This window comes from Schistocerca serialis, chromosome 1 (assembly GCF_023864345.2).
Source record: "Schistocerca serialis cubense isolate TAMUIC-IGC-003099 chromosome 1, iqSchSeri2.2, whole genome shotgun sequence".
Taxonomy (NCBI): domain Eukaryota; kingdom Metazoa; phylum Arthropoda; class Insecta; order Orthoptera; family Acrididae; genus Schistocerca; species Schistocerca serialis.
This window is the reverse complement of record NC_064638.1, coordinates 711,261,416-711,333,504: the sequence shown is the minus strand read 5'-3', so window position 1 is coordinate 711,333,504 and position 72,089 is coordinate 711,261,416. Positions and strand designations below refer to the sequence as shown.

The following is a 72,089-nucleotide window of genomic DNA, read 5'->3' as shown; positions in this document are numbered from 1 at the left end:
CCAGAGAGTGCGCCAAAGAGTACTTTTAAGCCGCCTCCACAGTGCCTGTTTAGAGTTCGTGGCAGTCAGTGCTTGTGAAGAGATCGTAGAGGACAGTTTTGTCGAGAGCTCGTGGTTGTTGTGAAGTTGGAGCAAGATGTTGTAGTAAAGAGTATAGTTCCATGTCTTATGCAGTTATTTGATGGGAGAGATAGCAGATGTTATTGTAATGAGTGCATTTCGTCAATATATATGAAGGTAAAATTTATAATGTTCCTTTATTAGTTGTGTATCTGAAATAATGTGTCACTACAGGTTCAGTCAACAAAGCATCTGGCTCGTGTTCTTGTATTAGAGTGAATTTTGATTTTCTTGCGTAATTATAGTTTTTCTAAATTTTTTTTGTCACGCCAGTATAGTTGGTATTTAAAAATTCTTGTCTTGTTGGAAAAGAACGGTGCCAGATGTGGACGTTGAGTCACACTCCCACATACAGAACAGTTACATTTGTGCTAGGATTTGTAGATTTTATAGTTGCTGGGGACTTAATTAATTAACTGTGTTTACGGAAATTTTCTTACATTGTTTGTTGCAGTCAGATAGCGTAATAATTCTAGTCAGGGCCAACCGTTTACGAGACTTACCTAAGCGGACAGACAGTTACAAAAGTATTTTCAATCACATATATTTAAATAAGCCCCCATGCAACTGATCACAGTAACACACTCCCTGTCCTACCTTCCTATTCATAACGAATCCTACTCCCATTATACCATTTTCTGCTGCTGTTGATATTAACCTATACTCATCGGACCAGAAATCCTTGTCTTTACTACTCCCTACTATATCTAGCCTGAGCCTTTGCATTTCCCTTTTCAGATTTTCTAGTTTCCCTACCACGTTCGAGCTAATGACATTCCACGCCCCGATTCGTAGAACAGTATCCTTTCGTTGATTATTCAACCTTCTTGTCATGGTCACTTCTCTGTTGGCAGTCCCCTCCCGGAGATCCGAGTGGGGGGATATTCCGGAATCTTTTGCCAATGGAGAGATCATCATGACACTTTTCAATTATAGGCGACACGTTCTGTGGATACACGTTACGTGTCTTTAATGCAGTGGTTTCTAATGCATTCTGCATCCTCATGCCGTTGATCACTGCTGATTCTTCCGTCTCTAGGGGCATTTTCCCACCCCTAGGACAAGAGAGTGCCCCGAACCTCTGCCCGCTCCCCCGCCCTCTTTGACAACGCCGTTGACAGAACGAAGGTGACTTCTTATGCTGGAAGTCTTCGGCCACCATTGCTGATTACTACTCAAAACTTAAGCAGTGGGGGGATTCGAACCCGAGATCGACAACATTTTGAGATGAAAAAATAGAATATGTATCGTGTGCTCACGTCGCCCGACACTGTAAAAAGCTCCAACACTTCAATAACGTCTCCAGTTTTCTGTCATTAGATAAAAAAATCGGAAGTTGCGTTCTCTTTATATAAATGTTCGGACCACAGCTTCACTCTTCAGTGAAAAATTAATGCTTTGGGCAAGTTGTTGCTGTGCTATTGTTGTCACTTGTGTCGTTTAATCTTTACCGCTGGTCCGAAAGCCGAGAGAAGAACTGCAGCTACACTCCATGTTGTGTGGGTTGCCTAAGTCTCAGACACCCATGTGTTCGGATTCCTCCCGATTTGTGATTTCTTAATTGCTGGTAAACTTTAGCTTTTACTACGGAGATTACTGCCGATTCGTCATAAGTAGTGAAAACTTACCTCAAGTCCAGGATAACAAACTTTTCGACAGTTTCAGGGTGTGGAACCTTGATCCATGACAAGATCTTTGTTTGGATACAATAACTCCTTAATGTTTGAAAACATGACTTGTCAACATCGGCATTGTTTTGTTGCAAGCTGTCTGCGAATCATCATTAAATAGCTCATTTCAAGACAGAAGCTTTCGGGGTGGATTATCGTCTCAAAAATCACTTTACACTCTACATTGTACTGTGTTTTAATATTTTACTTCTTCGCTATGAGTTAGAATATAAAATGGAAGAACCTGTAAAAAAAACCACGATAGTCAAAAGGAACAAAAAGAAGCTACCTATTTCGATTGTGTATACGTATCTGTGTGTCTAATCTCTATTATTCTCATGATTCCTATGCAAGCTATACGTTGGGGGCATAAGGATATCCACAAAGTCTTCTTCCGATTACTGTTCTGTAAATTTACCCAACAGCATTTCGCGAGAACTAAGTCACCTTTCTGCCAACGAGTCTCGTTTAAGTTTCCCCAGCATATCTGTCCCTCTTTCGTATGAGATATACCGACCATTTGCAATTACGCTTCTCTGAATACGTTCGATGTCTGCTCTCATGGCCACAGTATGAGAATTTTAATAGCTACTTCTCGCATTAGTTTCTTCTGTGCGACTTTCTACATTGATGAGCGGCAAATTCATAGAATTCCAAACCATTTCCTGTCTTCCATCTGCCTTCCCTAATACTGACTTTACGTGTTCGTCTCATTTTAAATCGCTCCTCAGTATTAGCCACAAATTTTTATACGATGTGATTGCTCGAGAAATTTACCACTAATCTTCGTCTCTGCTCCTATTGGATTCTGCCAGTTTATTATGGAAACTGTCTTCAGTTTACCCACCTAACTGAAAGTCTGTCAAAATCTTTCCTGAATGTCTCACTGCTTCTTTGCCGAGACTATCGTCAGTGAACAATCCCATTAGTCATTTTTCTGTAAAAAGAACATTTGTAGTGCTACTACGCTTCGTTGGCGTACACCCACTGCTTCTTTCGATTATGATGCACATTCTGCACGAAGTAGAAAATACGACTCATTCTCTGAGTGAATCTCATATCGATGATGGAATACCGTAGGCTCTTATATTGGATATAGTTAACAATGGTTGTCAGTGTCCAAAGCCTGTCATAAATTTAGGAAGGGATGGATTTATTAGGAAGATACCGTGTGTGAATGAAGTGAGGTTTATTACACAGAAGTAGTTTTTCATTTCTTTTCAACAGAGTTAATTTTTTGAGAGAAGTTTCTTTTCTTGCAGGATTGTCATTATAGATTAAGATACGCTCTAGGATTCTGCAGGAGACAGACTTTTTTAATATTCATTTGTAATCCTACCCTATCCTTTTTGTAAACAGAATGACCTGTGCTCTTTTCCAGGTTTCAGTAGACGAAAATAAGTAAATAAATTGAGAATACCAAGACCAGCTTAAAACTAGTGACTTCTTACGTCCACAGAGAAGTTCCACTCTCCACAACACAGAAACTTCACGACGTCGCTGTTGCTGATGACACTGAAGCCTTGAGAGATCCAGCGGTCACCGAGCGGTTCTAGGCGCTACAGTCTGGAACCGCGTGACCGGTTTAAGTAGTTCTAAGTTCTAGGGAACTGATGACCTCAGCAGTTAAGTCTCATAGCGCTCAGAGCCATTTGAACATTTTTTTTTTTGAGCTGAGAGAAAACGTTGACGGATACTAAAATTAGGAAGGCTGCGGGATGTTCTGATGTAACGTTCAGGCAGGAGACACAAATTTCAGGAAACATATTAGGAAAGGCGTCAATGGCTAAGCATTTTAACATCATCGTATGGAGCGGAAAGGGCAAGTACATTAGTAAGATTACAGTAGCCAAGTATAAGAGGGATTAGTTCCTGGTGATGAATAGAAAAGATGACGTGGAAGAAACAGCTTCTGTATGAATTTGACACATTAATACGAAGAAGCAGATACGGTACTTTCGTGAATTTAAAATTCATGGAAAAATAATAAAATAATCATTGTTCTGTCCAAAATGCTTGTTGGAGAGGAAAAAAGTCTCTTAACAACCGTACATACTATTCTCTTTGCACCTCGTGTACCTAAATCTAAATTGTTCACTAGAATACAGAGGTAGCTTACGAAACTCTATTTCAGCCAATACTTGAATAATGCTCGACGGTGTGGGATCCGTACCAGATAGGACTGACAGGCAAAGAGTCAAATAAGAGCAGCACGTTTCGTTACAGGTCCCTTTAACAAGCGCGAAGGCATTACAGAGATGCTCAACCAATTCCAGTTGCTGGTCCTGGAAAAGGGGCGTTCTGCAACACGGAGTAGGTTTAGTGTTAAACTTCCGAGAGCGTACTGTCCTGGAAGAGTCAACCATTATATTGCTTCCTCCTACTTGTATCTCACGGAAGGTCCACAAGAGAGATTCGAACGCAAGTCGAGGCTTGCCAGCAGTTATTGTTCTTACCTGGAACTGGAACGGAAAAATGAGACGTGACAGTGGTACACAGTGCGGCCTGCAGAGTATAGATGTAGATGAACACACTGTATTTCTGTCTAGTGATAATGTGTCTGTAACAGTGTAGAGAAGATTCGTAGGACGTCTTACGTTCTCGAGTGAAAGACTGAAAGCATTTGGGAGTATTGTGCAAAAGGTAAGAGGCTCTTAGGGGAATATCAATTTACGTCTGCTTGTTGTTTTGGAATTAGAGGGCTATGGGGAAGGGGAAATAAGTCTTTCAAAACGCAGAACGAATTTTAATATCAACATATGTTGTTCCTCTTCCGAAAAAGGAAGAGGATATTATTTAAAAGTTATTTGATAGCTTCCAGGCACGAGCACTAAAGTTCAGCAAAAATAGACCGCTGTTTTATAATTTGGCTCCGGTGAACCACCGCATTAAGGAGGCCATATAGAAATTCCCTGGGAAAATTATGCTAACAGCATGAAATTCATAAACTGTGGGTCCTAGAGTAGCAGTAAAATATTTCCACCGCCATTGCACCACTAACTGAACAACTGAAGAAAGTGTGTGAGTATAAGTAGTAAATGATAGTCCTAGCTTCACGCAACGTTTTAAAAACTGCATACAGTAGATTGAGTACCAATAAAATTAGCATACTTTTACATCACTTAATTTTTTAAACTCAACCTTGACTACTGAATTAGGAACATTAAACATTCTTCCACTTATATACAGGCTTTGCGTCTCGTAGTACTAACCTATTTAATAGACTGAGTCAACAATAACTGCAGGAACTCTACTAAGGAGCAAATTTCCAACGCTTCTGTCTAAGATAAATACAAAAGAAGGGCTGACTGTTTTCAACCAAATCTTAATTGTTCCCCTTTCAAACAGAACTGCTGGTGGCGTATGTAGTGTGTCTCGTTCGAGGGTGATCCTCCCACGCTTCCATCTCATCTACGTTTCCCGCATATTCTACTGCGTGGAATGCAATGCTGTGGGGTAGCTCGGAGGTTCATTGCCATAGATATGCCACAGATTGTCACCTGGCTTAATTTTGGAAATTTGTGGTAAGGTCTTATGGGACCAAACTGCTGAGGTCATCGGTCCCTACGCTTACACACTACTTAATGTAACATAAAGTAACTTACTCTAAGGACGACACACATACACCTATGCCCGAGGGAGGGCTCGAGCCTCCGACGAGGGAAGCCGCGCGGCCCTGGCTCAATAAATGGATTTTTCCCTGTTTTCGCTTTCCTTCCATCACTCTGAAACTTGACAACGTCCATTTCCCGTTTATACAGTGGAAATTAATAGTTCGAGAAGGAATAGAAAAGAGATGTATAACTGGACCATTACAAATAATACTCTCTCCCATCAGACACAAATACTAGCTCACCAGACATAATTTCTAGAGATCGAAGAACCCTGCTGTAGTCTCAACTTCCAGTGGTGTTATAAAAGGGTTTTTTGAAAGTGCTTTTGTTTCTAAGGTGTGGTTATACAGCTGGTGAGGACACTGGATACGACGTCGGCACGTTTACTGGAACTCTTCCCACCGTTGTCGAATAAGCGGGAAAACCTACTGACTTTCGCGGTGTGAGCTCAGCCAGTGACGTCTGCGTGGTGAACAGGTTGAGCAGCTCCATGCCGCTCGCGGACTGCGGCAGACCAGATCTCGGGGTCAGTCGGCGAGGCCGCGAGGGAGTCAGGGGGCGTGGCGAACCTGGCGATCCAGATTCCCCGCCCAGCTAGTGGCGCAACTGCTGCTCATCTGTCTGTGAGAAATGCCCTCAGGCCGACCGCCGTGCTGAGCTGGGGTAGGGGCTTCCATATGTTATAAATACAGTAGGCGGGATCTGCTGGAATCAGTCGAGCGGAGATTTCCTCCGGAACTTTCTCCAGTCTGTGGTAGGGATGGAACAGCAACCAGTAACATACGATGGAGGCACAGTCTAGGCTGCAGGGTTGCAACTGTTATTTATTTACTAATGACGCATTTCGTCTTATTCGGGTGTCTTCAGACTGACCTACACAAAAACATTACATTTCGTTAGGAGGGGCAAGATGCTATTTTGCAAAATTGGAGTTACTAGCAAGAAATTGTACCAAGATTTACTGATATTAGATGGTGCTCGGCACATGGGATACAACCATACAGAATGTCCGAGCAAATAATTTCCCTCGTGAAATATGCAGCGTTATAATTAAACTTTCCCTATTTAACACGTTATAATATGAAATTAACTACCTTACTAGTACCATACTTGGTATCATTAATGTCCAGAGTACGGGTGCGTGATTTCCATACGTCACAGCGCCACCGTTCAGTTCAAAGTACGTCCACCAGGTGCCGTGATCAGTCATCGTGACTCACAGTCTCACACACCCGACCAGTCGCAGTACACTTGTTGACTTGTCAACGTGGGCTTGGACAAAAGGAGCAGGGCATTATTGGTGAAGCTCTATTATAATAATGCTGCAGGTGCACTTCGAGAATATCACCAGCAGAAAAGATTACGGAAGGGTTCTCTTTCTCTGCCTGTTGTGTGGAGCATGATGAAGAAGTTCGAATGGACTGGAGAACTGGGCGTCGCTCCGAGAATAGGCCAGCGACCGCTTGCATCACACGTGGTTAATGAAATGGCTGTTCCTATGTCAGACAACGCTGCGCGCAGTTTCCAATTGTCAAACAGTGCGTGTGCTGTGTCACGACAATTGAACATCCCGTAGTGCACTGTACGGAAAGTACTTCGAACCATTCTAAAATGGTATCCGTACAAGATCCATATCGTGAGACCTGAGTTTCTCCTGGCGTATACAACTTTCAAATAACTTCCGGGAATTCAGCCAGCTAACACTTTCAGCGACCGCCGATATTTCGGCGGGAGAACACCCCGCCATTTTCAAGGCAAACTGCAACGGACAGGTGGCGTAAATGCAAATTTAAAACCTCGGTTCTCGGACTGAAGCAGGAAAGATAACACACACACTGATCACTAGTGCCACCAAAGATGACCAGAGTCAGAACTATCGATAGTGAGACTATGAATTCGCAGGTGAGGAAGGATGATGGATCATTCGGACATGCAGTCTACAGGAAACGTACTCACACCGATTTGTACTTACAGGCTAATAGTTGTCACCATCCGGCTCAGCGTGAAGGCGTACTTCGTACCTTGGTACACAGGGCACATGTCGTTTCTGACACTGAGACTTTTCCAGCTGAGCTGTCCCATCTTGAAGTTACATTTCGTCAAAATGGTTATAGTGATAGATTGAACGTGCATCGACCAACTGTGCATTTGGTGATTGATGATAATTCTGAGTCAACACCTAAGTCTACTGCCTTTTGGCTTTACGTAGGAAACACGTCCAAGAAGATCGGTCGTATTTTACGGAAGTACGATGTGAAATGTGTTTTCCGACCTCCATCTAAAATTAGAGCACTTTTGAGTTCCGATAAGGATGATCTTGGACTGCGTAAGGCGGGTGTATATCGTATTCCTTGTAGCTGCGGCATGGCATATATTGGTCAAACTATCAGGACCGTGGAGGACCAATGTACTGAGCATAAACGGCACACACGATTACAGCAGCAAAATAGATGTGCTATTGCCGTACATTGCTTGGATACTGGTCACCCCATGTTATATAATAACACCGAGATATTGGCATGCACTTCCAGCTATTGGGGCAGTGCTATTAGGGAGGCAGTTGAGATTAAATTAGCGAGCAACCTCGTTAACAGGGATGGAGGTTTCTGTTTAAACTCTGTTTGGAATCCGGCTCTCTCCCTTGTCAAAAAAGAGAGGGACAGAGTCAATGCTACCTCATCTGCGAATTCATAGTCTCACTATCGATAACTCTGACTTTGGTCATCTTTGGTGGCACTAGTGTTCAGTGTGCGTGTTATCTTTCCTGCTTCAGTCCGAGAACCGAGGTTTTAAATTTGCATGTACGCCGCCTGTCCGTTGAAGTTTGCCTTGAAAATGGCGGGGTGTTCTCCCGCCGAAATATCGGCGGTCGCTGAAAGTGTTAGCTGGCTGAATTCCCGGAAGTTATTTGAAAGATCCATATCGTACAGCAGCTTGCACCACAGGACGCACAACGACGTGTTGACTTTCGCTCTCCACTTTCTCGCAAGGATTGGGGTTGACGGGGGCTGGCTTGGACCATCCTATGCACAGACGAAACTCATTTTTCTCTGACGTGTGAGGTGAATACACAGAATTGCCGAGTGCGGGGATCTTCACCTCCAGTCACTGTGCATGAACTTCCTCTGTATGCTGGAAGTGCCACCATATGGTGTGGTTTCACGGCTACGTTCATCAATGGCCCATTCTTTTCTGAACAGGTTGGCGTTCAAGGACCAAAATACTTGAAGTGTGACTGGCCAGTGTTACTGCGATACGCTTCTCCAGCTTGTCATACTCGCCCTACAGGAAAGAGACGCATTTAGCTCAACAGATTTCATGCAAGATGGGGCCCCACCGCTTATCGCTCGTGATCACCTGCTTCTCCGAGATACATTTGGAAACGATCGAATTATCAGCCGATCGTTTCCAAATGCTTGGCCGGTTCGATCATCTGATCTCACTCCTTGTAATTTCCGGTTGTGGGGCTACTTGAAGGACAGGGTTTGCGAGGGGAACATTCACACATGTACTGATCTGAAGCGTAGGATATCAAGAGAGGTTGCCAGCATACCTACGGACTTTCTGCCTGTGCTTTCAGACTGTTCTGGACACTGATGGGCAGTACCGGTATGTAATTGTACGATGCACCGTAGCAACACATTAAAAATGTTTCAATTAAATTAATTCTCCATTATTTCTCTTCCCCATGTCCTTGACATTAATGCTACCAAGTTTGGTACTGGTATGGTAATTAATTTCCGTGTTATAACGTGTTAAATAGGGAAAGTTTAATTATAAAACTCGGCATAACGGAATATAACCGAAAAATAGTCACACCTCGCGACCAGCTATGTCATAAAAATTTTATGTATTATATTTTATCTTATTATTTTCGCTCACATCCATATGGGTCACGAAGGTACATACCAAGATATTCACCACAAAGTTTTGGAATGGGTGCCGAAATAGCGGTTTAGATTCTCTCATCTATACTCAGCAAAGGATCTCAATTGCGTTTTCATCTGTTGTGACAGTTGTAATTTGTATCAACCAATGATTCGAATCTCCTGCTTATCACGGGAAGTAACCGTAATTAAGTCATCCGAGAACACCTTAAAGACCGACTCAATCCTTCTATGTATCTTTGATTTATATGATATTTTTCCCGAATACTACAACAAGAGGTACTCTCCCAGGGTATCCAAAAAAAATTCAGTTTTTACGATAGATGAACAACACAGCGATAACTGCAGTATTCAGAAATTTTGTCTCATTGTTCCCTTGCATATTAAATATGTATCTTAGGCCAGGATAATTCTTATGAGTCCCCACACCTTTACATTGCCAATTCTTCCTAACAACACTACAAGGAGCGGCGAACGTTATGTCCCATCCCACTAATGGATCGCCGTCAATAGTATCACTCCAGGAGTCAGTATGCAGTGCTTTAACACTGAACTCAGAACATTTACACACAATTCATTGCACACAATTTGCTTGTCTTTAACTTTACAATTGGTTGCGTTTCGTGTTCGGTTATTAGAACACCCCCTTCTGCTGTACTAGAGGTAAAGTAAAAGCACCAACGAAATTGCCTCGTCTTGTTTATCGGAGTCTACATTTTATTCTGAAGGTCGCGCTTTGCACAACAAGCAAGAGGTCACAAGTTACATTATTTTAATAATGCCAGAAATCCCTCTGATTCTGTTTCTTACAGTTCGAATGCCACATTCTGAATCGTTGCAAAAATCGTCCTCACATCGACGAAGAAAATATCTATTCCATGTTGATAGTGATTTCTCCGTCTAAAGTGCACCTATAAACTTTTGTAAACTTAACAGCCATTCTGTATTTTATATTGAAGCAATCTCAAAAAAATTCTCGTGGTAAGTCCAAAACCTAAACATGCTGCACTCTTAAACTATAAATAACTCATAAGCTACAGAGGTTTCACCTAATGTAAGCAGTCCAGAAATGTCACATAGTTAGCAGCATGGACTCATGAAAATTAATTTGTAAGCTGTTCCTTTGCACTGCTGATGAAATTCTTCAAAACTTAATTTCAACCTACTCCACAGAGTAATTCCGTTGCAAATATTACTTTCACGTTACAGAGAAATTTTATCGGTGAGTTTCGTAAATCACACACACACACACACACACACACACACACACACACATACATGCACGGACACAAAATTGGTTGTTCAGTTTTCATAGTACTACTTCAGTCCTTTCCGTAATATATTCGATACAAACTGTGAAAAATGCACGAGTATCCAGGTGTGAAAATAAATATCCCAGACTGCTAAATATATGAAAGAAAAATAACGTTAATGACATCAATACAAAGAAATTCAACCAGAAAAATATCTCAATCTGCAGTTATGAATCAGGAATCTCCTATTAATTAAACATTATATTTCCTTGTGTTTTCAAAGTGAAAGATAACGTTCCTATCTAGATTTAACTCGAAACAAAATTTTTAATTATAGCCCAATGTAACCACATTCTACCACTTCTCCATACTGTATTATATTAAATTGCTGGCGGCATTAATAAATGATCAAAAACATGCCAGTACTATTCTTTTGAATCATAATGAATGATTAATCTTGTACCATCCTACTTCATCAGTACACCACAATTAATCACACGAATTTCGCGCGACAAAGTACATATGGAAATGTATTTGTTCATTAAATCGTTTATAAAACATGAATGTAAATATAAGGACGTGTACTCTCATCCTAAGTTCTGATACTACGAAAAGCGCAAGTTAGTTATAAGACGCAAAATTTGCAATTTAATGACAGAATTTGTTGTTGAAAAAGTGATCATAAGCCCAAGAAAAGGAATTCCGTAAAGATAATCCAAAGTTGTAATAGACGGCAATGAAAAAAAAAATAAAAATTGTATTCAGAAGCAATCAGAAGGACCAAAATTTTACGTATTGGCAGGATCGGCGAAAAATGAAAGTAGCGCGCGCGCGCGTGTGTGTGTGTGTGTGTGTGTGTGTGTGTGTGTGTGTGTGTGTGTGTGCGTGTGTGTGATTGAAAAGTACTCCCATAAGTAGTAATAATGAAGTTCTGATGCTTTCAAGATATTCAACTTATATAATTCTATAATTCCAGAAATACGGTTTGGAAGTAATTTGTGGTACGTTACTAGGGGACCAAACTGATGAGGTCATTGATCCCTGGACTTACACACTACTTAATCTAACTTGAACTATCTTACGCTAAGGACAATACACACACACAATCACCCATGCCCGAGGGAGGACTCGAACCTCCGACGGGGGGCAACCGCGCGAGCCTTGACAAGGCGCCCATGACTGCGCGGCTACCCTGCGCTGCTAAATACGGTTTGGAAAGTGATTTGGCTCGTAAATTGAATATAAAATAACTACATAACACACACTTTTTCGTAAAGGCAGCTCAAAAAAAGGAGTGGACATGCATATTTCATACCTGTACAAAGCATAATAAGTAAACTGGACCGTAAATGAAATATATATTACCTCTTTTCTAAATTAGTTGGACCATATACCAGACCCCAGACCGAACCACACAAGGTAGTAAAAGAAAAATTATGTAAAAGTAGTCTGTGACTCTTCAAATGTAACTAATGTCTGTTGAAAAAAATGACTGTAGTTTCTTTAGCGAGGAATCTAATCTCCCTCACTCTCTCTTCTGTCTTTGTCTCTGATGTAGATGCACGCTTTGATAGGAAGGGCGACACGTTAATGTAGAGATTCTGTGTCAATATATCAGTTAAACTCTGAAATGTTCTTATTTAAATTCAATTACTGCCCTACCATGTTCTAATCCGTATTTATCTGTTTCAGTATTAATTTGAGACAAAACACGTGGAAGTGTTGATAATGTAATGCAATTGATAGGCCGCCATTGTGGCAGTCAATATGTAAATTTGCATGATCAATTACAGAACCTGCCTTCACTATCTGTTCATGACTTACGGAGTCCGATTACAGTTCTTTGTATACGTTTTTATGCACGACAGCACTAGCGATTTAAAGCTTTATTACCGATAAACGGTCTAGTATTTCCTTTGATGACTGACTACGAAAACCAGCTACCACGATTTTGAAGTATGATTTTTATTCATTTCATTTTCTGTATCAGAACGTCTCGCCTTTCCTTATACTATTGCCTCTCTCATCAATTCCATTACGAAACATTTTATTGATTAATTCTGCACTAGAGCAGAAATATTATAAATGGATTACTTTGAACATATATTAGCTTGTTGCTAATAGCGTCCAGCAATGCAGTATGGCTGTCTCCTCACTTTGGTAAACATAGTTTCGGTAGGCCAAAAAACGGCTACATAATCTGAATGATTATCTGGGTCCTGAGTATCATTCTTTCGTAACACCATAATAGTGAACCGGATTACCCATCATAATGTCTTACAATCAGCAATCAGTTCAACAGGTGATTGCGTACCCATAGGAGTGCATGTAAGTCGTGTAGTTAGTTACGTAAAAAGTGAGATGCTTGCCATGCAACTTGTCACTGATTCCAAGCATTGAATAACAACGAACGGCAATGTATTATAAAATAAATTCGAAACAATGAGATTAACAAAAGTTTGTGTTACTTCAGGACACAATTAATAAATTTTGAAATCATCATAGACATTCAAAGCCACAAATACGAGATACCTAGCCTCGAAATACATGAGTTTAGCTCATGGATCAACATGAATCGAAAAAGATAATCAAGACTCTTTCTTACAAATGGAGAGCTTTTGATGAAGACAAAAATGTAAAACCTCCAAGAAATCTACACTGCCGCCTGACGATAGGATCCGGCCCAAAGCTAGAAACGGTGCAATAAAATCGTTTATCAAAAACGTGTGGCTGGTTGCAGTATTTTCTATAGTGTAATTTACGAAAACATCTGCGGTGCATCTAACCATTATGAATAAAATAAAACGAAAAATTGCGTTCACATCTCGTAATTCTTAAATAAGGGAAAGCTATTTTCCTCTTCTGGTGGTGTTAACAAGCTCAGATTTATTACTCGACGAAGAGAGTAGATAATTTGCGATGCTATAATCAGCTTCCATTTAGCTAAATAAGTGAAATCCATTGGCATCGTTTTTACTGTGCGTAAGAACACGGCTCAACGTCTGCTCGCGGATTAATAGCAACTACGCAGTGCCAGTCTAGCATCGCCTCTCGCTACAAGTTGCACCAAGCAAGTGAATGGAAACACTCTCACTCAAGTCTTTGTTCGTTGAAGTAACCGCACAACAGCATGACCTAGACAGAGGCAGTCTTTCTCCCAACATCAGAGCAGACCAAAATCATCGACTTCAGATCACAGCACAGACCGTAGTTAGAGACGTGACTAGAATGGTGAAATTTCTTTTACACGAGTTGAGCCAAATGATCTGACACCCACGAAAGAACCCCATTGGTCGAAAGCAAAACTGACTCCCCAAAGACTTAGAATCGCTTCAGTAATTACGTGGCAATTCCGAAATCAGATATTGAATTCTAAGGAGTACCCGGCAGCAGATACCGACTCAGATCACAATTTGGTAATGATGAAGAGTAGATTGAAGTTTAAGAGAATCGTACGGAAGAGTTAGTCGGGTAGGAAGTTTGATATTGAAGCACTGAATTGCGAGACGTGTTTGAGGTTCGCTAAGAATGTGGATACTGAGATAAGGAATACCACAATAAACTGTTCAACTGAACAGTAGTCGACATCTCCAAAATGTGGAGTCGCACATATTGGCAAGACAACTATAAGCACCAGGAAGGTAACTAAAAAGAAACCTTGAGCAGCAGAAGAAATACTTCAACTAATCTACGTAAGAAGGAAGTACAAAACTGTTCAGGGAAAGAGAGAAATACGACAATAGAAATCACTCAGGAATTAAATTAAAAGAGAAGTGCGGGAGAGCCAAGGAGAAATGGTTGTAGGAAAATGATGAAGAAATCTAAAAAGAAATGATTGTCGAAAAGAGTGCGTCAGCATACAGAAGAGCCAAAACAGCCTTCCGTGAAGTTAAAAGCTAGGGCGGTAACATTAAGAGTGCGACGGAACTCCACTGTTAAACGCAGAGGAGAGCGCGGATAGATGGGGAAAGTACGTCGAAGGCCTCAATCAAGGGGAGAAATTGACTGACGACGGGATAGAAGAAGCTGAAGTCGATATGGAAGTGATAGGAGATTCAGCATTAGAGTTAGAATTAAAAAAGAGATGTGGTAGGATTGAGATCAAATTAGGCAGAAGGGACGGTTAACTTCAATCTGAATTTCTAAAGTCATTGGGACAAATTGTAACCAAACGACTATTCAAGTTTGTGTGGAGAACCTATGTGACTGGCAACATATGATCACACGTTCGGAAATATATCATTCTCATAATTCTGAAGACAGCAAGAGCCGACAAGTACGTGCATTATCCCACGATCAACTTAGCAGCACATGAACCCAAGTTGTTCACAAAGATAACGTACAGAAGAATGAAAAGAAAATTGAGGACATGTTGGATGAAGATCGGTCTGGCTTCAGAAAAGGTAAAGGCACCAAAGAGGCAGTCCTGACGTTGTGCTTGTTGCGGAAACAAGACTGAAGAAAACTCAAGACACGCTCATAGGCTTTGTCGACAGAGAAAAAGCGTTCTTCAGTGTAAATTGGCGTTAGATGCTTGGAATTCTGAGAAAAATGAGGAATTCGCTGTGGGGAAGGACGGGTAATATGTAAAATGTACAGGACCAAGAAGGCACAATAAGACTGAAACACCAAGAACGAAGTGCTCGGATTAAAAAGTGTGTAAGGGAGGGATGCATTCTTCCGCCCCTGCTGTCCAATCTATAGATCGAAGCAGCAGTGATGGAAATAAAAGAAGTTTTCAAGAATGGGATTAAAATTCAGGGTGAAAGTTTATCAATGATGAAATTGCTGACCTGACTGAACGTAAAAAAGAATTACATGATCCCCAGAATTGAATGAGCAGTCTAATAAGTAAAGAACATGGACTGAGAGCAAATCGAAGGAAGACGAATGTAATGAGAAGTAGCAGAAGTGAGAACAGCGAGAAACTTAACATCAGGCTTGATGGTTACAGAGTAGATGAAGTTAATGAATTCTGCTACCTAGGCAGCAAAGTAAACAATGACGGACGGAGCATCGTGGACATCAAAAGCAGACTAACAATGGCAAAAAGGGCATTTCTGGCCAGAGAAATCTACTAGTATCAAACATAGGCCTTAATTTGAGGAAGAAATTTCAGAGAATGGAGCACAGCATTCTATGGTAGTGAAACAAGGATTGTGGGAAAACCAGAACAGAAGAGAATACGAGCATTTGAGATGTGGTGCTACAGACTAATGTTGAAAATTAGGTGGACTGATAAGGTAAGTAATGAGGAGGTTCGGCGCAGAATCGGAGTGGAAAGGAATATGTGGAAAACACTGATGTGGAGAAAGGACAGGATGATAGGACATCTTTTAAGACATCAGGTAATGAGTTCCATAGTACAAGAAGGAGCTTTTAGCGGTTAAAAACCTAGAGGAAGACAGCGGTTTGAATATATCGAACAAATAATTGAGAACGCAGGTTGGAAGTGCTGGTATGAGATGAAGAGACGGACACAGGAGAGGAATACATGGCGGACCGCATCAAATCAGTCGTAAGACTGATTACGCAAATCAAATAAATAAATAAAACTAAGAATGTATCCAAGGTTCTCGGGTGTCCAGCCGGATCCGATCATCGAAGTTCCACGATATTTCGGCGAATAACCGTTCCGCCATCATCAGGTGGTTCTGATGGAATGATCTGTCTGCGCTTTGTCCGTGGTATTTATGTCCGCGGGGTCCCGAGTCGTATCCCGGCGCGGACGGCCGGCGGAGGGCCGCGTCTTGGGAGAGGGGGAAGGGGGGATAGCTGCAGCCACGCCCGGTGGTAGGCGCAGTTCATCTCCGTCCGCCGTGGCGGAAGGATCTCGCGTTCGATGGCGCCGTTGCTCTTTGATGGTGTTTAATAATGGTTTCCAGGCCTTGCTAAGTTGAAACCCGGTCTCCCTGTTGATAAGGTTATCTGTTACGCGAATTTCTATGGCCACCTTGTAGATACTGTCCCAGTAGACACTTGTGGCCGTCAGGATTCTTGTCTCTTCGAATTTCGCTGTGTGTCCGGTTTCAATGCAGTGTCTGCTAGGGCCGAATGGCTGGGTTGGCGTAAGCGGGTGTGGCGTTCGTGTTCCTTGTATCGGTCCTCGACCGTGCGAAATGTTTGGCCGATGTAGGATTTGCCACAGCCGCACGGCATTTTGTATACGCCCGCTTTCTTGAGGCCTGCGTCATCTTTTGTCGTTCCTAGCAGGTCACGAATCTTTGCTGGTAGTCGGAAGACTGTGTCAATCTTGTGTCGCCTTAACAGTCTCCCTATTCTTGACGACACGTTGCCAGCAAACGGCAGAAAGGCCCGAGCTTGCTTCTCTTCTTCGGGTTGTTCTTCATCTCGGTTCTTGCTGCACTTCTGTTGTCGGAAGGCCCTTGGGATTTGGCGGTTGCCATACCCATTCTTGCGGAATACGGTCTCCAGGTGTTTGAGTTCCGTTGTTAAGTTCTGTTCATCAGAGATTGAGTGTGCTCTATGTACCAAGGTGTTGAGCATTCCATTAAGCTGCTCCGCATGGTGGCAGCTGGAGGCACGTAAGTACAGTTCAGTGTGTGTAGGCTTACGGTACACACTGGGACCCAGTGAGCCATCAGACCTCTTTTCCACTAGGACATCAACAAACGGTAGTTTTCCATCTTTCTCAGTCTCCATGGTGAACCGAATGTTACTGTGGACCGAATTTAGATGTTGTAGAAAAAAAATAAGAATCTGTGCAAAGAGACTGCTGTAGTGTTTACCTCGATTAATCGAAACCGATTATAGTAGACTCGCCTAAAATATAGCAAAGATAAATATTGCGATCCACCAGAAACAAGATGTAATGGGAAGAAATGAAACTTATACAGACACCTACTTAATACAAGAGCACATAAAATGTCAATGATTGACGAAGACAGTTTACCCTTTTGGGTACCCTGTTTTCTACAAGTGAATATTGTTACTTGTCAGCTTCCTACAGGGCACACTCAGTAAGTGCGCCTTCACTCTTTTAATTTACTGTGGTAAGCCTCTGATAGCAGCTGTTATGATTTGCTGGGACAAGACCACGACAGAGACAGTAACATTCTTAGCTTATCTGAAGAAAGTAGTTATTCCAGTTATGTGTGTTCATCAAATTAAGTACTGATATCTTGTTCTGTGAAGCAGAGGAAGAATTAAAGCATCTGTCGAATTGAATGAATGTCTAATGAGTACCGAATATGGACTGAGAGCACATCTAAGAAAGACGGAAGTAATGAGAAGTAGCATAAATGAGAATACTGAGAAACTTTACATCAGAATTAGTGATCACGAAGTATATGAAGCTAAGGAATTCTTTCCTAGGAAGCAAAACAACCAACGATAAATGGAGAAAGGTGGACTAAAAAAGCAGACTAGTACTGGCAAAAAGGGCATTCCTGGTCAAGAGAAGTCTCCTAGTGTGAAAAACTGATTTTAATAAAACGTTGCCAGGGGCAAGGGGGGGGGGGGTCAATGGGGTTATAGTCCCCCCCCCACCCCAATTGGAGTATCATATTACACTGGATAAAATGACTTCAGAAATCAGCGAATATATTACTTCAACAGGTTTACTCACTATTTTTATAATTTTGTAGCAATATAGTTTGCAATGTATTTCAAATACATCTTAACAAATGGATAAGAGCGCAAGTAACTCACTATCTAAATCAATAAATATTATTTAACTTAAAGTGGACGTTACAGCAAGTCAATACACAACCACTATTGATTCTCGTATTTACCTCGTCGGCTTTAAATTCGTTGCTGAATTAGAAATTTAGTTAGACGAACTACAGAAAATATTAAGGCGTCATACGTTGGCTCTAGGAAGTTTTTCTTGATTTGATCTAATCTTTAACAATATTTTACACTAGTTATAACCTCTTACTATTTAGTCTTCGTTAAGGAGGCGCAAGAGCAGAGGCCAGGCCCGTCCTTCGAAGTCATTAGCTAGGAAAACCTTGTCCGTCTTGTATCCGGTTTCCACATTTTATTCTGGAGCTCTTATCAGGCGGACTAATCAGCAGTTCATGATGCTCCCACTTCTCCTTTATTGAAACAACTAACACATACTATAAAATTACTTTCAGCTGATATCTGGATTTGTGATGTAGAATGGTACGCAGAGTGCCGAATAAAAGATTACTGCATGCATTAAGAAATCAATAAAATTTCCATGAAAGCTATTTTTTCAGCTTCTGAAATACAGCCTGAGTTGCGTCTAATATTAGGTCATCACCTTGATAAATAACTAAATTTGCTTGGATATGACAAGGAATGTGGTTTTCTACGTTCATGGAAAAATCCATCATTTCTTGGTAGAAGAATTTCGTATGCAACGTTTAAGGGGCACAAGAAAATATAGTGTTTACTTCCACTGAAAGTTTTACATTACTAAGCAGTTATTGGCTTATTAGGTCATCGTCAGCTGAGAACTGCGTAGCGTCCACAAAGCCGCTAATGAGCAAGAAAGCGAACCTGCCAGAGACAAGGAGCAAGAAGCTTCATATCGAGTGCTCGCAACGCTTGTCATGTGTCAAATACGGTACAGCCTGTGAGTGGCTTTTGCTTACAATAGTGTGGCAACCCTGTGTGGGTAAAAAGAAGTTGAGAGTGTATATACGCGGAAAATGACAATGTAAACAATGACCTCTCAAAGAGGAACGTATTTCAGTACAATCACAAGAACTTTACTTTATAATAGATATACCGTCTCTGTCTTTCTCGTACATTGGGTATGAAATTAGAGACCATGAGACGCATGTACTAAAATGTATGCCTTATACAGTAGAGAAGAACAAAATAAACTGTTTCGGGACTAGTGTGAAAAATTATTGAACTGGCTGATCGGAAAATGCAGTATGCTTCAGTTTCACTTATGCTTTACTTATTAAGTCCTCTGTTATGGGCGGCCGCTGTGGCCTAGCGGTTCTAAACGCTTCAGTCTGGAAACGCGCGACCGCTACGGTCGCAGGTTCGAATCCTGCCTCTGGCATGGATGTGTGTGATGTCCTTAGGTTAGTTAGGTTTAAGTAGTTCTAAGTTCTAGGGGACTGATGACCTCAGGTGTTAAGTCCCGTAGCGCTCAGAGCCATTTTGAATCTCTCTTATGCAAAGCACCATCATGGGAACACATACAAATAGACTCGTTACATTTTTCCCTGGCCAAACGTTTAAATGCATCTAATTCCTAAACTCAAGTGCCTCTTATAATAGAAGTACTCCTTAAATCGAATTACATATTTGGATTCACAATCTCTACCACACCGAGTCTAGGAGTAATTACCTACTGAGGAGTAAAATCTAATTTTCTGAGGCGTAAAAACAAAGGGGTTCGATTGTGTTTTGGTCACGAAACTAAAAAATTTTAAAAATATCTTACTGTTATCATTCTTTCGCAAGACTGTAAGACTGATTACATAAGGTATCAATAAATAACTTTTTTAAATACTTGCATTAACCTGGGACACAATGTGATGGTTTCGGCTTGTGAAAGGAACGTATGAACAATAGCTTCCTCATATAGTCCACTCATTGTACACATGTCTTGCATTTTGTACGAAACATCTGCGACAGTACAACTGAGACATATACATCACGTGTAACTCCCTAACAGGCCTTCTCCGAATTTTAGGTAGTTCCCGAAATGAACCAGAAATTAATTTATTGTCCATTTCGCAACAAATAAACGAAGTAATTGACAGCACAATACAACAATAACTATGTAATGGCTACTGTGCTGCTGTAGGACCTATACATGATTGTTATTATCATTGGTCTAGATTTTACTAGTAATCAAAACAATGTGTTTCCTAGGTTAGAACCTCACCAGTAGTCAAATTTTGAAAAATAAAAAAACAAGTAAGGTTAGGAACGGCGGACGAAGGTTTCCCACATGAGAAGTCATCCTCATCGTGCCAAAGAAAGCGGAGGAGCGGAGCGAGGTTCAAAGGACTCTCTTTCCCTTGGGTAGGAAACTGCCCCCGAAAGACGGAAGAATCAGCAATGATTAACGGCATGATGATGCAGAAGAGAATGGAAATCACTGCATTAAAGGCACATAATCTGTACCCACAGGACATATGGCATGTAATTGAGAAAGTGTGGTGATGATATCTCCATTGAGAAAAGATTCAAATGGTTCAAATGGCTCTGAGCACTATGGGACTCAACTGCTGTGGTCATAAGTCCCCTAGAACTTAGAACTACTTAAACCTAACTAACCTAAGGACAGCACACAACACCCAGCCATCACGAGGCAGAGAAAATCCCTGACCCCGCCGGGAATCGAACCCGATTGAGAAAAGATTCCTGGCTAGTACCACATTCGAATCACCGTGTGGGCACTGCCAAAGAAAAAGTGAGCATGAGAAACAGACTGAATAACCAATGAAAAGGTAACGGTTTACGAGTCGGGTCGAGCAATGTTAGTCTTTTGAACTTGGTAGGGAAGCTAAAAAATCTGAAACGGGAAATGCTAAGGCTCAATCTAGGAACAGTGATGGTCACTGAAGTGAAATTGAATGAAGACAAGGATTTCTGGCCAGACAAGTAACGGGTAAGATCAGCAGCAACAGAAAATGGTATAACGGGAATAGGATTCGTTATGAATAGCAGGGGCACAGGGTGTTTTACTGTGGACAGTTCAGTGACAGTGTTCTTCTCATCAAATTCGACAACTAACCAAGATCGACAACATTAATGCTGAGATTATGACATTCTTAGCTTACGTGAAAGAAGTAATTATTCCAGTTATGTGTGTTGATAAAATTGATCACTAATGCGAGGGTTGGAACTTAAATAGTGGCAAGTAGTTATTCACACATATACAAAAGAGTTACATGTTTGCACCTGCTACTGTCCTTCAAAGTAGACACCAGCGTTGTGTAGAACCCGTTGCCAGCGATGTGGAAGGCGCCTTCCACATCTTGTTTTGTGATGCAGAAGAATTATAGGATCTGTTGAATGGAATGAACAGTCTAATGAGTACGGAATGCGGATAGAGAGGAAACCTAAGAAATACGAAAGTAATGAGAAGTAGCAGAAATGAATATATCGAGAAACTTGACATCAGAATTAGTGATCACGAAGCATATGAAACTAAGAAATTCTTTCCTAAGCAGCTAAATAACACATGATGAACCGAACAAGGTGGACATAAAAAAAAGACTAGCACTGGCAAAAAGGGTATCGCTGGCTAACAGAAGTCTACTGAAACCTGACATAGGCCTTAACTCGAGTAACAAATTTCTGAGAGGTACGTTTGGGACACAGCATTGCATAGAGTGAAACATGGACAACAGAAGAGAGTGGATGCATTTGAGATGTGGTGCTACAGAAGAATACTAAAAGTTAGATGGACTGATAAGGTAAGGAATGAGGAGGTTCTTCACAGGATCGACAAGGAAAGGAATACATGGAAAACACTAAGAAGAAGAAGAAGGGACAATAACTGGTGGGGGTTAAAAACTGTAAAGGAAAACGGCAATTGAAATACATCCAGCAAGTAATTGAAGACAAAGTTTGCAAGCGCTACTCTGAGATGAAAAGATTTACACACTACAGCAATTTTTGGCGGGCAGCATCGAACCAGTCAGAAGACTGATGACTGAAAAAAGTAAGTAAGCAAACAAAAATAAAAAAAATATTATTGTTAGTGGTAGCAGTCATGTACAAACCACTGGCAACCTTAGGTCTTCCAGTTTCTGACATTTCAGAAGTAGAAGTCAAGATATCATGTGGTTTACGAACAGTAGGGATATTGCGCATATTTTAACTTGGTTCATTATAAATTAGGGTGCAGCATGCAGGTAAAACAAGTGTCTCTGGGGACAGGAATGGTGCAGAGGATGGATTGTAGTAAGTTCAATCCTCAATTTAGGTAATTAGGAGTTGAACGAAGCATTCGTTATGTACAGAGAATTATTTCATCATTCTGTACTTAAAAAATTGATAGAAATAAGGAGTGCCGAGTGTCTCTTTGACTCATTGGATAGTGATTTAATAAAATACCTATAAGAACTAAATATATCTTTCGCGATTTTAAGAATAAAATTTTTCAGTTTCTTTGTATTGTAAAGTTTAGCTAAGCACTAATGTTGCACTCGGGGGTAATGGTCTCAGAAAGTTTTATCTATGTTGCCACTCAGTGCCATAAATGTGACTATGTATTGCTGTAAATAGAACATGAAGTGTCGAGTTTTCATGAAGGTATGCTGCACTTACGTTCTGTTAATAAGCTTTGTTTTGAGAGCCAATTAAAGGAAGATTCGGATTTTAAGTCCCATGGACGACGAGGCGATTAATGACAGAGCATAAGCGTGGACTATGGAAAGGAACGATCCCGGCATTTGCGTGCAGTGGTTTTAGGAAATCACAGAAAACCTAAACGTTTGTGACCGGACGGGGATTTAAACCGTACTCCTCCCGAATACGAGTCCAAAGTATCACTACAGCGACACCTCGTTCTGTAGCAGAGGTAGACAGTGCTGTATTCCTATCAATTTGCCGCAGGATATATACAATAACTGCACCGCCACTACTCTAATGTAATAAGTTAAGACTTTTCTTTTACAAGTTGTTGGGTCAAAACCACAACTTCTAAGGTTACATGAGAGCAACTATTATCCTAGTTACGTGAAGCTCATGTAATGAAGTATTGCAGACTAGACGATGGCCTAATAAGTCAAAATCCGTTAGTAGTGGATAAATATCGCCAGAAGAAAATGGAATCTGTTTGCTTTTCGCTCTAAATATATTTTAAATGCAGGAATATTGTAAATGACGCACCGATACAGCTCAACTTCCTTTTCAAATAATCTGTGAACAGCTATTTCAAGATTCCGATTAGGGCGCTTCATAATCATCCGTTAACAAATTATGAGCGAACAATTTCCAATTTTGAGAGTCCCCACCAATCATTCTTCAGCCGTTCCCTGCACCAGCAAGAAATTAAGTGTTCATATATTCTTGTAAGCCAGTACTATGTGCCGTAACAAAAGGGTCAAACGTCGCCAAAAGATGTTTCATCAGAATGTATTAATTTCACGGGAGTCACTACGCAGTTCGGTAGATGAGTTTCGCCAGATATTCTCAAAGCTCATGGTGTAACGCGATTCAGTAAAGCCCAAAATTTCATTCCACAGATCTGTGATTCCGTACATACGTCGCCTTACGTTCAAGTGTCTTGGAAAATTCGTCGTCATACTAAAGAAACTGTTGCTTTGTATGTTGTTCTCTCTTTATCATTATTGCTGTTATTATTAAAAGCATAATATTTGTAGTAGTATTTTCAGTGTGTGTGTTACACGATGTACAGACACTGCAGCGAGCGACACCCGTGCAAAACGGTTTAAATGAATACGCAATTGCGAATACGATTAGACTACAGCTGCACAATATTTGTATTGTGTTCGCTGTGAGGTAGCAGCGTATTTTAAAGTAACTCAGTGAGGGAACAGAATGACTGTCAGTGGAGAGTTGTGGTGTTCACAGTCTGGCATTCGCACATAATTGTGTAAGACGGTGGGACTACGTCAGCTAATTGTGTGAGACAAGCTAGTAGCAGATAATTACTATTATTGGAAACTTGTTTATCACGCTGGTTGTATGAATCGTGTACAATATTAGTGTGAACAAATATCATTATTAAGAACACTGGATTCTTTTTCAGATAACTAACTAATGTCCATTTACCATTTAAATAGACACCTGGGCCCCGTATGATGATTTCAGCAACATTAGCATATGAAGTCCTTGGATTTGAGCAGTGTGTTCTGCGCGGACGTGTTTGAGCAAGTGATCTATAGCAGTACTCCGTCTTCAGGCCACAAGTGGCCCATCGGGACCATCCGACCGCCGTGGCATCCTCAGGCGAGGATGCGGATAGGAGGGGGGTGTGGTCAGCACACCGCTCTCCCGGTCGTTATGATGGTTTTCTTTGACCGGAGCCGCTACTATTCGGTCGAGTAGCTCCTCAATTGGCATCGCGAGGTAGAGTGCACCCCGAAAAAGGGCAACAGTGCATGGCCACGCCCGACAGCGCTTAACTTCGGTGATCTCACGGGAACCGGTGTATACACTGCAGCAAGGCCTTTGCCCAAGTGATCTATACACATTATAAATTAAAGTCCCTCGCCACGTTTTTCTGTCTGTTTGCGAAGGCTCATCTCAGCAACTACAGTCGAGATCCTGATGTGCTTTGCACTAACAGACTGATTCTCGACGAAGGTTTGTGGATATAATTTATGCGGTCCAGTCACACTAATGAGAGCTCCTGGCAAAAGCCTGAAGAGTCAACTTTTGCATCGTAGGAAGAGAGTCAATAAGGTTCTGAAACGTACCGACAGGGATGTGGAGCCACGCCGACTCCAGTGGCGTGGGCGGCTGCACGAATTTTCTCAGTTGGGGATCCCTGACGCGACAGGACGATCAAAGTGGCCACACAGATTCTCGATTGGATTTAAATATGGGGTGTTTGGTGGCCAGGGGAGTACGGTAAACTCATCTTGTTACTCTTTGAACTACGGACGTACACTGTGAACTGTGTGACACGTCGCATTGTCCTGCTGGTAGATGTCATCGTGCAGAGGAAAAACGAACTGCATATAAGGGTGGACATGGTGCCCAAGGAGAGATACATATTGGTGTTGATGCAGTGTTCCTTCCAGAATGATGAGGTCACGCAGGGAATACCACTAAAACAATCCCCAGACTGTAACGCACCTTCCTCCGACCTTGGCCCTTCCTACAATTTTTGCAATGCCTTGTACACCAACGATCGTCTGCCTGGGGGAGTACAAAACGTGATTCATCTGAACTAGCCACGTGTCGCCACTCAGTGGACGTCTAGTTGCTGTAATGGTGTGCAAATTCCAGCCTTCGACACCGATGAACAGCATTCTACATGAGTACATCAACCAGACGCCCGTTGCTGGGGCCCACACTCAGCAATGTTCACTGGGCGATCGTTCAGGAGGGACTGTTGGTAGCCATTGTTTCGCCTGAGCGGTCAGCTGGTCCACATTGCCTACCTATTCCCCCTACACATGTGCACAGCCGTCGTTACCGCTGTCATCCATGGTTCGTGGTGCACCACACTTGCCTCATCGCCGGTTTTGGATAGAGCCATTTTGCCATGCACGGTATAGTTTAATCGCAGCGGCATCCGAACCGTTTACTCAGTTAGTCGCTTCGGAAATGCTTGCACCACAGGGCCGACAGTCAATGATAATGCCATTTCGGACGTCATGTAAATCATTCCGTTTCCGGATTACGCCAACAACTGCGCTATTTGCCGTACTCCCCCCCCCCCCCCTTCCCACCGATACGCGTTACATAACCTCCACAGTTAGTGCCGCCACCTCCGATCTGTGAGTGGACATTGCACGTTGACATCGAACATCGGCAGTGGCCAAGTTGATGTGACTGGACCGAAAAATAGTGCAGTTACATCAGTAGGACAAAAAATTGTAATGTGTTCATTAATGTGTACTGACTCGCTCCGCATATTGTTGATGAAAGAATCGGTCAAGTTATCTGTGGAACATTTAACTAGCTGTATTATTGCTACGCCAGAAAAGTCGTCCAGCCGCAGAGAGTTAACACTATCCATACGAAGACAGAATTGGCCGCTAGTTGGTTACCAACCGAAGAACAATGCCCTTAGCCTTACATCTTTCTGTGCGAAGTGTCATGGCTAGAAATCCAGCAGTAGTTGCCATGGCTTGGGGAAACTATGAACAAGGATATCGCAGAGACTTAACTTGTGTAATTCAGCTTAAGCTTCTTATAATATTGAACCACAGCGCAGGAAATAAATATACGAGATCTTGGTAGCTGTTGAGATGTTGCTAATTTGTTATAAGCACTTTGGGATCTAGTTTTCTGTGACTTCTACACGGTACCATAACTTTCTTGTGAGCAGTCTGTCGGACTTTTTGTAATTACTTGTTCAAATCTCGATGGTCACTGGAACAAAATCCGCTTAACCCTTTCAGCCCCGAATTTTTTTCTCGATGAAGGACCATCTTTCTTTATATGGTTATGCTCTTAGGTGATTTTTAACGATTTCAAAATATACTTTTTGCACTTGGTTTCATTTTATGTACTAAAATAACTAATTATGAAATATTGTCTGTTGTGATAAACAGTGTAATGACCATTCAATAATTAACATCCAAAATAAGAATAACAGTGTCAATTATGCTGTGGAATATAGCGAACCAACCACATCCATGAATTCTGGTGGTCACGAGCTGCTGCGCACTGCTGCTTTGTAGTGATGTCCAACAGTTGACAGTAATTGCACATGATGACAACGTTGAACATTCACAAATATGTACCTCAGGCTCCCATCGGGAAAAAATACTTCTGTTGAAGCTAACACACAGTAAAAGTTAATGTACGCAATCGTAGCCAGAGAGTCCGAAAGCGTTCACGGGCCTGGTCATGGTTTGTAGACGTTCCACAGCGGTCTACCGTCGTAACATTGATACAAAAAAAGCAATGCATAGAGGAAGGGGGAAGAAAGGAAATGAAACTCGACGTGTTGGGAGGCTATGTGCTGTTATTTCAGTGAACACAAAGTGGAGTTAAATTTATAAAAAAAACTTGGCAAATGAGCCCACTTATCGGTATGACGTTGTATCTTCTGCGATATGGACAGATGTGGAGTGTCTTAAATACCAGCCGATGGTGAGTACATGTAAGAAGTCACATTGAGATACAACCAGGGTACTTCGCTTTTTTTATCAGGCAGTGTATATTCATGAGGGCTAAAATATCCCACATCAATTTTTTACAACGACATTGTACAAAAATTTATGACGTCAACACCACAGCAGAGATATTACCTTTAGGAAATAGTTTCACTGGGAATCGCATCCAATTTACTTCGATGTCGATCACTTGCATTTTCTTTTGCAGTAGGTGACGTAGTTGTATTAGCAGCACTCTTCTTATCCACTATTCATGTGTGTATATATCACATTTAGCCTCGATTTTTGGAGAGATATATCTTATTTTATAAGGGATCTAGCAGATCCACTTTTTAAAGCAAGCTGTAGGTCTGAGCTAATTTATCACCTGTAGCAAGAGATTTCTCTGTGTATGAGTTATTTCTCAATACATCAACCTAAACGGTGGTTGGAGAGAATATTAGGAGAGTTCGTATATATAAGAGGTATGAAGCATAATTGCAGTAAAGACACAAAATTTAATGAAAACTAGCCTTTTATTTACATTTGTCATTTGCTTTTGCTACACGTTGGTAGCTATTTACAGGAGGCGAGAGTCAGACTGCGTCTAGTAGTGGACCTTTGCATGTGGTGTGGCGAGGGCAGCATGTGCGGTCTTCAGGGGCGCTCCGTAGACTCCAGCAGCGGCCGCTGGGTTCAGTGGGTATCCACCAGCACCGGGCACTCTGCCAGCTGAAACAAAGTGCAGAAAGTTAGAAAGACACGGGTACTACAGCAAGGATTCACTGCTCCCGAGAAAGCAAGGTGATTCTAAACAATATGTGTTGAATTGCGTGCTTATTCTATACTAGGTACGTGGATCAAATGAACACTGAAACACAGCTTACATAAGTATTTCGACAGCAAATTTTTCACAATATTAGCTATTACAAACAGTTACACGCGACAAGGAGGCTGCAATAGCATTAATATGCTGTATTCAGCTGCCTGTGCACACTAAAAGTATCATGAGGAGGATCCCAGAGAGGATGAGGTTTGTAAAAAGAAGTGACGTGACCTAATCGCTCAGATTTTACCTTCAATGACAATAACCCCGAAAACCTACAGAACTATGTCGGGTACCATTTTATCAGTGACACTATACCCTTTAAAAAATACTGTAACAACTGTGTAGTACACTTTCGTTCCTTGTAGTCAAGATCACGATACGAGTTAGTGTCGTGACAGTTGATCCAGAGGAACACAGTTCGATGACTACTGGTGTAAGAAGTAAATAGTCCACAAAGGGAGAAGAGGTGGCACTCTGCTATTTCTTTCAGTCAGACTAAGCACCGATGTCCTGGGTTATATCTCAAATGCCTCTTATGATGTGACGTCACAGAATTTTCACTCAGACTTTCCTTCATTCCACAGTCCTTAGTACCAAATGAAGACATAATTGTACAGAACAGTTGCTCGTTGCAGCGCCCCACACAAAACAATTTCATACTAGAAATGTCTTAGTATATAGATAGACAGATGAATGAATTTGAATGAAGCTGAATGAATCTAAGACTGTACTAAAGGGTTTCTGTACTGTTCCCAATACTACACAACTCCCACACTACTATCAAGGATTCTGTTTTATTTTGAGGTTAGTTTTTGAATGTTTCATGGATCATACTTGTGAAAACTACCATTAATATGGGACATGCCAGTATGTTTAAAGATGAGAAAAATTTTCTATGTGATCGCTAAGATAACTCTACTTTTGGTTTAATAATAAGCTGCAACACATCTGAGAGATGTGACCCATACTATCTACTGACAAGCTCATATGGTGTACAGAAGCCGTGAAGTAGAAATTGTTTCAAACTGTTTTTGAAAATTTCATTCATTCAGAATGGAGGTAGACTACTTCCTCTATTCAGAAATATGTTAGGCTATTGATTGTGGAGCCTATTTATGTTATGAATGCTGTTGTTATTAACGGGTCATGGTTGATTCTTCATAAAAGACATTGACAAAGTAAATGTATTGGTAGCATGCCTAATTCTTTAAACAGCTGCCTGCGTGTAGTTCTTGAATGGAGCCCAAATATTTTTACAGTACATTTGTGTCTATGTGTGGAACTGCCCTAGAAAGTTATCACCTATGAACAATTTTTGAGAACATTCCTTCTGGAACTACAAATGTCAACTGATCACAGTTACTGCACGATACTTGCCCCATTCACTACCACTGCCTACCACCATGTAAAATACTGTCTGAAGCGGGTCACATTTTGACCAGGCTCGATCACCCTTGTCAATAAATATTTTATTACAGCCAAGATTATTTTTAATTCAATTCCGTAATGACATCAAAGAATGAACATATATGAAGTAAACTAATTTTCTAAGGCTCTTGTCACCAAAATCAGCAATTAAGTGTAGAGAATGTTGCAGAGCTCAAGATTTTGAGAAAATCTGTGACATGTACCATTACACTATGAAAATCTAGACAGTTACCTGCGAGGGCAGCCCTGGCGGAGGCGGCGGCTGCGGCGGCCGCAGTGGCTGCAGCGGCAGCAGCAGGCGATCCAGGAGGAGCGGCGCTCTTGGAGACCACGGCGTTAAAACCGACGCCAGGGGCGGCCGTGTAGTCCACAGTGCGGACGCTGCCGTCGGGCTCGACCAGGCTGTAGCTGCCCTCGACCACGTCGCCGCTGCGGCTCTCCTGCTGCTGCTTGGCGTCGCCGGTCAGGGCGTCGCTGACGCTGTAGCTGAAGCTGTACTGCGGGTTGGGGTCGTAGTACGGGTCAGCCAGCTCGGCGGGCAGCCCACCGGCCAGGCGGTCCAGACCGGCGTAGCGTGCTGCACCGAGACCAGCGTAACGTGCTGCACCCAGACCAGTATAGCCAGGGGCTACTCCCGCATAACCAGGGGCGACTCCAGCGTAGCCTGCAGCGATACCATTATAGCCAGGGGCAATACCAGCATAGCCAGGTGTGTACCCGCTCAGTGCAGCACCAGACAGCCTAGCCCTGGCAGCAGCGGCGGCGGCAGCAGCAGCAGCTGCAGCTGCAGCAGGACCAGCCACACCAGCACCCACTGGAACACCTGGTCATAAAAGCATACATGTGTGTAACGCAGAACTTTTTTATGGTTTTCAGTTCACTTATTGCTACTGGTTGTGCTGGGTTGATGTTATATTAAAATACTGAATTCCCTGAACTGTATAGTCTGTTAAGCATATATGAGAACCCAAGTTTAAAAGCATGAGGTTGTTGTTGTTGTTGTTGGTGTTGTGGTCTTCAGTCCTGAGACTGGTTTGGTGCAGCTTTCCATGCTACTCTATCCTGTGCAAGCCTCTTCATCTCCCAGTATCTACTGCAACCTACATCCTTCTGAATCTGCTTGGTGTATTCATCTCTTGGTCTCCCTCTATGATTTTTACCCTCCACTCTGCCCTTCAACACTAAATTGGTGATCCCTTGATGCCTCAGAACATGTCCTACCAGCCGATCCCTTCTTCCAGTCAAGTTGTGCCAAAAACGTCTCTTCTCCGCAATCCTATTCAGTACCTCCTCATTAGTTATGTGATCTACCCATCTAATCTTCAGCATTCTTCTGTAGCACCACATTTCGAAAGTTTCTATTCTCTTCTTGTCTAAACTATTTATCGTCCACGTTTCACTTCCATACAAGGTCACACTCCAAACAAATACTTTCAAAAGCGACATCCTGACACTTAAATCTATACTCGATGTTAACAAATTTCTCTTCTTCAGAAACGCTTTCCTTGCCATTGCCAGTCTACATTTTATATCCACTCTACTTCGACAGTCATCAGTTATTTTGCTCCACAAATAGCAAAACTCCTTTACTACTTTAAGTGTCTCATTTCCTAATCTAATTCCCTCAGCATCACCTGACTTAATTCGACTACATTCCATTATCGTCGTTTTCCTTTTGTTGATGTCCATCTTATATCCTCCCTTCAAGACACTATCCACTCCGTTCAACTACTCTTCCTAGTCCTTTGCTGTCTCTGACAGAATTACAATGTCATCGGCAAACCTCAAAGTTTTTATTTCATCTCCATGGATTTTAGTACCTACTCCGAATTTTTCTTTTGTTTCCTTCACTGCTTGCTCAATATACAGATTGAATAACATCGGGGACAGGCTACAACCCTGTCTCACTCCCTTCCCAACAACTGCTTCCCTTTCATGCCCCTCGATTCTTATAACTGCCATTTGGTTTCTGTACAAATCGTAAATAGACTTTCGCTCCCTGTATTTTACCCCGGCCACCTTCAGAATTTGAAAGGGAGTATTCCAGTCAAAATTGTCAAACGCTTTCTCTAAGTCTACAAATGCTAGAAACGTAGGTTCGCCTTTCCTTAATCTAGTTTCTAAGATAAATCGTAAGGTCAGTATTGCCTCACGTGTTCCAATATTTTTACGGAATCCAAACTGATCTTCCCCGAGGTCGGGTTCTACTAGTTTTTCCATTCACCTGTAAATAATTCGCGTTAGTATTTTGCAGCATGAGGTATTCTGACCAAATGAGACATATAATCCTATAATCCATAAATGCAACAAAGTGCATGCAGGTATTCCTCCGCACCTTTAAGTAGTAACTGTCTAAATTCCTCAATACGTACCACACATTCTCTCCTGCATTTTACTAATAGCGTATCTTCAAAATATATAGTGGCAACAGAAAAATAAGTTGTCTGTTTTGATATTAATCTCTCAAGAATCTTATTCTATCTTACAGCTCTTCCTGACTTACGCTAATACTCTTCATCTTTGCAGAAGTACACATGCTAATGACAAACACTTTCTGACCTTTGACTGCCCCAACAACTTAAGTCGTCTGTTACTCTTTAAATTTCGTTGACATTGTTAGCGTATTGCCTATTAACCCCTCGTTTTCTTTTGCTACAATATTTTGCATATACTTTTGTGCTCTATTGTTTTTCTAATACCTTATCATTCTGAGAGTTATTCTGTGTACAATTAAAAGAAAAAAATTGTTAGAGATAATGTTTTTTGTAGATTAAATTCTGACAGCAAAGTGATACAAGTAAGAACGCAAACAGTTAATTGTTTTAATAGCTAATTCTGTGACGATGAGCTCAAATTAACAGGTGTATGAGAATATCCATAATCATAAATTCCTGTCTCAGAAGAAATGCTGTAGTCCTCCGTATGTTCCAACTTGTAAGAAAGTACTTCCCAAGATGTATTACAGTACTATGCACCCTTTTATTATTCTAGATAACAATATTTATTCTTTTACAGGCCCAATAATTCATCAAAAGGAATTTCTAAATTCTTAATATACACAGTTTTCATGAAGGATAGGTGTGTTCCTCTTTTGAATGTGTAATGTGATCACACAGCTTTTTTTTTTTTTTTTATTTTTTTTTAGACTCGACCTAATCAGAGGACAATATCCTCTGATTTAATACAAAAATGTAACTTGTTAAATAACACTCTTTTTTACCTAGGGAGGAGACTTTGTGGGACATAGTACTTGCGTGCTACAACCCATTCGTTGATGAACCATAATAACGTTTTCTTTTCTGATGAAAATTCGGATATAAAATAGAAGATGAGTACTAGATATCAGCAACAACACTGAACTAAGAGTATGATAAATGGAACTGATGTACATTTAGTAACGCATGTGTGTGGTATGTTTCCGTTTTCCACGGTTCCAAAACACAATGCTGCTAAAAATGGCATCAGCACCAAAGACAAAATCATAACTGAGTTATGTCAGGCCATTTATCTGGAACATATAGGCATAATTCTAGTGATGCTCATGTCAAACTGCTTACCAGCGACTCCCAGTCGGGCGTTGTAAGGAAGGCCGCCTCGCAGGGCGGGAGCCGCCGAGTAGGAGACGGCGGGAGAGCCCAGGTAGCCCGCACTGGCCGCGCCCAGCAGCGCGCATGCGCACAACACAATCTGCAACGACGGCGAAATATATTTCATAAACACTCTGCTGTATGTGATCTGACACTGGTGATACAACAGAATGTTGATTATTGGCAAGTCTATCGTCTGCGATTACTGTGTGAAAACCTACAGAGAGATACGTAGAGGAAGAAAAATAGGTAGAAAGTGTGAAAAAGTTAATAGAGGTAAAAAGTACTCATTCTATGGATGTGAACAGAAATTGTAGATTTAGAGTATCTTAAAGGTCTGAAAGAATAGCACCTTGACAGAGACTACCTCCATCCATGTTTCCTGAAATAAAAGATATGCATCATGGATTCTTCAACGCATATGGACGGAAAGGTGTTTCGTTATCATATTAAAATGTAGGAAGGAATGATATGTGCATACGCTGATGTCAATATTGTGTCGTGTGTATTGTGTAACTCTCCCATTTTGTGAAATTCTTAAATTACATCAATTTTCCTTTATCTGGCTGTAACTGTCAGCGAAACGTCTACAGGTCTTTCATAGGCAACTGACTTAAGACTCTAAGGTCAATTTCAAGAGATCAACAGATTCATTTAACTCTCACGGTAAGTTCCAAAATTCGTGAAATCTCTGCTACTGATAGAAAAAAAAAGAATATGGGGAATATTTGCATTTGTCTCTCGGAATCTGTTTGTTGGATGCTACTTATCCTGCTCTGCAGACATGAAGTTCGCAAGTTTCCCATAAATGGAGGCAGATCGTATGTGGTTCTGCTGACGCAGAGATTAAATGCGTGAAGCATTCAGATGTCTCTAAGACAATAGTAGATTCAAAGATTGGTAACTTCCTTTAATGTTAAGAAATGTAAAACCGAGTACTTCAGAAAACGAAAAAACATAGTATCATATGATTGTAATATCAGTAACTCGCAGATGGAATTGGCCGACTCATCCAAATAACACATTGTGGAGATATGAAATGAAATGATCACATAGGCTTATTCGTGAGTAAAGCAGGTGGTAGACTTCGGTTTATTGATAGAATACTGGGAAAATGCAATCAGTCTACAAAGGAGACTGTTTACAAATCACTTGCGTGACATGCCCTAGAATGCTGCTACACTGTGTGGGACCCATACCAAATACAACTAACAAAAGTTGTTGAACCATACAGAAAAGAGCAGCAAGAATGGACTCAACTTTCTTTAGATCGCAGGAGAGTATCACAAAAGATGATGAAACTGCTGAACGATCAGATTCTTGAAGATAAACGTAAACTATCTCTAGAAAGTCTATTCACAAAGTTTCAAGAACCGGCTTTAAATAAAGACTCTAGGAATGTACTACAACCTCTTACGTACCACTCCAATAGGGTTCGTAAGGATAAAATTAGATTAAAGTACACGATTAGCATGCACGGAGGCGTTTAAACAATCTTTCTTCCTGCGCGTCGTACGTGAATGGAATGGGAAAAATATCCAAATAACTGGTACAATGGGACGTACCCTCTGCCATGCAATTCACAGCGGTTTGCAAAGTATAGATGTATATGTAGATCTAAAAGGCATATAGTAACAGGAAAATTTTAGTAATCGAAATTGATAAATTTAAAAATTAAAGAATATATGGAAGAGAAGATGATTTCATTAAGTAATTTGAGAGGTTTACTGTCTTCATACACAATGGCTACTTCCATTCATAAAATGTGGTACCTGTATCTGTCATGCGTAGGTGGCCTAACTGGAGATCTTTACTTTATTCATAGACATTCGTATGTGACATGTGTATCTATCGAGTGCAGGTGGCTATGATGAGTGCTCGTAGAATTAAGTGCCATGTTTGTATTGTTGATGACGTTCAGAGAGAGGACAGGGGGTGAAACCAGGTGTCACCCCATAACCAGTTCCTCTCGAATGGCACATAGAGTGCCGACGGGCTTAGCGTCCCAATCCGACAGAATCATAACTTCCAGCAGTGTCATCATTCCATGAGTCAGCGGTCAGAGGTTGAATTTCATCTCAGAACATTGGGATCAGAGTTTCTTGATCATGGACTGTATCCCTCCAATTCATCTCTCTTTTTCGCGAGCAAGGTTAGAACTGGTTGCCTTCGAGTAACATGTCTACGCACAAGCGAGCATTAGTGACCTCGGTTACAGAGGCAGGCATGATGTTTCTTGGGGATGAAAGTTTTCTCCTTTCTGAAAGATGCAACCTTCTAAATACAATTTACGAAATAATCCTGGTAATGAAGTCGTCATAGGATGACAATACGCAGAATTAGCAAAATCGAGGAAAGAGAATGTTATTTAGGAAAATCTTTAGCTAATCAATAGACATGTCAATAGGTGCTCCAATACGACTCGTTTTATGCGGAAGATGTACACCCGACAGATGTACAAGCGAGAGACTTTGGATTTAGACTTCATGAGAACGCGAAGGGTTTAAGGAATGATTGAGCCGTATTGTGTGTGTATTGTGTATCGAGTAGGGGACCTAGTAACGACGGCGAGGCTTCGTCCCGCCGTAGCCCTCAGTGGTTCACAACCGCACAACAGACCACAGCAGCCCACCCACCTTACCACCACCCCACACCGAACCCAGGATTATTGCGCAGTTCGACCCCCAGTGGACCCCCCCCCCCCCTCCCTCCCCTCCCGGGAACGTCTCATACCAGACGAGTGTAACCCCAAATGTTTGCGTGGTAGAGAAATTATGGTGTCTATGTACGTAGAAACAGTGTTTGTGCAGCAATCGCCGACATAGTGCAACTGAGGCGGAATAAGGGGAACCAGCCTGCATTCGCCAAGGCAGATGGAAAACCGCCTTGAAAACCATCCACAGGCTGGCCGGCACACCGGACCTCGACACTAATCCTCCAGGCGAATTCGTGCCGGGGACCGACACGCCTTCCCGCACGGGAAGCAGCGCATTAGACCGCGCTGCTAGCCGGGCGAGCTTAAGCCACATTTCTGGTTGTATATGTCTGTAGCGGATGAGATAAAACTTATTAACAGTATTACTGTCAACTTAGTCGAATAAGTAGGAAGATACATAGGCTCCACAGGCTGTGGAATGCACAGGCGCAGCAGTTCATGGATTCATCATGCAAACATGAGAGGGTCCAAATGGTGAAGATGGTAAAGGCGGAAATGAATGATTGTTGGTGGATGACCCGTTGGTGGAGAAGAGCATATACAACATGCTGAGTAATGAAAGACATTTGCAATGAAATGATGTCTCTGCAGTAAAAACTTTAAAAAATAAAAGTGACCTAGAATGAAAACTTGCACCGTCCTTTCGACACTAGTTGCTGCCACATTCCACTGCGATAGATTTCTCCCCTTGCGACCTCCCTTCTTGGTGTTGTCGCATTGTTGAGATAAGTAAGAGAACTATTTACGAATATAATTGCATAAGTTTCTGCGACCAGAGTCCATTAAAATAAAAGTTCTCTGGGTATGCAAGCGCGTCATATGGTAAACTATTTTTTATTCAATGACAATTATTTTACAATATGAAGACCCTTCATACTTGGAAAACATGTTTTATTGTGAATAATTCGTCGATACGAAAACACATACGTCAAATGGTTAAGCACCATCCACAGAACACAAGTATATTACTTTGATCTCTTATTTGATAAATATAGTTAACCTAACACAGCAACGTGGTAGAAGTAAGATTGTGTTTCCGTTTCCATATTTTCGTATATAAGCAGCATCTTCGTGGGCTAATGGCTAATGCCGCGAACTACTGTGTCATTACTCGTAACCATGATGAAGGAATATACTACAAACCATCCGTATAACTCCTGTAGGGGCCGCAAGTATAGGTGACATTTAAGCAATCATTCTTACCTCACTAAATAGGCGAAGAGAGCGATAGGAAATCCTTATAAATAGTGCACTGTACCATGCACTTCACAGTGGTTCCAACATATACAGATGACTCAGCTACCCCTACTGCTGGGTTTTACGCAACCCATACAGCCTTCAAATACGACACGCAATATTTTTGTTTTCTCTCGATGGCTACTGGCGACTGTTATTTCTACAGAAAAAAGTAAACAAGACGTTTTTGCAGTTAAGTTTTATACTGGGATGCGTTATCGCTAGAGGCTGTAGTTTTCAAATTATTCAAGAAAAACGTACAAAAGTGACGCTCAAACGCGTTTTTCTTGGATGACTCGAAAACCGTGGAGTGAAGCAAAAACGTATCCCAGTATAAAATTAAACACTTTAAAAATTTCCCCCAAAGAGTGTTTTTCGTTAATTTTCAGGACAAATAGTTTTTACATAACGAGCGAGAGAGTACGAAAATCTTGTGCGTGGTATCCGAAGGAGTCGTGGGCTGCATAAAACCCAGCAGCTAGGGCAGCTTACTCGCACCATATATGTAAATGTAGATGCAGGTGATGCCTAGATTGCGGTGAAAAGTCGTGGAACTAAGTCGACTCAGTTTCGTGTGGCGAAATGAGAAGCTGCTTAAATGAATAATCAGTGATATTGCCATGCAGATAATGTCAAGTCGAAAGAAGTGACATTCAGATTCTTTTACTTATCTTACACAGGAGAGGTCATTACTGAAATGATTCTTTGGTTGTTTTAGTACCAAAGACTTTTCGAAAATGTAGACCCGTTTCAGAGGCGTACAGTTCATATATAAAGGTGGGTGCAGTATGGTTTTTAACATAGTATCCCTCATTTGGAACTCGTCTACAATGGAGAAAAGACCAACCATCGTTATCATTCCAAGCTACGCGTACTGACCCCTGTACTTATGGCCTGTGTTTTCTAACCCCTGCCCCAGCTCTACCGAGCTCTCATCCATGTCAGAGATCCCGACTGCCCGCCTCACCTGAAGAGCCATGTCAGCTGAGAGCAGATGTGGAGGAGGCGGCCCCTGGTCGACTGACCGCAGCAGCGGCCGTCCCTCGATTTATAGCGCGCAGCGGCTGCCCCCTCCAGGCGTGGAGGACGCGCCGAAGACGTCCCGGCGTGGCTGTGACGCAAGCAGATCTGGTTCGCATCTACCACGCCCGGCTCGCCCTCACCTCTCCCACCGACCGCTCACCGGGGCCACGCCGTTTCGAAAGGAACGGCATCTCCATATGCTCACACGCAACAAAATCACGCATCGCGCTCGTACCGAGACAGGACGTGTTTGCGGAGGGCATTATCGTAGTTTGTCCATGACCCTTGAGTCGATTGCAGTGAAACTTGTTTCTGATCGTGCTGCACACAGAGCCTTTAACATCTCACTGTACGGCAAATGAAACAATAAAAAGTACGAGTGAAAATTGACTACATTGTTGGCATCTCATTTCATGGTCCAAACGTACTCAAGCAGGCGTTATTTACCTTTCATCCACTCGGGTCGATGAAACACCAATTTTAGTTCTCTTAGGTAGCTGCTATCAAGTGTAACTGTCCACTTCTGTGTTATATTAAATTTTACTAATCCTTCTTACAGCTTTTCCAAGGATTTTGCTGACGTATTAAACCAAAATGATGAAGAAACGCCTCACCAGTGGGGACGACATTAATCTACATCTACCATTATACCCCGCAAGCCACCCAACTGTGTGTGGTGGAGGGCACTTTACGTGCCACTGTCATTACCTCCATTTCCTGTTCCAGTCGCGTATGGTTCGCGGGAAGAACGACTGCCGGAAAGTCTCCTTGCGCGCTCGAATCTCTCTAATTTTACATTCGTGACCTCCTCGGGAGGTATAAGTAGGGGGAAGCAATATATTCGATACCTCATCCAGAAACGCACCCTCTCGATGCAGAGCGCCTCTCTTGCAAAGTGTGCCACTTGAGGTTGCTAAACATCTCCGTAACGCTATCACGCTTACCAAATAACCCTGTGACGAAACGCACCGCTCTTCTTTGGATCTTCTCTATCTTCTCTGTCAACCCGACCTGGTACGGATCCCACACTAATGAGCAATACTCAAGTATAGGTCGAACGAGTGTTTTGTAAGCTCCCTCCTTTGTTGATGAACTACATTTTCTAAGGACTCTCCCAATGAATCTCAACCTGGTACCTGCCTTACCAACAATTAATTTTATATGATCATTCCACTTCAAATCGTTCCGTACGCATACTCCCAGATATTTTACACAAGTAAGTGCTATCAGTATTTGTTCCGCTATCATATAATCATACAATAAAGGATCCTTCTTTCTATGTATTCGCAATACGTTACATTTGTCTATGTTAATGGTCAGTTGCCACTCCTTGCACCAAGTGCCTATCCGCTGCAGATCTTCCTGCATTTCGCTGCAATTTTCTAATGATTCAACTTCTCTGTATACTACAGCATCATCCGCGAAAAGCCGCATGGAACTTCCGACACTATCTACTAGGTCATTTATATATAGTGTGAAAAGCAATGGTCCCATAACACTCCCCTGTGGCACGCCAGAGGTTACTTTAACGTCTGTAGACGTCTCTCCATTGAGAACAACATGCTGTGTTCTGTTAGCTAAAAACTCTTCAATCCAGCCACACAGCTGGTCTGATATTCCGTAGGCTCTTACTTTGTTTATCAATGAGGGTGGAACAGGTTCATAGGTCAAAACCTTAAGTATGGTGACGATCCTTACAACTTTATCATACATTCATTTCAGACCTGATTTTCCACTTTCACAAGTTGTGTCGCTAAAACGCCTAGTACGACACAGAGTTCGCCGCCTCAAATCTTGGTTTTGATTTGTTTTATTTAAATCTGGTTATCCTCTTCCGTAGGCAGTATCGCTAAAATGCCCAATTACGGCGTAGAGGATGTCGGTTCGAATCCTGATTGTGGAATTTTTTTTCAGTATTTGTCTGTTAACGTAAAGAGGGAGGGATTCGTCGAGTTTTTGATCTACACACAGTGTGCCATGTTGAAATCCAAACCTGTATGCGGCGTCTCATGGAGTCAGAGCATATGGCACTGATGATGGCTACAGTTTCGTCAAATGGACACGTTCAATTCTGCGGAACACTTTATGCTTTTTTGAGAGAGAAGGCTGTCACTGTATTTCGCCTTCTCCCCTTCTTCCATTTATATAATCGTCTATAGAAAGACGAAAACAACACAAGAATTTTTTACAGCCGTGCACATGAAAGGGAAACACATTTCACAAACTGTGTCGGGAAGAGAAGTAGTTTACCTCAGCATTTCAGTATGTCACACGCCAGACCACGAAATAGGTGACAAAATGTGATCAGAAGTATGTGCCGTACGGGAACTAGTTCCCTGACATTTGTGTGCCGGGACAGCTCAATGTGCAACAGCGTCGTCCACGACCTGCAAGACTTGGAGTTCAGATGTGGTTGATAGTTTCATTCTGTTGCGAAGGTACATAGCGCTGAACATCGAGCAGCAGAGCAACGATCGATAACTCTATCAAAAGCAATTGCTCCAATCTAAACCTGATTCTTTCGCAAACTGCTCCACTTACACCACTTATTTTTATTTGTGCTGATAATTATGGTATATAAAATTCAGATGTGTTGCAACATGTAATGATGAAATGACAGATATTAACAGCTAATCAACTACAAGTAATCACTAAAACTTTGATGAATATTAAACAGCTAATCAGCTAAAAATAATCACTACAATCTATTCTCATAATTTTATACGAGTGTGAGTCAAATGAAAACCTTAAATTTGTAATAACAAATCGAAATTTCGCGCCGTTATCCTGTAAGTTGATTAGCGTGCTACAAACAGCTTTCAGAATGCCCTGTAGGTGGCAGCATATTGCAGATGCACACATATCGTCGCAGTATCAGTATAAAGATGGCCGCCCCACTTGCGGCTTGCACCAGGGAAAAACAGCGTTCTGTTATTCGTTTTTTGCGTATTGGATGTGTGAAACCTATGGAAATTCATCGACGAATGAAGGTTCAGTACGGTGGTGCATGTTTGTCACAGCAGCAAGTCTACGAAAGGAGTAGGAAGTTCGCAAATGGTGTGACTTCAGTAGAAGGTGCTCCTCGTCCAGATCAGGCACAACGAGTTGTGACTCCACAGAAGATTGCAGCAGTTGAAGCCATAGTGAAGGAAAACCGCCGAGTGACACTGAATGACATTTCAGCATGTTTACAGATTAGTTATGGGTCAGCACACCACATTGTGAATGATGTGCTCCAGTTTCACAAAGTGTCTGCAAGATGAGTGCGACGGCAGCTGACTCCTGAAATGAGAGAATGACGTGTTGATAATTGTGGAGAACTTCTTCGGTGCTTTGAACGAGAAGAAGAATCATTACTGGAGACGAAACTTGGGGTCACTTCCACCAACCGGAAACGAAAAGAGCGAGCAAGGAATGGCGCCATTCCTCATCACCAAAACCAAAGAAGTGTCGAACAGAACCATCAGCAGGGAAGGTTATGCTGACTCTCTTTTGGGACGAAAAAGGCGTCATTTTGGAGCATTACATGCCTAGAGGGACCACTGTCACCAGTGCATCATATACAGAACTTCTAAAAAATCATCTGCGGCCTGCAATCAAATCAAAGCGACGTGGATTGCTGTCAGCAGTTGTCTTTTTGCAACATGACAATGCAAGGCCCCACACTACCCGTACAACAGTTGAAACAATCACAGACCTGCATTTTGAGTGTCTTCCTCATCCACAATACTCACCAGACCTTGCCCCAAGTGATTTCCATATGTTTGGACCATTCAAAGAAGCAATGGGAGGAAAGAAATTCCGTTCTGATGAAGAGGTTCGCCACGCGGTGCATGAGTGGGTGCGCGGACTACGAAAAGAATTTATTTCTAAAGGAATTTATGCACTTTGTAAGCGCTGAAGGACTTGCATTGAGCGTGGGGGAGGCTATGTTGAAAAGTGATACAGCTTTGTACCACGTCTGCACAATAAATAATATTAAAAAAATATTTAAGGTTATAATTTGAATCACACTCGTAAAAATACGAATTTTCCAAAAGAGAAAAAAATATCTGAGTGCGGACTTGGAACAGGAGTACTGAAATATCGGTGATGAAGTACTCACCTCCTACCCAGTGACACTAACCGGGTGTCGCCATTAAGACACGAGCAACACAGGAGATCTGAAAAAGTACGAAGTGTCGAAATATGTTTTGTTTTTTCAGTGTGCAACATCCATGCGGTATTTGTTCACACTCCGTCAACCACAATTACCGACCTCCTCGTCGTCAGCTCAGAGATTAGTTCCGAGGTCGATGCAGGTGTGGTTTAGGCCTGTTCCTCAGGAACAAGGTTAGAGTATTTGATTCGATGTAGCGAGAAGCTCTTATCCTAGCCTGTATTGACTTACAAAATACTGATGCTGGATGTGATTGTACCATTATAATATTGCTGGAGATATTCAATCGTTTACTTCTGACACTGAAGTCGAGTGAAATTACGTGTCGCTTAAGACGCCAAATCACGCAACTAATGACACTGAACTGTGGTTAAGGCATTGATACACTTGCTTGTGTAAATAGTCCGTCACTTTCTCTACTGATTTGGACTTCTATGCTTTTAGACACGTCTTCTTCTTTTCAGAAACAAAATGTGTAGTATATACATTTTAGTTTTAGTTTGTTGAAATACTCCTACCGTCATACGCTGCCACAAGGCGTCATGCGCATGCGTTGTGGAGGAGCATGTGGTCGGCAACCGTCCCCCGGCCGTTTTACCGCTTTTTCAGGCAAAGGAGCCACTATTTTTCAATGTAGTAGGCTCCTCAGTTGGAATCATGAGGCTGAGGGCACACCGTAACAATCCTCCCACCAAGGAAAAAGAAATTTTTGCCGTACTACGTGTCAAACCCGTGACCTCCACATGACAGCCACCTATGTTGAACACTCAGATGTGCGAAAGCGGACAATTACTAGTTCTATGATGCATACAGCTGCGTATTTTTGACGCTAACTGATAATGCGATGGTTCTAATCTACTGAAGAAGAGCACTAGGTGCCTGAAAGAAGTAAAAAAATAAGATTTCTTTTGTGCAACTGGTTGCTGACTTTTTCAACAAATTACAAAGCACTCCGTTAACACAAGCCACTAGTGAGTAAGTAAAATACTAATAATAAGAATAATAATAATTATAGCAATAATAATAATAATAATAATAATAATAATAAGCGAATTGAAGTGAGAAGCAAGGGAAAATAAATGAATAAAGGGGAATTGTCCCTATTATGGAAAAATGTAACAGAGGAGCCAGCTTGTGTCTTTAATTTATAGATGTTCTCTGTGATACAGATGTACTATACGCAGTTACACTAGGTTACTTCACGATGAAGAAAAGTGGACAGTTTACCTAAATTTTAGAGTTTTATGTTGTCACTTCACTTGTTTAGGATCATGACCTAACAGCCCTCATGATATAACTTTCCTGTGTAAGGTGTCAGGGAAATCCAACACCTTCCATGAAAACCCTGACATGATAATCCAGTAGTACGTCACATAGCTCCGAATAAATCGTAACATTAAATTAACCAAAGTAATACGAGTAACGAGTGAGCAAATGGAATACCACAGACTAACACAAGAATGCCTAAATGCATGTCATACCTTCCCACCGTGAGACAGACGCAGTTCCGAGGGGAGAAACGAGAACAGAAGCCGAGAGCAGAACCGTGTTAAGTTGAAGGCCCTACGATAAGGGACGGACACCCACGTCGCCAGCTAACCGCTAGGACCACCCCCAGCCCATGTTAAAAGCTAGAACCCTCCAGAAAAACAGTACAGAGCTTACGATAACACTAAAAGGACCACACCAGCTGCAAGTTTTAGCGTGAGACTTTTTCGCGTCTCTGTTACGTCAGGACCACCCCCCTGCCCATTTTAAAAGATAGAGACCTCCAGAAGAACAGTATAGATCTTACGATAACACTGAAAGGACCACACCAGCTGCAAGTTTTAGCGTGAGACTTTTTCGCGTCTGTGTTACGTTGCAAACTTTAGAAACACCACCACGAAAAGTATAACGTTTCTCATTGGATTGACAGAATTTTTGTAGGCGGAGCTTAAGGTTAACATTGAGACCATGATTGGTCAGATGAAAACACAGCCAGATAGTTTTTTTAAACCAACTTCGGTAAATTGTCGTAAGGAGAAGTTAGAAGGGAGTTGCTTCTGAGACGGCGAGGTGAGCGGAGGTGTGCTGCCCGCCACCCCCTGATGAACACCGACAAGGTAATGAACACACGCGATGCCGCATAACAGCGCATAAAGCTTCACTCAGAACTGCAGAAGCCTCATCTGTTACACCCCCTTTTTGCGTAATACTAGTGTCGATCGTCAATTAAAGCTCATGGTGTTCACATTTGCCACTTGAAGTAAAAATCTGAAACACGATGATTTTTCTGTTATATAGTTATTGAGAAGCCACATCAACCACCGTAATTTACGGCAAGTTAGATAAGTAATTAAAGATAATTGAGGGTCACTGTAGACCATTTTGATAGTTTTCTCTTTTGTGAAACTTAATTTAAACCTAGATTATAGATGTGATATGGCATAGGTCATCCTTCGATCCATTGTAGAACTTGGAAACCCATTCAGGGAACATTCGTTCAAATTTTTGTTGAACGCAGTTGGTTTTTACCATCCTGTATTAAAACATTTACTTTTATCAATAGTGCAATTTATGAACAATGTTTTGTGAGTAGAATAAAATTTCCAGTGGTAAACTTAACTGCTTTTTCGACGTTATTTTACCAGCTAACTAAAAATAGGAAAGCCTTGAACCCCTTCCACTAAATTTAGTTAGTATGAAGATTCTTTTACAGGGAGCGCAGTGGAGCTGACGCTGAAATCATTAAGTATTTGGTTATATCATCGCTAGTCTCACTGAACTATTCTGAACTCTACATGTCATGTGTGGTCTGGCGTCTCCTTACCAGCAACAGCTCCCAGGTTCAAACTAGTCAATTCCCTAAAAACACGCTCAGAGCGTCGTTGCGCGAAAGGGGTAGGGAGACACGATATAGAACAACAGACACCACGCAGAATGTTAGACCTGTTATTTCCCTAAATCACCTAAAGAGATTGCTCGGATGGTTGCTGAAACAGGTGACGCTCGCTTGCTTCCCCTCATCGTCGTTCCTCTGACCTAGTACTCCCTTTCTAATGATCTCTCTGTCGACGATTTCTTTTTTTTTTTTTTTTTTAAAGAAGGCCGTAGTAAGACCCTTCACATATCCTTATACACCAAGCTAGTGGCTCGTCTCCAGTGTCCTCGTCACCGAGTGGACATTGAACTCTGACTTCCATGCCTTTCTCTCTTCTGTCACAGTCATTGTGATTGATTTATAATGATACCTTACTACTGCAACACTATTTACAAGCAGTAATCGGAAACAAAATCAGTTTCTCCTTCCAGAAGCGTAGCTATTGCACCGAACGCTGTCTCGTCTTCTAAAACATTGTTCCTCACCTCACGTTTATGGTACTCTATCATTGTGAATTTTTGCCTTGGCACGTAGATAATCTGGAACACCGCTCGTCTAAAACACTGTTTCTCTGCTGAAGTTTCTTGTTTTCTGCGACTGTGTGTTTTTTCTTTAGCACGTCCCAGAAACACACCGACAAGCTTTACGGAAAGGTTCCTTACACCAAAGAAGAAAAAAAGTCTCATGGGTTCTATAAAAATGGTTCAAATGGCTCTGAGCACTACGGGACTTAACTTCTGAGGTCATCAGTCCCCTAGAACTTAGATCTACTTAAACCTAACTAATCTAAGGACATCACACACATCCATGCCCGACGCAGGATTCGAACCTGCGACCGTAGCGGTCGCGCGGTTCCCGACTGTTGCGCCTAGAACCGCTCGGCCACTTCGGCCGGCCGGGTTCTAAAATGCATACGACAAGAGCTCTGAGTACTTATTCAGTAGAAGAGATGTGTTTCGCACAAGTGAAAATGAACAAGTACTCTTAGCTCTTAATGTATGCGTTTTAGATCCAATGTTTACTGGACATTTCTTTCTTAGTTTGGTCCATAGTATCTCCTCCCAAAATATGGAAAGTAAAGTCTATGCAGTAAAAGAAATCTGTTTAATAGTATCGATGATGAGCAAGTGCTCGGTGCTATTAAGATATGCATTTTACGGCCCATGTTTACTAGACTTTTTTCTTGTTTTGGCATAAGGAGCCGGTCCCTAAGGCTTAAAGACCTATCGCTAGTTTTTTCCTTTTTTCCCTTTCTCTTTTGACATCCTGTATAACTGTTGGTAATGGGGCAATGGCAGTGCTTAAGTTCTGCTCCTTCCTTCACGGTATTGACGCTTTTTTTCTGTTCCGTTATTTTTCAATATTAGCGCTCGGCCTAACTACGGTGTTTACGCTGCCATAAAACGGGAATGATCTTGAAACTGAATCTGAAACCGTGTAATACGATTAATGCGTGCACGATAAGCGTACGATAGGCAGTTACGATTCCCATGGCTCCTCTTGGAAGGCAGTTCTTGTCGCGTTGCACAATATCATTATTTTTGTGAAAATTATGTATGCTTCGCATTCCGTAGCTTGTAAATAATTGTTAAAAGACGTTTTGCACGCCATACGTCCATCCCGAGACAGTAATCACCAATAAGACTAAGAAGTGTGCCCCTTCAGCGTTTGACGGCTATAACATGTACGCACGACATCCTGTGTGCAACAGAACCCCACATCATTTTTGACGCCGTAAAGATTTAATACATGCCACAAAACGTACACAATATAGGCTGCTGTTGACGGGATATATGCCAAAATACCGGTCTTGCAATTTACCCTAGAACACTAAAGGGGCGAAAATGTGACATTGCTTGTAAACCATCGTAAAGGTTACTACTCCACATTTTATTCAAAGGTAGTCATTATTTATCGGTTACGCTTTAGTTAATTACCATTATTAGATCTCAACGATATGTTGCATAACAAATTAAGTACCGAGCGTCCTGATTTACATCATACTGCGATCGTAAATTTTCGAGGTTTTAGTATCCTAGGGTTAAGGTACATTTATTTTATTTTAATTTTTTTTTTTTATTTTTTTTATTTTTATTTTTTTTTTTTTTTTTTTTTTGTCATCAGTCTACTGACTGGTTTGATGCGGCCCGCCACGAATTCCTTTCCTGTGCTAACCTCTTCATCTCAGAGTAGCACTCGCAACCTACGTCCTCAATTATTTGCTTGACGTATTCCAATCTCTGTCTCCTACAGTTTTTGCCCTCTACAGCTTCCTCTAGTACCATCGAAGTCATTCCCTCATGTCTTAGCAGATGTCGTATCATCCTGTCCCTTCTGCTTATCAGTGTTTTCCACAAATTCCTTTCCTCTCCGATTCTGCGCAGAACCTCCTCATTACTTACCTTATCAGTCCACCTAATTTTCAACATTAGTCTGTACCACCACATCTCAAATGCTTGTATTCTCTTCTGTTCCGGTTTTCCCACAGTCCATGTTTCACTACCATACAATGCTGTACTCCAGACGTACATCCTCAGAAATTTCTTCCTCAAATTAAGGCCGGTATTTGATATTAGTAGACTTCTCTTGGTCAGAAATGCCTTTTTTGCCATAGCGAGTCTGCTTTTGATGTCCTCCTTGCTCCGTCCGTCATTGGTTATTTTACTGCCTAGGTAGCAGAATTCCTTAACTTCATTGACTTTGTGACCATCAATCCAGATGTTAAGTTTCTCGCTGTTCTCATTTCTGCTACTTCTCATTACCTTCGTCTTTCTCCAATTTACTCTCAAACCATACTGTGTACTCATTAGACTGTTCATTCCGTTCAGCAGATCATTTAATTCTTCTTCACTTTCACTCAGGATAGCAATGTCATCAGCGAATCGTATCATTGATATCCTTTCACCTTGTATTTTAATTCCACTCCTGAACCTTTCTTTTATTTCCATCATTGCTTCCTCGATGTACAGATTGAAGAGTAGAGGCGAAAAGCTACAGCCTTGTCTTACACCCTTCTTAATACGAGCACTTCGTTCTTGATAGTCCACTCTTATTATTCCCTCTTGGTTGTTGTACATATTGTATACGACCCGTCTCTCCCTATAGCTTACCCCTACTTTTTTCAGAATCTCGAACAGCTTGCACCATTTTTTTCTATTGTCGAACGCTTTTTCCAGGTCGACAAATCCTATGAAAGTGTCTTGATTTTTCTTTAGCCTTGCTTCCATTATTAGCCGTAACGTCAGAATTGCCTCTCTCGCCCCTTTACTTTTCCTAAAGCCAAACGGATCGTCACCGAGCGCATTCTCAATTTTCTTTTCCATTCTTCTGTATATTATTCTTGTAAGCAGCTTCGATGCATGAGCTGTTAAGCTGATTGTGCGATAATTCTCCCACTTGTCAGCTCTTGCCGTCTTCGGAATTGTGTGGATGATGCTTTTCCGAAAGTCAGATGGTATGTCGCCAGACTCATATATTCTACACACCAACGTGAATAGTCGTTTTGTTGCCACTTCCCCCAATGATTTTAGAAATTCTGATGGAATGTTATCTATCCCTTCTGCCTTATTTGACCGTAAGTCCTCCAAAGCTCTTTTAAATTCCGATTCTAATACTGGATCCCCTATCACTCTAAATCGACTCCTGTTTCTTCTTCTATCACATCAGACAAATCTTCACCCCCATAGAGGCTTTCAATGTATTCTTTCCACCTATCTGCTCTCTCCTCGGCATTTGACAGTGGAATTCCCGTTGCACTCTTAATGTTACCACCGTTGCTTTTAATGTCACCAAAGGTTGTTTTGACTTTCCTGTATGCTGAGTCTGTCCTTCCGACAATCATATCTTTTTCGATGTCTTCACATTTTTCCTGCAGCCATTTCGTCTTATCTTCCCTGCACTTCCTATTTATTTCATTCCTCAGCGACTTGTATTTCTGTATTCCTGATTTTCCCGAAACATGTTTGTACTTCCTCTTTTCATCAATCAACTGAAGTATTTCTTCTGTTACCCATGGTTTCTTCGCAGCTACCTTCTTTGTACCTATGTTTTCCTTCCCAACTTCTGTGATGGTCCTGTTTATAGATGTCCATTCCTCTTCAACTGTACTGCCTACTGCGCTATTCCTTATTGCTGTATCTATAGCGTTAGAGAACTTCAAACGTATCTCGTCATTCCTTAGTACTTCCGTATCCCACTTCTCTGCGTATTGATTCTTCCTGACTAATGTCTTGAACTTCAGCCTACTCTTCATCACTACTATACTGTGATCTGAGTCTATATCTGCTCCTGGGTACGCCTTGCAATCCAGTATCTGATTTCGGAATCTCTGTCTGACCATGATGTAATCTAATTGAAATCTTCCCGTATCTCCCGGCCTTTTCCAAGTATACCTCCTCCTCTTGTGATTCTGAACAGGGTATTCGCTATTACTAGCTGAAACTTGTTACAGAACTCAATTAGTCTTTCTCCTCTTTCATTCCTCGTCCCAAGCCCATATTCTCCTGTAACCTTTCCTTCTTCTCCTTCCCCTACAACTGCATTCCAGTCGCCCATGACTATTAGATTTTCGTCCCCCTTTACATACTGCATTACCCTTTCAATATCCTCATACACTTTCTCTATCGCCGGCCGCGGTGGTCTAGCGGTTCTAGGCGCTCAGTCCGGAACTGCGCGACTGCTACGGTCGCAGGTTCGAATCCTGCCTCGGTCATGGATGTGTGTGATGTCCTTAGGTTAGTTAGGTTTAAGTAGTTCTAAGTTCTAGGGGACTGATGACCAAAGATCGTCCCATAGTGCTCAGAGCCATTTTTTGAATTTTCTCTATCTGTTCATCTTCAGCTTGCGACGTCGGCATGTATACCTGAACTATCGTTGTCGGTGTTGGTCTGCTGTCGATTCTCATTAGAACAACCCAGTCACTGAACTGTTCACAGTAACACACCCTCTGCCCTACCTTCCTATTCATAACGAATCCTACACCTGTTATACCACTTTCTGCTGCTGTTGATATTATCCGATACTCATCTGACCAGAAATCCTTGTCTTCCTTCCACTTCATTTCACTGACCCCTACTATATCTAGATTGAGCCTTTGCATTTCCCTTTTCAGATTTTCTAGTTTCCCTACCACCTTCAAGCTTCTGACATTCCACGCCCCGACTCGTAGAACGTTATCCTTTCGTTGATTATTCAATTTTTTTCTCATGGTAACCTCCCCCTTGGCAGTCCCCTCTCGGAGATCCGAATGGGGGACTATTCCGGAATCTTTTGCCAATGGAGAGATCATCATGACACTTCTTCAATTACAGGCCACTATTACAGGTACTCTATGTGATCAAAAGTGTCCGGACACCCCCAAAAATATAAGTTTTTCATGTTAGGTGCATTGTGTTGCCACCTACTGCCACTTAAAATGGTTCAAATACCTCTGACCACTATGCGACTTAACTTCTGAGATCATCAGTCGCCTAGAACTTAGAACTAATTAAACCTAACTAACATAAGGACATCACACAAATCCATGCCTGCGACCGTAGCGGTCGCGCGGTTCCAGACTGAAGCGCCTAGAACTGCTCAGCCAAACTTTGCGTGACACTATCACAGCACAGGCCTACTTTGATTATTTAAGCAACTTCTTGCTTCCCACTGCTGAAGAGCAATTCGGGGATGGCGATTGTATCTTTCACCACGATCGAGCACCTGTTTATAACGCACGGCCTGTGGCGGAGTGGTTACATGACAGTATTATCCCTGTAGTGGACTGGTCTCCACAGATTCCTGACGTGAATCCTATAGAGTACCTTTGGTTTGTTTTGGAGCGCCGACTTCGTGCCAGGTCTCACCGACTTACATCGATACCTCTCCTCAGTGCAGTTCTCCGTGAAGAATTGGCTGCTATTCCCCAAGAAACCTTCTAGCACCTGATTGAACGTATGTCTGCGAGAGTGGAAGCTGTCATTAAGGCTAAGGGTGGGCCTACACCATATTGATTTCCAGCATTACCGATGGAGGGCGCAACGAACTTGTAAGCCATTTTCAGACAGGTGTCCGGATAATTTTGATCACATGGTGTATCTTTTAAGAAATCTGTGCTTTTGGTCCTGTATTGGAGTTTCAGCGCTACCCTGATTTTTGTGTACTAAGTACTTATGTGCTAATAACTTTCAGAATAGTGAAAACTGCAATGATCAGGAAACAATCGATCCTTTTGATCACAATACAATACAATTTGATCAGTGGCAAGAGGAAATTTTTCATTTAAATTGCATTGCAGTTTACGACTTAATAAATCACTCTTCTCATGGAGTTGACCAGGAACATTGGCTAAAACGCTGATCTGATTAATATCACAAAATTGTGTTGTAATTTAGCGGCACGCGGCACAGTTAAAGCCCCGTCCCTCTCGGCGGTTGGCGCCAGCGCTGGTGATGTGTACATGTCGCGGCAGAGGGCGCGCGAAGCATTTGTAGAGGCCGGGGTTGTGACCTGTACTGTTGCAGGGTGCAGCGTCAGTGCAATGTGGACGTGTGCTGGCCTTTTAGACGTCCAGTGAGGCGTCAGAGAAACAGACTTGAAACAGTAATTATGCAGAGTAGAACAGTAGTCGAGGCGTCTATCCGAGTGCCGGCGTTCACGAGACGTATACAGTCTACGTCCAGAGGAGGAAGGCGCACAGTCAGCAAAGGAAGGCGTCCCAGTCAGCAAGCGGTGGCTTGTGGGCGTCAATGGTGTGTCAGGTCCGCTGATCGAGCAGGGACTCTGCGCCGCACGTGCCGGTTACCGGACGGAATACAGCCGAGGCGGGCATGACCAATCTAGTGACTCCGAACAGAAGTGAAACTCCCAACAGCAGAGCCTACCAACAGCAGAGGCGGGCACCAAGATGTCTGCCTGCACAGGCGACGGCTGCACGAGCCTGAATGGGAACCAAGAGCCTCCAGGAGGGAAGGCGGCAGAGTGGCTGAAGTCGGTCCCTGTGATGACGGAAGAGCAGCTGCACCACGGAGCCCTTACGGAAGGCCACCGAGCCCCCTACCGACTAAAGGCGACTAAGTCCTCGCTTGAGTCAGCCACTGGATAGACGACGGTGCTGCGGCTAACACCGTCTAACAGGGGAATGTCAGCACCTCGACTTCATACGCTAAGGGAAAAGAGAACACTTACAAGGCATCAGCCCCAGCAAACGATCCCGCACGAAAATTTATGCCATAAGTGCGATGGTACACACTTTTCTGGCCCTCCGGACGTGCAGCTTTTAATTTTCGAGCTCACGGGTTGTTTGTCAGTCACTGCGCGCCACTGCAGCCGCCTAATGCGAGAGCCCTTAGTACTGTAAGCTGGAGTGAGTTAGAGGTTTGTGAAATACTGCTGTGATACTGGTAACATGCTACGTTCACTGTGTCAAAGTGCGCAGTTTCTAATCTGTATGTTATGCCAGTGATCTCTTTGCTTTGAGCATTTTCGTGTTCTGATTCACAAACGCAGTATAAATGAATGAAACCAACGAGTGTGTCATTAAAGAAACAGCGGAGCGATGATTGTTTATCAACATCACTATTGCACGTTATTTTCTTTAGATTTTAAAACTAACAACATTTGCAGTTCAAGCGCTGTTACTCAACGTACCTGACTGTAAATCGAAAATGATTACCTCCTTGTCATAATAGTCCTTCAGTTGCTTGTGTTTACACAATTTTCTTTTTCGGGGTGCATGTAATTGAAGTATGTCAACACGAGAATAATATTAAATAATACTGAACGAATATATCCCTGAGACTGACACATTGTGTTCTGCACTCACAGTAGTTACCTATTTTTCACGTAGAATACATGTGTTGTCGAACAAGATTTCATAGAAAGGTTGTCAGATGTGTCCACCTGTCCCCTTATTTTTGCCGTGCCTTCAACATCGCGCGAATAGTTGTTCAGTACTTCGCACTCGGGCATTAGGCGGCTGCAGTGTCGCGGCGCGAGTGACAAGCAACCGATGAGCGCTAAGTTTAAAAGCTATTCATTCACAACGTCAAAAATGCGTATTCTCAGAATTATGACCGAAACTTTTGCGCACGATCGATTGTTAGGGCCAATATCTTAAAAGGGTATTTTTTTTTTTGCTTAAAATATGAGATCGAATTGTCGATGTTTCCTCGTAAGTGTTCTTGCTGTTCTATACCAACGTGTAGACAGCTGGAGGAGCAGCTGATAGACCGACATAGGTCCTTCCTCCAGGCTGGTTAGCGACAGACTAACATACCTCGAATGAAAAATGAACAATATTTGTTTCCGACTGGCTCGTTCCTTTTTAGTTACCGTACTGGTTTCTTCGCCCCAAACTCGCAACACTGATGCAGCCTGGAGAAGGGAAAATCACTCCATGCGAGTCGAAGCCCCTCTTTCCTTTTTGCAGCGTCCATGATTTGGCACCTCGGACTGCCCAGCTCGGTTATGGGATGAGTTAACTATCTCGCGGTGCACTCGTAATACTGCGATGTCGGTGGGTTCCCTTTGTTGAAATACCGCTCGGTTTTTATTGGCCTGACCCGCTTTCCTCTCACGTCGCCAAGGAGGTGTCTGAATTTTTATTCGACAGCTCCAAATAAGTTATGTCAGTGTGCAACGCATCAAAATAGTTGAGCGCATTGCCAGTGTGAGTCGATGACCGGGCCTGAGCGGCAGTAGGAACGCCTATGCTGCGAGATAGCGGAAAAGCGCCAAATTGAAGCCAGCGTCGGGCCGTAGCCGCCAGCCGGTGGACAACACTTCAAGGCGGCACCAGGTACGTGGTGTGCGCACTGTCTGGTGCTGCCTTCGTGCCAGAGTGGTTGGTTGCTAGGTCGGTCGGCTAGCCTGTTATTGAGACATACGTCTGGGCGATGAGACACAGTCAGAACGCTGACAAAGACGAGTGGCCCTGTGTGCTTGGGGGATGGGTCGGCCGGTGTTGTGTGGCGTTCCGGCAGTATGCGGGGAAATAGCGAGACTGCAGAGTCTGGGAGCGAGAACCTGAGACACGAGTGACGATTGGCTGCTGTCAACCTGTGATAGCGGATTCGTAGAACTGGGCGACCGCTCTTATATTGGCAATACAGCAAAGGATCAGCACAGACTGGAAGACGTGCCTCAGCATCCGAATGGTGGTTGGCGGCTGACAGAATGGGCGTGCGGTCCCAAAGGCTGGAAGTACGAGACGTCTGGTGTTTCTTGGTCCCAACAAGTCGGTTCATGGTTCACGGAGAGCATGGGCTGGGTCAGCGTCTTGGGACGTGTGTATGGACTGCTAAGGCAAAACCCAAGGGACAGTCAGCGACGTTGTGAAGTCTGCTTGCTATACGGTCGTCCTTGCCCTTACACGAAACAGAGCAGGCACTAGTGCTACTTACCGTAAGTTGTTAGTAATTCTAATTGAAACTGGCCGTTATTAACATTATACATATTTATTCTTCATGTCTGCATACTATGTATTTCTCAACATAGTCACTCTCCAACGAACACATTTCTCCCAAAGAGAGACCGTTTGGTTCGTACCGTCATTGACTTCGATGACGGAACCACAACATCACTTCTGCTTGCACCTCTTAATCACTGTCAAAAGTGAGGTCCTCTAATGTGTTCTTTAAGTTTAGGAAGCAGATGGAAATCGTATGTGGAGAGTCTTGACAGCATGGAAGATAATCGATGACAGTGAACCCAAGGCGTCAGATTGTTGCAGGTGTCGCAGCGCTCGAGTGTGGTCTGCCATCGCCATACTCAAGGAGAGACTGCTCCATGTGTGGACGAACTCTACGGATTTATACTTTCATTTTTCCGACGGTCTGTTTCTCACGCATCGGCATAGTTACGTTATGCAGCGCCACGCTACACGCTACATTTCGGGGCCTTGTGACAGCAGAATGTTGGAATTTGTCTCGGCGAAGTGGGAAAGTCGACCGAGTAATATGCATGACTTATAGTACCTCAACGGATCTTCAGAGCAGAATAAAAAATTCAGAAGCATTACTCCCACATACGCTGTCGTATATTGATGATTTAATGATTCATTGCCATCTGAGGGACTGTACTGCTTGGGCTGAGTTACATCTACATCTACATCTCCATTTATACTCCGCAAGCCATCCAACGGTGTGTGGCGGAAGCCACTTTACGTGCCGCTGTCATTACCTCCCTTTCCGGTTCCAGTCGCATATGGTTCGCGGGAAGAACGACTGCCGGAAAGACTCCGTGCGTGCTCGAATCTCTCTAATTTTACATTGGTGACCTCCTCGGGAGGTATAAGTAGGGGGAAGCAATATATTCGATACCTCATCCGCAAACGCACCCTTTCGAAACCTGGACAGCAACCTACACCGCGATGCAGAGCGCCTCTCTTGCAGAGTCTGCCACTGGAGTTTGCTAAACATCTCCGTAACGCGATCACGCTTACCAAATAGCTCTGTGACGAAAGTCGCCGCTCTTCTTTGGATCTTCTCTATCTCCTCCGTCAACCCGGCCTGGTACGGATCCCACACTGATGAGCAGTACTCAAGTATAGGTCGAACGAGTGTTTTGTAAGCCACCTCCTTTGTTGATGGACTACTTTTCTAAGGACTCTCCCAATGAATCTCAACCTGGTACCCGCTTACCAACAATTACTTTTATATGATCATTCCACTTCAAATCGTTCCGGACGCATACTCCCAGATATTTTACAGATGTAACTGCTACCAGTGTTTGTTCCGCTATCATATAATCATATAGTAAAGGATCCTTCTTTCTATGTATTCGCAATACGTTACATTTGTCTATGTTAAGGGTCAGTTGCCACTCCTTGCACCAAGTGCCTATCCGCTGCAGATCTTCCTGCATTTCGCTACAATTTTCTAATGCTGCAACTTCTCTGTATACTACAGCATCATCCGCGAAAAGCCGCATGGAACTTTCGACACTATCTACTAGGTCATTTATACGTATTTTGAAAAGCAATGGTCCCATAACACTCCCCTGTGGCACGCCAGAGGTTACTTTAACGTCTGTAGACGTCTCTCCATTCAGAACAACATGCTGTGTCCTGTTTGCTAAAAACTCTTCAATCCAGCCACACAGCTGGTCTGATATTCCGTAGGCTCTTACTTTGTTTATCAGGTGACAGTGCGGAACTGTATCGAACGCCTTCCGGAAGTCAAGGAAAATAGCATCTACCTGCGAGCCTGTATCTAATATTTTCTGGGTCTCATGAACAAATAAAGCGAGTTGGGTCTCAAACGATCGGTGTTTCCGGGATCCATGTTGATTCCTACAGATTAGATTATGGGTTTCCAGAAACGACATGATACGTCAGCAAAAACCATGTTCTAAAATTCTACAACAGATCGACGTCAGAGACATAGGTCTATAGTTTTTCGCATCTGCTGGACGACCCTTCTTGAAGACCGGGACTATCTGTGCTCTTTTCCAATCATTTGGAACTTTCCGTTCCTCTAGAGACTTGCGGTACACGGCTGTTAGAAGGGGGGCAAGTTCTTTCGCGTACTCTGTGTAGAATCGAATTGGTATCCCGTCAGGTCCAGTGGACTTTCCTCTGTTGACTGATTCCAGTTGCTTTTCTATTCCTTGGACACTTATTTCGATGTCAGCCATTTAGTGTATGGTGATTCTGATTTGTCTCATTCCCTAATTTTCTGGGGTTGTGATCACGATCCAGTCAGCACAATTACTTTATGCATTTTGTGGCTAGGATCTAGCGTTGATTAATTGTGGTCTTTAGTACCATCTGGATTGACCTTTATCACAAAATGTTGTCCATTCTTGTGAATTTTAAAACTATGCGGAAACCAAGTACAAAACAATACTCTTGTTTTCGAAACTGATGGTATTGCTCTTTACTTTTCTTCTTCTTTTTCTTATGCTTTTATTCAATACCTACAAAGGATCGGCAAGATTATTGCCGGATTTGGCATAATTAATGTTATAGGATAGCCGGACGGCCGTCCTATTGCCACTCCTCGCTGCCTCTCTATCGGCAGTTTTTGTTTCTCTAGTTTTCGATCAGGTTTCTAGTTTTATTAGCACCCGTTACATCTTAGGTTTGTCCATTCTTCATATACGTTGAAAAATTAACGTTTTCGGGATACTCACCAGATGAAGTGGAAATCTCCTCCTGATGTTAAAGGAACTCCGCTGTAGCTTTGAATCGGTCTCGCAAGGCACACTCTCAATCGTTTGGCAACTGGCCGATCACTATTCGCATTTGAGGAATGCATGTGCGTTTCTTTGTTTCATAGCTGCGACGCCCAATACCCCACTGCATGTTTTCAGACAAATGCTTTTGTAAAGTTCATGAGTCTGAAATGTTCATTACTTTATGAAAATCATTATTTCTAATGCATCGGATAAATTTCAGTCCATTTCATCATGATATGGTCACTTTTACGATCAGAGTCTGAAATCTCTCATAACAATTAAAGAAGAGAGCATAATTTCGAGCAACGAGACAAGTTTCAACCAGACTTACTGAGAAGAAAACAAGAAGAAAAATCGTTCTCACGTAAAACAATTAACATGCGACGTATTACCATGAGGTACCTGTTACAGGTCGACGTACAATTTTTGCGTATGTTATTACTCATGCTTGCACTTTAAGAATTCTATGAGAACCACCAACAACATGAGGCGCAGGGATAACGTGTCTACTGAAAGATAACCTGAAAACATTACGAAAAGCGAGTAAGACAGTGCACTAGGAACTTTGCGTTGCGTTCTTACGAGTGTGGCATACAGGAAATCAACCTGGGTATTATACTTTCGGATGGCAATATACGGTGCACAACGGCTTCCCGTAGTATCCAATGCAGACTGAGGCAAAGTTACCTGTTGTTGGGTACACCCGTTCTGGAGATCAGGAACTGCATGTCGTAACAATCCGTCTCCCAGGCAATCTTCAATCGGAGTTACACATGAAGAACCAGCTACGCACTCTAGATGACTTCACGTTGCAGAAACTCGTCCACCAGTGTGCTAGACCATGATCAAAATCCATCTTATGATAGGTTCATATCCACAACGGTGTAGCCCGCAGCCTCTTAATACCACCTGAAATCATATGCTGTGGTTTATGTGTTCCCTACAGACGACGACTGACATCGATCCCCTTTCATAGTATCCAGTTTTCCAGTAACGTGCCTTATGAAGAGACGTCTAGCATACTGATCAACGTAAACGCCGCCTCATCCACGAACAAGACATTAGGCACAATTTAGCTAGAAGTAGGCATCTAGCTAATTGTCGAGCACAAAGGGAAATATCGAAAGCTGACGGTACACAGACCGATGGGAAATATATAACGCAGTGTATTTCTGATTTCGTGCTGCCTGCCACGGATTCCTCGCCAATCTCTTTATATGAGAGCAGCGTTTGCACATAACGTCGTCAGTTATTTTCTATATAATTTTTGACCAATATTGACAAGGCTTGGCTGCATCACATTTTAGTTAGCCTCCATGACTGGGGCTTTCGCGGCCCTCATCCGATTTTGATCCACGAGTTTTTATCTCACCGACTTTTCCAGCTTAGAGTTGGCACTTCACTCAGTACCCTCGGATTCAGAAGAAGGGTAATCTCACAGGGTTCTGTGTTAAGTGTCACTCTCTTCCTCAAAGCCATCAATGGGATTCTAACCTCTGTTGCGCCTCTGCTTACCGCGGCGCTGTATGTCGACGAATGTTGCATCTCGTGCAGCTCCCATTCGGTAACATCTGTTGAGCGCCGGCTCCAAGACGCCATCCGACAGAACTCTACATGGACCATCTCCTATCGTTTCCAGTACAGCCCGATCAACTTCTAGATTTTGTAGCACAGTCCCGTTTCTTGGGCCTTATTTATGATAAAAAGCTGACGTGGCCGCCCCATATTCATACCTGAAGACTACATGTATGCGGAAGATTAATGCTCTCCGCCTCCTGACCCAGACTGTGCTACTCTTCTCCATCTTTCCCATGCTCTGGTCTTGTACAGCTTAGATAACGTTAGTCAGGTTTGAGGTTCAGCGAATCCTTCCACTCTGAAAATAAAAATACTTGACCCTGTTCACCACTGTGAGGTGCCTCTGGCTACTGGTGCCTTTCGCACTAGTCCCGTTGACAGTCTTCTCGCAGAAGTGGGGATTCACCCTCTACAAATGCGATTGAGCCAACTCCTTGTTTCTTACGCATTCACCATTCGTCAATTCCCTGACCATCCCGTGTACCCTCTCCTCTCTGCAAACGAGGGATGTCACCCTCCTGATAACTGCCCACGGGTGGGATTGCCGGTTGGACTCCCTCTGTCGAGATTTCCATCGGAATTCACTGGAATGCGCCCCATGTATTTCCTCTCACACCTGCCCTTGGATGGTACCTAGACCACGGATTAGGACCGACTTGTTCCATGGTCGTAAGGTCTCTGTCGTCGCTATGGTCTTCTGGCGTCTTGTATGTTTCATCCATGCAGAGGTCCAGGGCGCTGCCATCTACTACACTGGTGGTTCTAAGGCAATAATAAGGCGGGATTCGCTTTCACGTCTCCTACTGGCCTACAACACCATTTATTGCCGGGATGTTCACCCCGATAGCTGAGTGGTCAGCGTGACGGATTGCCGTCCTACGGGGCCGGGTTCGATTCCCGGCTGGGTCGGGGATTTTCTCCGTTCAGGGACTGAATGTTCTGTTGTCTTCACCATCATTTCATCCTCATCCGGCGCGGAGGTCGCCCAATGTGGCGTCGAATGTAATAAGACCTGCACCAAGGCGGCCTGACCTGCCCCGTAAGGAGCCTCCCAGCCAATGACGCCAAACGCTCATTTCATTGCCGGGATCATGCAGTGTGCTAGCCATTAACAGGGTCCTCCATTTTGTTACTAAGGCCTGCCTCTACAGGGCTTTAATATGTAACGACTCCATGAAAAGCCTGCAGGCTCTCGACCGATGCTACTCGCGTCACCCTCTGGTCTCTGCTACCCATGACCATCCCTCAGCCCTTGTGGCTGTGCCGCCTGCTCAGTTGTCTTTCTCTGGGTCTCAAGTCATGTGGGCATCCCAGGGAATGGACTGGCTGACCGTTTGGCTAGAGAAGGAGATACGTACCCCACATTCCCTTTGACGATTCTAACTGCAGATATCTACGTCAAATCTCTCGTTGCCCAAAAGTGGGATGTCAGCTGGTGTGCTACTGCTCTCAGTAATAAATTCCGCACAATCAAGGTGTTTGTGGAGCCAGACTGATGCCATCTCCTAATTATAGCGGTGGACTGTCCCCTTCTTTTGGGCCTTCGTATTAAGTATTCACGACGATTCACTGATGGTTGAACAGGTCCTCAGTTTCCTTCGTAAAAGATGTTTTTATTTTCAGATAGAAGGTTTTGCTTTACTCCTGGAGCATGGGCAGGGTAATTATGATTGGGGCCTCTCTTCATGTTTTCTCAGTCTGGGACTCATGACCACTCCCTCGTGGAAAGTCCGCTCTTTTATCCTCTGTTTTTCCAGTTTCTAGATTTGTCCTATCATTTTATGCCTTCTACAGTGCGTGTTTCATCTTCCTCGTTTTATAGTTTGGCTCCTCTGACTGCATCCGTCCACTTTTAGAGGACCCTCTCTCTTCCACGCGTAGCTTTGGATTCGCGGGACTGATGACCTCGCCTCAATTAATCAATCAGTCTCATCTACAGGACGTTTAACAAAGCTATGCAGACTCTTGCGCAGCGTCCTTTATCAATCACCGGCGACGCATTGTGCAGATACGTCCGAGGGGTGTTATTTAACACAAAGTGTGGAATATAGGTATGGATTACTAATAATACTAAGGCACGAAATGCATATGAACAGGTTCTACATAAATCTCCGAACATCGTTTCACAATGCTAGATGGGAAACTGATTCTTAGTCATCCTTAACAGCAGTTATTATGCACTTCTGGAATAGGTAACTTCCCTCTTCACTAACGCTGCTCGATCTTCAGCTTATAAAGCTCTTTTATGTTAGCAGACAAAATAACTAGAACATGACCAGTCTCATTCCAGCAGACATATTCACAACTACCTTGCAGTATGAACCGAGGATGTCTGATAAGTGATTCCACTCAGTGCAATCTGGTCTACAAATGCCAAAAATTGCTGAATGTAAGAGATTTGGGCTGTGTATCAGTCAACACAATTACCAGCAAGTGACTGCTACACGGTTACGGAGCTTTGCAATACGCTATGAACGATAGCAGCAGCAAGGTGCCACATTTGCCAATCCAGTCCCTTTCTTACAAGTACTACAATGGTCACTGACTACATCACGCTTACAAACTAAACATTTCTCTGCTATTCTTTATAGGATCGTATTTTATATGAAAGCTCACTTACTAACAGGAAATATGTATGTATTCTTCAGACAGTTGACAGCAGCGGGTACATGTTTCAGGAAACTCATGACACTTCATTGCATTAGAATAATTTCTTTATTTCCTACAGGTTTCGCTCAGCGATCATCATCTGGCACAAAAAATTGACATATGACTTGCATTAGCCAATTTTTCGCGCCAGATAGGTATCGTTTACTGAAACCACTAGCAAATAAATAAGTTGTTCTAATGTAGCGAAGTGTAATGAGTTTCCCGAGGAAATAAATTCTGACATAATAAACTGAAAATAACTCGACTATATAAACATGAGCTGACTGAATTTATATTTTGTACTCAGTTAAGAGAACTGGACAGGAAATGCTGCGGAGATGTAACCTGTCTGTAAACTGAAATGCGAGCAGCGTGTGTAGTGGGGGAAGTCGCCTTTCCCGGGAGACTGCTATTACTGCCTTACAGGATGAGTGGGAATCGATACTGACTCTAGCAGTGTAGAAGAGTGTGCAGAGATTTACTTGGAATCTGCCCATATGCTTTGCTTGCGTTGTGTTGTTATTAACTCTTCTCTGTATTCCAGGTAATGTTATCGTACGCTGTACAAAATAAACACCCCCGAACATGTTTGGACACTGCTTCGCCAGTGATTCACAAGTCACGCTGTGGATAGGTCTGTGTGTGTAACACTCCGTAGTTGCTTCTTGTAACGTGGTGGGGAAGAGAGAGCGGGAACGTTCTTAAGTTTGCAAACCTATGAAGGATGGAAGTGCATGATCAAATGTGACGACCTGCCTTACCTTTCACGTGTGCTGTCCGTAAACTTCCCTCACCCCACTTCCTCCCTCTCTCCAGGTCGTCAATCCTCAGAATACGGCTTATATTTTAGCACTGTTCCACTTAAATGCGTTATGCACATTTAATACTTGTTCTTAGCCCCTTTTATTTAACAATAAACACTGAATTTTAATAACCTACGATTTTTCCATCCTCTGCAGCTCGGAAATTATTAGCTCTAGAAATAAAATGAGGAGAACCTGACCTGTAGAAAATTTAATTTAGTTTCATTTTTTACTGCGAAACATTTTCGCTAAATGTATATATGCAGACTTAAGCAACGAATGAAAATTTATACCAAGCTCGGGTTTCGAGGCCAGATCACCTGCTCACTAAGGCAGACGCACTACTCACAAGTGGTTTGCACAAATGCACGTACTACCCTAGCACGCCGCCCTCTTCCATCTAAATTCCCGTTCACGCCTCAGCCCTCATGACATTCCTCCTAAACTCGAACAGCATTATAATTAACTTAGATACATCTGCTTCATTTGCGCTATTTCTTTATACAAACCACGACCGATTTCAGTATTTTAAAATCCCATCTACCGGTGTGTAAAATTACTGAATCTGGTAACACATAACATGCGGTCGTGCCAGTTAGCGCAAGAACTCCAGTCACTGCATGATGGCGGAAAACGTCCGCCGCCTGCCAGCCGCACGATAGGAAAGCCAATCACTACCGTCGAACAACATTGCACAGGCTTTCCAATAGCACCTCGGCATCGAAAGAAAGAGGGGATTCTGCCTGAAACCCAGGCATAGGTGCTTTAATGAAACTAAAGTATATGGTTCCAGGGTCATTTTCAAGTCTCATCCATCTATAACGTATACATGCTTACTAAAGTGACGAATGAAATCATAAAGCTTCATTTGATTTAAGCACGAACGTCTAGATTTCAGGCACCATCCCTAGTTTCGTTCGACGCTGATGTGCTATTCCAATATAGCTGGAGAGCGTCTGCAATGCTGTTCGGGTTTAGGGGGAATGCCAAATATGCAGGGACCTGAATTGGAATTTGGTTTGAGGAGGGCGATGTGCTAGGGTAATTCGTGCAGTTGTGCAAAGCCACTGTGCCAGGATGGTGTAGTGGCCACTGCAACTGTCTAGTGTGTGGGAGACGCAGATTGGAATCCCGGCTGTGGTGTAAATTCTTATTCATCGCTTTAGGCGGCGTATATACATCATAGATGTTTGAGAATTAAGAAGCGCTCTGGAACTGTAGAATTTCATTTAGTTAAAACACCTATCCCTGGGTTTCAGGCATGATCTCCCGTTTCGTTTGATGGTTATATGCTCCTCCAACACAGATGGAGAGCCTCTGGATTGCCGTTCGAGTTTACGGGAAACTTCATGTGGGCTGAGGAGTGAATGGGAATGTGGACTATGAGGGCACCTGCTACGGTAGTTCGCACAAATGTGCAAAGCCACTTTGCTAGGGTGGCGTAGTGGCTACCGCATCAGTCTACTGAGCAGGAGAGCCAGATTCGAAACCCAATCTTGGTAGACTTTACATTCGTTGCATTAGTCTGCATATGTACATCATAGATATTCTCTGGAATCATAAAGTTTCATTTGATTTTCGCCTGAATCCGCTGCGAGTTATTCAAGGAAAACGAATAAAAGTGACCTTTGAATTCCATCGCACCCCACACATCCATTCGGTAAGAACTCTTAGAAAGTTGTTCATGGCATTGCCCCCTAACTCTGTACAATAATTAGCGACTACACAAATTATTTCCTCGGACTCTTTTTTGTTGGCTGGACTGCTGGAGTAGCAGGTGTACTCCGAATAGCCAGTATGCAAGAACTGGTAAATGAAGTGTGAGCACTGCTGTTTCAGCTCCGCCTCCCGGTATGGCCCCAGGCGCTGGTCTGACCTTCTGCAGACCTTGGGCACCGCCGACGCTGCTCTCGCGGCAGCGTAACGACTTCGCGTCCAAATGAGACACCTGGAGCCGCTCAAATTGCAGCGGCGTCCTCACAAGATCGTGAGCCGTCTTTCGAAACGGGACGCGCTCCGTTGTTCACCCGAGGTATCAGGAAACAGGTGCGAGGCTGAAGCTGCCGCTGCTCTAATTACGCTCCGTCCCTGAGAATCGTTTCTCGTGACGTGAACCCGACGTCCTCTGTGGTGTTCCAAATGAGTGCTATTGAAACAATTTTCGTCTAACACGTTTTTACGGCAACTCGCCGTATTGTACAAAAAAGTGTATATACAGGCTGTGCGTTTCGACTTTAATAAGTAATCCTCCGACGTTCATTATACGCAGTTACTCTCTAGGTTGTCGCACTGCCTTCACCAGGTGGTGTGACTCACCTGAAGATTCTAAAAGGCGAGCAGAATTTTTTTTTTAATTTGTCAGCATTCAGAATAAACTGATTTTCATTCTAGTTCATTAAAAGCAGCCAATTTTTTCTAGTTTCAATTTATTTCCGCTGTCGATTTACGATGGTTCATGCCCTGTCAGGGTGGTTAAGCAGAAAATATGGTGCGATCGTGCGTGTAGTCTGTTACTGTGTCACATCGAATAATAAATGAAATTCGGAGTTTACAATAAGGACAAATAAACATGAGGTGTTTTTGTTAATTAAATTTGGATACGTCACGGAGTGGAAACCACCCTGAAACTAACTACGGGGTGTTCAAAAAGTCCTTCCGCTGTGCCGCATGGTTGTTAGCCACGCGTGCCGGACGCCGCAGTGAATATACCGAAATGAAACTCAGTGAAATACAAGTTATTAATTTATTGAATATTCATTTTTACTTACAGATTTTCACATTAAAGTTGAAAGTGTCCCCCCTGTTGTTGAAAACACAATTGAATTCATATAATCATGTTTCTAAACACAAGGTGTAACATTTCTTCTGAAACAGACGCAGTGAAAGTGGATTTGCAGTTTTCAATTCATCGACGCATTTTGGACTGTTTTTATAGACAGTTGCTTTCGCTGCACCCCAGAAGAAAAAGCCAGGTGCTGTTCAGGTGGTGTTAGGTGAGGCGATCGTCGAGGTCAAAGTCCCTGTGAAATTGTGCGATCTCCAAAAAGATCAGCAAGCAGTGACATTGAAACGTGAACTGTATGCGCGGTTGCACCAACTTGTTAAAAATAACCGTTCAGTATTTCACTTAACACAAGTTCTCCTATGAATGGGTACAGAATATCACTGCAGTATCGTTGTGCGTTTATTGTTTCGTTAAAAAACCCAGGCAGGCGAACAATCATACGGCACGCGCGGCTAAAAATCATACGGCACTGCGGAGAGACTTTTTGAACATACCGTATTTTTTCTACAACAATTACCTGCTGTAACTTATTTTTTTATTCCATGACTTACATTTTTATTCTAATGACTAGAAATAGTTCTTCCTCATTAGTTTGCAGTGCTTACAACTGCCCCTGTTCCCTGACGCCTTGATATTTTGGTAGTTGGTTTTGTATGCGTACTCTGTGCAAGCACTCTAAAATTTAGCTATTTTACCCCGTTTGAGAGTTTCAATAACATATTTTGATTTGCTGTTTTATGTCATCATTTTACCAAATTATTCTGTTTTATGTAGGGGTACCTTAATGTACTTTTGGTTTCGTGGGGCTGTGATGGTTTCTTTCTACGTACCTTCATTTATTAGATTTGGGCAGTTTTCATATTTCGTAAATGCACCTTACGCCGATCATACGCGCGATCTGGGCACCTCTAGTCATACAAAACGCGGTTTTTGCATCCTGTTCTGTCACTTTAGTAGTTGTGTTCACGCCAAAAGGATATTCTGCGGCTCATACCGCGTTTATTTTTCTAAGCGTGGCTCTATTTTGTACTACCATAGCGGTGTTGGTTGGTGTCTAAAGGTCCACATTGCAATCGATATGTTTTTATGACAGCTGCCTCTATTTTTAGTTTTAAATGGCTATATGACGGGTAGGTTTCATATTAAGTTACTTTTACACAGTCTGATGGTGCCCCAGAAGGGTGAAACGCGTCATTGATATTATATAATTTCGTAACCAAAACTCTTTTTATTCTGAAATTAACTACACCTGCAACACAAATTCGCCGCTCCGATCTAGGTATCTGTCGTATCGTTGTAACAACTTTGCAAATCTCGTCATAGAAGGCAGCCGCCTGTGCTTTCCGCCAATTCCCTGCACTGACCTGCAACTCGTTATCTCTGCCAAAATGTTGTCTTCTTAGCCAGCGGTTCATGTGAGCAGAGAGGAAACTAAGAGGGAGCCACGTCCAGACGGTATGGTGGGTCATCAAACACTTCCCATCGAAAACGCCCCTGCAGTGTGCGGTCGAAGTTTTGTCGAGAAGTTTCGTTTTAGCAGTTTCGTTTTTTGGACTGAATAAAATGAAGCGGAACTTCTCAGCAAGCACTCACACTAGGAAGGAGACATGATTCTATAGGCATATTTACGTGCCCACTGTGCACTCAGAACTGAAAGAGCAATATGAACAGATTGATGACCGTACTACAGACACTGCACAACACATCTGTGCAAAGCTTCATCGGATTTTCACTGTGGTTTCCATTTCGCGACAGAGCGGAGCTTAATGAACTAATAGTTCTCGTGTATTGCAAGTTATTTACTTGTAAAGGAATGAATATTATACACAAATATGATCTTATTGTATCAGACGATCATTCAAGGTTTATTTGATATGTTAAGTGACGTGTGCCTGTAGATAGTGTAGCTACCACAAACCACGGAATATCGTCCGAAGTTGCAACTACAAATCCAACATGCTGCCGCGCGTAGCGAAGGTATGAATGGCAATTGTAACATGGATGTCAACAGCACGAATTTCTGTTTCCTCGTTAACTTTTTTGGTGCAAAGCGACTTCCACTTCTTTGTGGACGTAGATCTAGCTCTCAATGTTCCTGTCGAACTGCTGAAACAGATTAGATTCCGAGATCTATGCAGCATTCACTTTATTTTTTCCGCTAAACAAAAGTGTCGCCAACTTTTGCTGGTGATGGAATAGGATATTAACAATGAATCCATACGGAAGGCGTTTTCTGCTCTGGAGCTGAACTTTAGTCCCTCTCTGACTGGAGATATCACAGTACCTGAATGGCCATTACTGGTATTACCCTTTGCTCGTGTGACACCTGTCTTTTACCTAAGCGTAGGTTTCCGCGGCCTTGTCACTCTCTATAAAATTCATCTGGGCTGTTGACCGCATTGCCAATATATAACATTGTCCGACGTTCCCGCCGCTATTGCAAACGGCCTTCCTCAAGGCTATGTGCTGAGCTGACAATTTTATATATTGACAATGCGGTCAACAGCCCAGATGAACTTTATTGACACCTGTCTTTCACGTGTATCCCATAAAGGACATTTCATGAGTAACATGAGCAGTTGCAACGCCGAATGAATTGATTAACAATGGAGTGTACTTAAAAACTGCTTTTTGTATGATGATGAGTTCGTGGTTTTTTTTTTTTTTTTTTTTTTTTTTTTTTTTGTACTACTCGTCAGATTCCATCAAGCACCTAACGTAATTCCTCCATTTGCAACCTTATACGGGTACGTTTGAAACAAGCACAAAATACGTTTTCAAGTTCCTGAACTATATGTCACTGTGCGATTATTTTCCCAGTTTCGAACCACTCTTCAAAGTATTTCACTCTCATGATCGAGGCGTTCCGGTACCTATATAGTAATTCATGGCGGTGTAATTCGGGTTTCATGGTCCACAAACAACAAGTGTGAAAATTAAAAGAAAAGAGCCGGCCGGTGTGGCCGTGCAGTCTAGGCGCTTCAGTCTGGAACCGCGTGACCGCTCCGGTCGCAGGTTCGAATCCTGCCTCGGGCATGGATGTGTGTGATGTCCTTAGGTTAGTTAGGTTTAAGTAGTTCTAAGTTCTAGGGGACTAATGACCACAGATGTTAAGTCCCATAGTGTTCAGAGCCATTTTTAAAAGAAAAGAAATAAAATTCTATGCTGTGTTCTCAGAACAATAACTACATGTCAGAATAGTTGTAAACCAGTTTTGATGTACTTGCATTTATTAAATTCGCATTACCTTTTGCAACTAGAAAAAAAATCGACAGAACACTGTTACTTGAGCACGAGGACATTTACTGGCGGGTCACTGATTGTTAACTGTCGTTAATGTATCACTATCCACCACATAGTGTTTTCTATCCTCTTTATTGTCATATGAATGATATAATATATAGTTCTAAAATGTCAACCCCCAGATCTCTAGGTAACTACTGTCTCCTGTGAAATTACATGTGGATCTTCGTATTTTGAGGTACAGTGTGTTACCAATCTTTAGAGTCAACGTTATATGCATGGCAGGAGATCGTAAACAGTGAGTATTTTCATATGGGGAACCAATGGTCAGGATTGAATACTTGACGTCATCCGATGCACTGAATACACAATGTGTGCAAGGCACGTGTTATTACACTGCTTATCTCTTACAGGAAGCAGTTATCTGCTGCATTTATGTGGTGCTAGTTTGAGAACATTATCGTTTATATTTCTGTGCCTTGCATGCGCTACATCTTTGGTGCACAGTTATCTATATTATCTGCCCTGTGAATGTCTCTGCTCAGTTGCTGGGAAACTGAAGGATGCCAGTCCGTAAGATGATGCTTGAGCAGCGATGGGTGAGAATATAGGGACGTGTGTAGCAGGTAGAAGAAAGGGACTTGTTGGTTTCAGAGTGTAGAGTTGGAGGTTTCAGATAGCGCTGCTTAGAGTCGAACATAGCTGGGAGCCGAAACATAGCTGAAAGGCGACGGCGTAGCCTGTGGAGTGCTATTGGTGACATCATCCTGGTTGGTGTTTAACTGACGTCCATTCGACCGCTGGAGGATGCAGGCCTGTTTGGAAAACGGTTGCACGTCTGTATTATAGTCTTTATGCTGAACCCTTTTCTCTGATAGGCAGAATTTTTTTTTCTTATGTGATGTATGACGCACTGCATCGCTGTTTCTTTCGGATCTATCCAGTATTTATGGCCGTTCATCTGATATTCTGTTGTGAACAATGGCGCTCGTTTGTATTTCTCTACCAGAACAATTTTCTGGACAGGTTTTCGCGATTCTTGGCGAATGTGAATCGTAATTTGGATTTTGAGTCCTACTTACGGTACTACAGGTTAGTGTGGTTTCCCTGATGGTGTTGCCTTGTTTTATTTAGGTGTTTTTTATTTTATTATAAAATGTATAGTTCTTCTTATATGATTAGATTAGCTAATATACATTCCGTTTGTTTAATGAATTCGATAGTGAACCCAAAAAGGGGCCTCCCTGTACGCTTTAGTTGATCTTGTGGCTTTTATCAGCTCATTTTTGGTAATACAAATTGTTCTACATCTTTGAAAAATGTATCCGTTTTGGTAAGGCAGCTGGTCAGATGATCCTAGTAAAGTCGCTTTACTTGTTATTAGCTGTTTGCCGAATCATCCACCTGTGAGGTAATTGTATTCTGATTTGTTTGTTTACCTTTTGGTTCCTTCCAGGCGTTTTTGTTGCCTGTAACTCCCTAAGATTAAGTGTTTGCCTGTAACACAGGTTTACACTGCTCCCCCATTTACGAATTTTATGGTCTTTTGTAGTGTTAGAAGTGGTACATGTTGTTAATGAGTATATGGCGACAGTTTTCATCCTAACTACCGATACTTGATGTGTGAATACCGAAGAATAGACTAGTTTTCGTATTTACTTCTCGTGATCTAAATTATAGGTTCGCTATTTTATACTCATATTCCTTGTTACACGGTACGACATTTTAATAGTATCATCATTTATCCCATGATATCATGTTATAATACACTGAAGAGCCCAAGAAACTGGTACACCTGCCTAATATCGTGTACGGCTCCCAAGAACACGCGGAAGTGCCACAACACATGTGGCATGGACTCGACTAATGTTGAAGTAGTGCTGGAGGGAACCGACACCATGAAACCTGCAGGGCTGTCCATAAATCTGTAAGAGTACTAGGGGGTGGAGATCTCTTCTGAACAGCACGTTGCAAGGCATGCCAGATATGCTCAATAATGTTCACGTCTGGGGTGTTTGGTGGCCAGCGGAAGTGTTTAAACTCAGAAGAGTATTCCTGGAGCCTCTCTGTATCAATTCTGGACGTGTGGGATGTCGAATTGTCCTGCTGGAATTGCCCAAGTCCGAAGGAATGCAAAATGAACATGAATGGATACAGGTGATGAGACAGTACGCTTACGTACATGTCACCAATCAGAGTCGTAGCTAGACGTATCAGGGGTCCCATGTCACTCCAACTGCACACGCTCCACACCATTGCAAAACCTTCAGCAGCTTGAACAGCCCCTACTGACATGCAGGGTCCATGGATTCAATAGGCTGTCTACATACCCGTACACACCCATCCGTTCGATACAATCTGAAACGAGACTCGTCCGACCAGGCAACATATCTCCAGTCATCAACAATACAATGTCGGTGTGACGGTCCCAGGCAAGGCGTAAAGCTTTGTGTCGTGGAGTCATTAAGGGTACACGAGTGGGCCTACTGCTCCGAAAACCCATATCGATGATGTTTCGTTGAACGGTTCACACGCTGACACTTATTGACGGCCCACCATTGAAATTTGCAGCAATTTTCGGAAGAGTTGCACTTCTGTCACGTTGAACGATTCTCTTCAGTCGTCGTTAGTACCGTTCTTGCACGATGTTTTCCCGGCCGCAACGATGCCGGAGATTTGATGTTTTACCGGATTCCTGATATTCACGGTACACTTGTAAAATAACCGTACGGGAAATCCCCATTTCATCGCTACCTCGGAGCTGCTGGGTCCCATCACTGCTGCACCGACTATAACACCACATTCAAACTCAGTTAAATCTTGATAACCTGCCATTGTAGCAGCAGTAACCGACCTCACAACTGCGCCTGGCACATGTTCTCTTATATAGGAGTTGCCGACCACAGCGCCGTATTCTGCCTGTTTACATATCTCTGTATTTGAATAGGCATGTCTGTACCAATTTCTTTGGCGCTTCATTGTATACCTAAGTTCGTGTAACATACCTCTGACATTATTGTGAGTAGATATACCAATTTTATATTGGTCCACAATCCTAGATTCTGTATCACATAAACAGTTCTTGCATTCTATTATCCTACATTGTGGGAGAACGATGCTTATATCATCTGAATACCAAATTCTTGCCATGTGTTGTTTGTTGCCGCGTGGAGTAGCCGCGCGCTCTTAGGCGTTTTTTCATGGTTCTTGTGGCTTCGCCGTCAGTGGTTCGAGTCCTCCCTCGGGCATGGATGTGTGTGTTGTCCTTAGAGTAAGTTAGTTTAAATTAGGTTAAGTAGTGTGACCTCAGCAGTTTGGTCCGATAGTGCCTTACCACAGATTTCCAAGTTTCTGTCTATTTGTTCTTATGTCTGAGGCTAGTGCCTGAGGTGAATATTAAATGACAATTGATGAACGTTGTTGCGTGATGGCTACTTTGATATTTTAACATATTTTATATTATTGTTCTTGTATGATACCTATTTTGCATATGGTTAAGTCTTCAGTTACCAAAGCCTAGGTTATGCCAGTATTTGTATCCTAATAGATTAGTGGCTGAGGTTTACTACCTTGTACTCATATTTTATGTGACATGATATAATAGTTACAATAATGACATTATTTGTCAAAATTATTCGTTCCCCAGTGATAAAATATAATATTAGTATTATACTAACGTTTATGGGACTTTGTCCTTGCATTCTATTTCACACACACAGTTCCCTCATAGCATTATCCTATGTGGTGTAGTACTCCATGCTTAATCATCTGTACATCGAAG

General features: G+C 42.6%; 1 protein-coding gene across 1 annotated transcript; it reads right to left on the bottom strand.

Annotated features, from left to right (window-relative positions):
* Positions 1 to 27,770: 27,770 nt before the first annotated feature.
* Positions 27,771 to 38,153, bottom strand: LOC126481094 (cuticle protein 21-like). The gene is made up of 4 exons (XM_050104613.1): positions 38,017 to 38,153; positions 33,068 to 33,197; positions 29,743 to 30,333; positions 27,771 to 27,985 (listed from the first exon to the last, which is right to left on the bottom strand). The coding sequence occupies exons 1-4, from the start codon at positions 38,026 to 38,028 to the stop codon at positions 27,861 to 27,863; spliced, it is 858 nt and encodes a 285-aa protein (XP_049960570.1). The 5' UTR covers positions 38,029 to 38,153; the 3' UTR covers positions 27,771 to 27,860.
* Positions 38,154 to 72,089: the final 33,936 nt, after the last annotated feature.

What these genes read in the sequence shown, in the direction of transcription:
- LOC126481094 (XM_050104613.1), bottom strand. An exon ending in CGCCCGACTGGGAGTCGCTG is followed by an intron (nt 30,334 to 33,067) that starts GTAAGCAGTTTG and finishes TTTTATGACCAG; the next exon opens with GTGTTCCAGTGGGTGCTGGT. An exon ending in CGCCAGGGCTGCCCTCGCAG is followed by an intron (nt 27,986 to 29,742) that starts GTAACTGTCTAG and finishes ACTTTGTTTCAG; the next exon opens with CTGGCAGAGTGCCCGGTGCT.